This window comes from Solanum dulcamara, chromosome 7 (assembly GCF_947179165.1).
Source record: "Solanum dulcamara chromosome 7, daSolDulc1.2, whole genome shotgun sequence".
Classification (NCBI taxonomy): domain Eukaryota; kingdom Viridiplantae; phylum Streptophyta; class Magnoliopsida; order Solanales; family Solanaceae; genus Solanum; species Solanum dulcamara.
In genome coordinates, this window is record NC_077243.1 from 3,552,881 (window position 1) to 3,614,151 (window position 61,271).

Consider the following 61,271-nt stretch of genomic DNA (forward strand, 5'->3'; position numbering starts at 1 on the left):
CATTACAAATCACCAATTTAGGAGTAAACATTTGTAGGATTCGTGTTCTACTAATGTCATAATAAACATCTTCCGTATCAATAAGGGTTGATATAGGATGAATATAGAATCCTCACCTTAATTAAAAGTCCCACGTTTGAGCCAAAATATGAAGAAAAAAAAAGAATGTCCTATATTAGAGAGAGTTTCCTTAAGAGACTCCAATACAAATATCAGACACCGGATAGAACCAATAAAACAAACATCTTCTTTTAACTACTTTTTTTTTTACTGATATACTCCCTCTCTGGCTCGATTTATGTGACACAATTGGAATTTCAAGATTCAAACTTCTAAACTTTGATCGTGAATTTTCAAGTTCAAAAGTTTGAATCTCAAAATTTCGCCTGTGCCACATAAATTGAGATAGAAGAAATATATCCTTACATAGAGTCACTAATTAGCCAAAAAAAAAAAACAGCAACAAGAAGGTTGGAACCTTGCATATTCATTTTAATTCAGTGATGGTAACAGACTAACAGTCGACATTCTTCCCAAATTTTAAGGCTTTTTTGTGATGAAAGTAAAGACTGTACTAAGGATCCATGAATTTGCCCCAATTTTCCTATTAATTCCCTTTCTAATTCTTATCTGTCCAGCTAGCTATTTCCAACTTACCTACTTGCCAATGGAGCATGTGCATTGTGCGCTTTCAAAAGTTCACTTCCTTTCCTTCTCAATTTCCTATTCAATCAAATATCATCACATAAATTAAAATCGAAAAAAGTTTCACATTTTATACATATTTATTAAACTAAGAACATTATTGAACACAAGGTCCTTAGTGAAAATTTGAACTTCATTGCTGCACTGAATCGGATTGGGGTACTATTGCTAATATATTGCGTTTAAGTTACATACACCGTTAGTTTAACTTTTTATTTACATCATCATATCATGTCAAAGTTTAATGTTACAGGAGATAGACTATCTTATTTCAATATTATAAATTTCTCATTTTAAGAAAATTATCCGTAAATATAATTGAATGACCTGATAGGGTAGTTTTTTTTTACACCATACAAATGTGTATATATATATATACCATAAACTCGTATGTATTATTGTATATTATGCCAAATATGTCTCTTCTTGAATATTATGTGATCTATCATATATGTATATCCAATTTGTTAAGTATAAGTAGGTCCCAAACAATGTTGTTCCTCCGTCCTTATGCATGCATACTCCAACAAACCAGGCAACAAAATTTTGGTCAAAAGGGAGTCAACTTGAAAAGATGTTGATTTTTTTTCTTTCTTTCATAGTGGGAATTGAGAAAAAACAAAAGTAGCTTGAAGGTTCATTAATCTCTTACATAACATTTTAGTGAAATTTTGGATAATGACCCCTTTCTCTTTTGGCCTATAACCCCACTTGTCCCATTTCAAGCTGTCTCATACAACGTATCTGCCTTTAAAACTTTTCCATCTTATACAAACAAATAACATCAATACTATTAATTATTTCTTCTATTTGTTTTTTATTTGGATTTTGAAGAAAAGGGGTCCTCAAGATTTTCAATAGGAATAAAGGGGGTTTGGAATTTTGTCACTTGCAATCTTTCTCAAAATTAATCATTTAGTCAATGAATTGGCAACATCCATCAGATTTATATATACCCAATCTACTGTTTTAAAGTCCCTCAAGCAGTTCAGTGGCTAGAAAGTCACAATTTATATTGCGTGTGAAATTTCTAATAAAACAAATGAACATTTATTAAATTCAGTGAGTCTCTTGTCCATGCTACCTAATTGTATCTATGGAAAAGGCCAAAATTACCCTTCAATTATTTGAAATGAAGCACATATATCCTTAAATTACATTCTGGCTCAAAAATACGTTTAACGTGATCAATAAATGCTTGAGAAGAAGCTAAAGTGTTCTTTCTAAAGTCAGGCCAACAAGAAGAGATGTCTGACTGCCGTAAATTGTTACTGGAGTTGCTTAAAAACTACTGCAAATTAATTAAGGCAGCCATAACTACGGGAGTCAAGGAAACCATAACTACGGGAGTCAAGCATGAGTTTGGATCTTTTAATTGATGGGGTGTAGTGGGGTGCTCATGTGGAGATCCTATGTGGCGTAAATTAATACCCATGAGATGCCACCTTTCATTCCGTCAAACAGAGGGGTAGAAGTGAGCCAATAGTATGAAATGAAGGGTATTTTTGAGCCAGAATATAGTTTAAGGGTATATGTGTTCTATTTCAAATAGTTGAAGGATAGTTTGACCCTTTTCCGTTGTATCTATTTCATTTTTTGAGAAAATTTTGTATATAGTTATAGTGCCGCTTGTAAGTACGTACTGAATAAAGCAATAGTTTGTCTATTTACGAAATATAGCAATAGTGTATTTTAAAATGTAGCGGATATAATGTATTCGTAAGCATATAACATAAATACATTATATTTGTGTACATAATAATAGTGAAATACATTGTATTCGTAAATATAATAAGTGTATTCGTTCTATATAATATATATCTCTGTAGCAGAATACATTGTATTTGCATGCTTAACAAGTGTATTCACACGTATATAATATCTCTGTTTAACTGTATCTGTGCAGATAATAAGTGTATTCGAGCGTATCTGCTTTAAAAATTCCAAACTATCGTCATATTATGTATTTTTTTTAAATACCACTATTTCGAGTAAATATAGGGCCTTAGAACCTGTTTATATTGGTTTTTGGCTTATGACTTAAGCCAAAAGCCATAAGTTTGAATTTCTAGCTTATGATTTTTGACTTATTTTTGTTGCTGTAGCTTTAAAATAAGTGTTTATAAGCACTTTTGCTCATTAAAGTCAGCTTCAAACTTCCGGTAACTGCTTATCCCAAGGTAGGTGGGTACGTTTAGTTACTCGACTAACAGGAGAGACACGAAGTCTCTTGAGGGAAGCGAAAGGAAGGTGCATAAGATTTTAGTGTAATCACTAATATGGGTCTGAAAGCGATGAGCAGCAGAAAGTTTTTTAACATTACTCAATCACTTCAAAACTGTTTAAAATCTATTTTGGCTTAAAAACACCTAAACTAAGTCAATCTTAACGGGCACTTAGTTTCGTGTGTCACGATAAATTACTAGGGTGTTCGTATTTCCATGTTGAATTAATCTTATTCTTGGCCAAGAAATGAGCTTATTTGATATCTTGATTGAAATCCCATAAATGATATTTTCCGTCAAAATAGTATTCCTGCTTATTTCGATTTTACTCGAATTAATGATAGAGATTCTTCTCTAACCGTTGTTGTTCAATCCGACATCAAAGAAGAAATTCGGGTATTATTAAATATGGACTATAGAAATGTAATCAATTATTAAATATATTTTTCTTATATTCCTTACATTTAAAAAAAAAAATTATATAATGAATTATTAACTATAATATTTATAGTATGTAATTATTATATATTTCTCATAATTTATTTTTTATTTTGTAAATCCAAATTCATATTAAAACAATTGTGCACTGAAACGAAGAAATATACTATTTTGGAAACAGGTATTTACCGACTTAAATTTTTCAAACAGCTGGTTTCTTGTCAAAAAATAAAAAATTGTATTGTTCCCTGAATGGACACTGGACTAAATTGTAGGGTCATTTTTGATGTTTCCTTTACATCTAAATGGAAACATACTGTTGTTAAATTATGCCTACAAAAGCATTTTTATACAACTTGTTGCCCTGTAACTTACTAACTTGGTTCACAATGGCCCCCACATTACCCTTGAACAACTTAATTAATTACTTGATTATATTAGTATAAAGGTTTGGTAGTTGGTCTGATTTTAATTATGTTTATTAATAGAAACTCTCTTACGTAATATTCCACGTTTATCATCAAAATATTTTTTTTAAGAGTCCCACATAATCACACCGAATAAAAAAAAATGATTGATCTCCTTAAATAGTCTCAAATAATTCTCTCATCTTAAATTAATTTTGGAGATTAAGTTAGATTCAGATTCTATTTTTTTATAATTTATGTTCAAACACAATTTTAATTTCCGAACATTCATTTCAACTTTATTTTCAATTTCGACCAAATATTATCCAAATCTATGTTATCGTTGGCTTCAAGATGCATAATGTAGCTTCATTGACCAAACAAATAATTGCAGAACTAGATCCCATAAAATACATAATACACTATTTATTTATTTTCCTTTTTCTTGTGGCAAAACTATTTTCTCTTTATCAATCTAATTTGTCCCGTCTTATGTTGAAACGTTCTCTCTTAAAAATTAATCAATTTATTTATAGGTTTCAATCTAATATTTAATTTGATTGATTATGTTGTAAATTGAGGTTGACTTAATCCGCCTATTAATATATTTTCTTCAATTGTATGTAAGCTTTTAAAACCACTACTAATTGAAACACTTTTTCAGGCATATACACGAACCTTCGAGGTTTTAAAAGATATGCTAACTTTTTATTTTTTCAAAACAATAATACAATCAAATCATGAAATTTCATCAGCATAATACACATGGAAGTATTACATTAATTATATACACTTAATTTGGTGAGAGAATATATTTACAAATAAATATTATTAACTTGACATGAAATTTGTAATTGGCTTAATTTGGATGACAATTTGAGAATATATTTTCAATTGAAAACTTTGTAATTGGCTTAATGTGGATGACAATTTGAGAAATTGACTTCATCTTTATCCGTCTTTTTATTGGATCATAATATTTTTTGACCATTCAAGCTATTTTTTGCTCTTCTATATATGTTCATTTGACGACCATAATTATCTTAGTTGATGTTAACTGGATATGAAAATGATGAAAATGATGGTAATTGTTAAGTGATTGCAACTAGTTATAATTAATTATATATCAAAATAAAGTGGGACATTAGCTTTTGCTTGGTAGCATTGCATTGGAGGATCACCAAGTCAAAAAGAAACTTTGGCTGTTATAATTTATCATTTAGTTGAGAAATGAAAAGAAATACAAACACATCATTTCATCATGTTCAATTAATCAAAACTTAATCACATGCTTTTGGATAAGGTAAGATTGCTATTTTGATGTGATACTTGAGTTAATAATTTATCTCCTGATTCGATTTTTTCTCGAATTTCGCAATGTAGCAAAATTGTGCCTTTTGAGTTAACAAAAGAGTGAAGAATCAACAGGAATATATGATTAAGACATTTAAGTAAAAATAATAATTGAACAATAAGATTCAACGTTTTTTTTATTAAAAAAAAAAAAACAAAAGAAACAGGTGTATCTTGTTGTGTAGATCTAGTGGTCAAACAATTTCAAAAATAGGTGAAAATGAGGTTTTGGACTGAAGAAATAACTATTCACTCATTTAAAACAAGTATCTATTGACTTTGTAACAAAGTAAAAAGATGTTCTAAATTTTAGTATTATGGACGATTGGTTACTGTTGGAGAACTACAGCAGCACGAAGAGAAGAAGAAGACAGCAAAGGAGAAAGAAGAAAGAAGACGAGCACAAAACAAAAAGAAAAAATGAGAAAGAAGAAGCTGAAGAAGCAAGAAGAAGCTGAAGAGGTTCCAGACTCTTCCACTTCTCTGATGATATCCACGTGGATATCATCTTGTCCACACAACACAACAAATATTAGATAATATATTAGAATATGATTATGCCCATATAAGTTATGGGCAAATAAAATAAAGCAATGACAAGTTAGACAAAATTAACCCATTTCTCTTTGTCTCTGTTTGAAAAAATCTGTATATAAGTAAATGTACATCTTGATGAATAAACACACAGAAAATTCCCTTTTCTTCAGTTTCTTATCCTCTAAATTTCTACATGGTATCAGAGCATCTCTAAGCTCCATCCAAATCTGTGTCAAAACATCAAAGCCATCCTCAAAATCCCAGAATGCCTGAAACAACTGAAATTAAATCAGACAGTGGTGAAAGAGGAGTCATGTATGAAAACAATCATCCCTATTACTTAAGCAATTCTGATTCACCTGGAATGACTCTAGTCAATAGTGTTTTTGATGGAAGAGGATACCCAGGTTGGAGAAGATCTATCCTCCTATCTCTATCAGCCAAGAGAAAACTTGGTTTTATCAATGGAACTTGCAAGATTCCAGATCAGAATTCTGCAGACTTTGAGCAATGGAACTGTGTCAATGACATGATCATATGTTGGATATCAAATGCATTATCTAAGGATATTGCAGACAGTGTAATGAGTTCCAAAACTGCAAAAGCACTTTGGGACAGCCTAGAGCAGAGATTTGGCAAATCAAATGGTGCCAAACTCTACCATCTGCAAAAGGAATTAACAGGTTTAGTACAAGGCAATAACGACATTGCAGGATACTTCACCAAAGTTAAGAGACTATGGGATGAATTAGATGGGATGAATGCGATTGCCTGCTGCTCATGTGAATGTACCTGTGATGGGAAAGCAAAGTTAACCAAGTCACTGGAAGATCAAAGATTGATTCAATTTCTGATGGGACTGAATGATATATATACTCAGGCAAGGGGAAATATACTTATGATGAATCCATTACCTGGAATAGATATTGCATATTCCTTACTTTTGCAGGATGAGAACCAAAGGGAAGTATATGCAAACATAAATGTCACTTCTGATTCTGGATCATTTATGGCAGTAGGACAAGCAAACCAGCCAAACAACAAGTTGATTACTGAGTTTGCAGCATTCATGGCTAATGGACAAGGAAGGTATGCACAGAGGATCAAATATCAACCAATGAGAGGAACAAACACATATCAGAAGTATGCTAACCAGAACCCAAGATCTGACAAGCCACAAAACAAGTTTAAGGGTAAGAAAAAATATGATCCAAACCTGTCATGCACTTACTGTGGGAAAACAGGACATCTGCATGATGATTGCTACAGACTGCATGGGTTCCCTGCAGATTTTGAGTTCACCAACTCCAGGAACTATCAGCCTCAGATTAAAGCAAATGCAAGTCCTGTTCACTGTCCAGTTTCAAGTCTAAATCAGCAGAAAGATGAAGACATGGGCAGGACAGATTTTGAAATCAAAAATGGAGATCTTGAAGAACAGTATAGCAAACAACAGATTGCAGAGATGATGCAAATGTACAAGCAAAGCAAATTGACAAAAACAGGAATGAATGCAAATGCAGTAGCTGGTACCATTCTTAAATACTCAAATTCCATATTCACTAACCTTAAACAGAATTCCTGGATAATTGATTCAGGAGCTTCAGAACACATGTGTTTTGATCCCAATTCCTTTTTGTTTCTAAAACCTCTCCCTGTGCCTTTGAGCATTAACTTACCTAATTCTTTCAAGGTAAGTGTGACCCATGTAGGCAGCATCTCTATTCTGCCAGGTCATGTCATAACTGATGTGTTACTTGTGCCAGATTTTAAGTACAACTTACTGTCAATTCACAAGTTTTGTATCCAGTTTCAATATGATGTCCTATTCACTGCTAATGGATGTTTCTTGCAGGACCTTTCAGTGAAGAGTCCTCAAGTTTTTGGTGAAGTTAGAGAGGGTCTCTATCTATTGGATTCTAATAGTGACAAGTCTAGAAATGTTTTCAATTCAAATGATGTATTTTCAATCCCAAAAGGAAGAAATCCCACCTCAGTTTCAGAATTTGATTCAGTTTATGTTAATGCTGCACCTAATGTAAAGCTCTGGCATATGAGGTTGGGACACCTCCCATTTTCAGCAATGAAACATTTAAGCTTTCTCTCTAATGAATCCAACTCCAATTTTATTTGTGACATTTGTCCTAGAGCTAAGCAAACTAGACAACCTTTTCCTACCAGCAGCATCAAATCCAAACACATTTTTGATCTTATTCATATAGATACTTGGGGACCATACAAATGTCATACTTACAATGGTTTCAGGTTCTTTCTCACCATAGTAGATGATTTCAGTAGAGGGACATGGACATTTTTACTGAGTACTAAGAGTAATGCTTTTCCTGTACTGAAAAGCTTTCTCTCTATGGTGGAAAGACAGTTCAATGTCAAGGTTAAGATGATCAGGTCTGATAATGCTTTGGAATTAGGGAAAGGCACACAAGAATCAGCATTTCTTGCTTCTCAGGGGATTTTGCATCAACTGTCTTGTGTAGCTACACCTCAACAAAATGGAACTGTTGAGAGAAAACATAGACACCTATTAGAGATTGCAAGAGGGCTGATGTTTCAATCCAAATTACCTATGTGCTACTGGGGAGAATCCATCTTGACTGCTACTCATATAATTAATAGACTGCCATCTAGTGTTCTCAAGGGACAAACACCTTATGAAATATTACTTAGACAGAAACCAACCTATGATCATTTGAAGAATTTTGGGTGTCTGTGTTATGCTTCCACCTTGGCACAGGGAAGACACAAGTTTGATGAAAAGGCTACTGCTTGTATTTTACTAGGATATCCTTTACAACAAAAAGGATATAAACTGTTGTCTCTTGATAAGAAGAAAGTATTTGTGTCTAGGGATGTGAGATTCCATGAATCACATTTTCCTTTCAATTCATCTGAGAACTCACACACACCTATTTTTTTCAACTCCCCCTCTTCCTCAGATCATAATTCTGACCTGTCACTCCACAATCACTCAGACCCACCTGTAAATGGTTGTTCCTACCCAGTCACACCCTCAGAATCTCACCATAATGCCTCTGGATACAGTCCACATTCTGAATCTACATTTCCCAATCTGTCACTAAGTCCCTCCCAGCAAACCCCCACTGCACAACCTATATTACCACAACTTGAACATGTCTATCCAAGCTCTACTACATCAGATGCTTCTCCTCCTGCCCCTATAACAGCTCTACCAAGAAGGTCTAGTAGAATATCTCATGAGCCTGAGTATCTCAGAGACTACATTTGCAATACTGTGATACTCACTGATCTATGGAAAACTTGCTTTGATCACTCTCCTAAGCCTAACAGCTATGCTTTCTCTTCCCTATCCCCCCACAATCAACAACTAGTTCACTCCCTTTCTAATCTTACTGAACCTAGTTGCTATAGCCAGGCCTCCCAACATCCAGCATGGAGAGAGGCCATGAACTCAGAAATTCAGGCTTTGGAAACCAATCGAACCTGGGATGTTGTCTTATTGCCTAAAGGAAAGAGAGCTTTACCTTGCAAATGGGTATACAAAATAAAACATCTTTCAAATGGTAGCATTGAACGATTAAAGGCCAGACTAGTCGTAAGGGGGGACATACAAAGAGAAGGTATAGACTATGAAGAAACCTTTTCCCCTGTTGTGAAAATGACCACCATCCGCTGCCTCCTTACCATAGCAGCTAAGAAGCACTGGTCTGTTTCACAATTGGATGTCAACAATGCCTTCTTGCATGGTGACCTCCAAGAAGAAGTTTTTATGAAGTTTCCCGCAGGCCTGACAGCTCCTAGCCCTAATCATGTTTGTCTCCTAAAGAAGTCCTTATATGGTTTAAAGCAAGCTTCCCGGCAATGGTATGCTCGGCTTGCAGGAGCCTTAGCTTTCAAAGGATATTCCTCCTCTTTAAACGATTACTCTCTCTTTTTTAAACACAATGGCACACTTATTTCCATCTTAGCAGTCTATGTCGACGACATACTACTCACAGGAAATGATTTGCATGAAATTGAGAATCTCAAATGCTTCCTCAATACAGAGTTCAGAGTTAAGAACCTGGGAGAAATTCACCATTTTCTTGGCATGGAAATTTTGCGAGAAGATCATGGATTTATTGTGAATCAACGCAAATTTACCCTGGACCTACTTCATGACTTCGATGTTTCTCATCTGGCTACAGTTACTTCTCCACTGGATCCTTCCTTCAAGATTAGAGCCGATGACAGTCCCCGCCTGGAAAATCCCACTCTTTATCGTCACTTGATAGGGAAATTGAATTATTTAACCAACACTCGCCCAGATCTATCCTTTGCTGTACTTGCTCTGAGTCAACACATGCAACGACCCTGTTTGTCACATTTCTCGGCTGCCTTACGCGTTTTACGCTACTTGAGCTCCGATCCAGGTCAAGGTATACTGCTATCTTCCAATCCCTCTTTTTCTTTGCTAGCATTTTGCGATGCAGACTGGGCATCTTGTAAAGATTCTCGCAGATCGGTTAGTGGTTTTTTCATTACCCTCGGAGGAGCTCCCATCTCTTGGAAATCGAAGAAACAAGTATCGATCTCCTTGTCCTCCGCAGAAGCTGAATATCGATCCATGCGTCGTGTTGTTGCTGAACTTACTTGGTTGGTTCGTCTCCTTGAGGACCTTTCTGCTCCTATTTCGCTCCCAATTCCGCTCCACTCTGATAGTCAAGCTGCCATACATATAGCTCGGAATCCAGTCTTCCACGAACGCACAAAACATGTTGAATTGGACTGTCATTTTGTGCGCCAACAATTTCAGTCCGGCCTGATTACTCTTTCCTTTGTTCCCTCTGAGGATCAACTTGCCGATCTATTCACCAAGCCCCTCTCTGGGATTTCTCACCGTGCGATTTTACACAAGTTGGGGGTCATGAATCTCCCCTCCAACTTGAGGGGGGATGTTGGAGAACTACAGCAGCACGAAGAGAAGAAGAAGACAGCAAAGGAGAAAGAAGAAAGAAGACGAGCACAAAACAAAAAGAAAAAATGAGAAAGAAGAAGCTGAAGAAGCAAGAAGAAGCTGAAGAGGTTCCAGACTCTTCCACTTCTCTGATGATATCCACGTGGATATCATCTTGTCCACACAACACAACAAATATTAGATAATATATTAGAATATGATTATGCCCATATAAGTTATGGGCAAATAAAATAAAGCAATGACAAGTTAGACAAAATTAACCCATTTCTCTTTGTCTCTGTTTGGAAAAATCTGTATATAAGTAAATGTACATCTTGATGAATAAACACACAGAAAATTCCCTTTTCTTCAGTTTCTTATCCTCTAAATTTCTACAGTTACAGAGGAATTATTTTAATTTTTGTAGATTGGTTCAGTTTGCTGATTATTATTTTTTTGTACTTATTTTGTTATACGAGATTGTTACACATGTAAAAATCTTTATAACTTCAGGGTAGGTCTATATATTGGTCAATTTTTATTTAAAAGACTATAATTTATTAATAGTTGTAATTTTTACTCTTGCTAATAATTTAGCACATCCATTATTGTTACTATGTTTGTTAGTGTCAATTAGAAGGTTTGTGAATTTTTGTTTCTCTCCATGAAGTTTTTGGCTTAACAAATTTCATATTACTTCAATTCGAGAGTAGATAAACTGTTCTTGAATGTTAATTTCTTTTTAAAATTTCTAAAGTCACTTCTTTCGATTAATTTACGTGATAAAAATGTGCAAAACATAACTCAAAATAAAATAAAGACTTGCTAGAATTAATCAAATGCAACATAGATTCTTCAATTTCATCATATTCCAATCAAGAAAATTAGGGGAAAATCAAACAGTTCACTAGAAATGATTTGGTCAAGTACCCACATAAAAGCTGAGTGAGGCCTAATACAATTATACCAATATATAAATTTCTGAATATTTTTTTTCCAATGTATACAAATATTACAAATGTATAGCACCAAGTGGGAAAAAAAACTTGATTGAAAATTTAATCAGAAAAAAATTTGGGAAGAATCTTCAGGTGTTGTATGGCAACATTGGATAACTTCCAGAATTTTGGCCATAAGGGCCAACTTGATTTGAAGACATCACTTCACATTCAATTTCCTTCTTCATCATTTTCTGCATTTTTAGTGCTTCATATGCCTTTGCTCTCTGCAATGTAATAAATATTTCAATAGATTCTTTTTAGTCCGTCACAAAAAATAAGATATTTTATATCGACTTAATACAAGTCATTATAATAGTGACTATACTTAGTCATGATTATGTATTAAATAATTTATTTGTTTTTGTACAGACACGATTGAGAAAAAAACGTGAAAAATTACCTGCAATGACACAAAAATGTCAGATTCCGAGTTGAAGTCGTAGTATGAGCTTGCTGCGGTAAGTTTCATGGAGAGGAACTGGATTCAACAAATTCGAATAAGTCAATTTATTTGTAATTATCTAAATTACTTCTTTTTTTTGTAATTATGCAAATTAAACTCACCTCGACTTGATTTTGCAAGGATTGCACGTAATTAATAATTTCATCCAACATTCCCGCCATGCCCATTGTCTGGAATTTGATTAAAATGGAAAATTGTTAGTCAATTAAAATTTCTTTTTTTTACACATCTTAGAGTTTGTCAGTGTAAATATACCTTGTAGCATCCTGGAACAATATCTTGCAAACACCTAAGTCTTTCATTAATTTTTCCTCTTCTAACCTGAACCATACAAAAATTAAAATTACATTAGTCATGAGTCATGAGTCATGCCAAGTTTTTACATTACTGAATAATTCACAATTAATTTTACCAGATAATTATTGAAAATATATAGAATATATTCTGAAATTAATTACCCTTTCTGCTAAGCTGTGACTATCAGTTGCTTGGCCTCTTTTGGCTCTAACATGGACCACTTCTCTTGGTTTCTCTTCTTCCTTTTCATCACTTTTCACTCTGTTTCCTCTTCCTTTATTCTGCAAATTAAAAACTATTTTAATTCCAAAAAAAAAAAAATTAATTAATTGATGATTAATAAAGTACTTCGTTTGTCCCAATTTAATAGTCTGACCATGAGATTTAAAGTGTTACACACATTTTCAATTTAAGACAATAACATTCAAAAGTGTCTCTTTATTTCTTAAACTTAAATTGGTACGGAGACAGTAACAATTTAAGATTAACTTACATTTCTCCTTTTATTTCCAGTAGCAGAAACTGCAGGGGACGAATAAACTGAACTGCTTTCTGGAGTATCACTAATTTTCCTTTTTTTGCTTTCATTAATTTCTTCTTTTTTGCTTTCTTGTTGTATATTTCCTTGAAAAATTTCTTGTAAACTTCCTGGAAACTCAGCTACTTGAGTGAAATCATTTTCATTAGAAAATTCCATTGAGCTCTGTAAATTGAAACTTGACATGTCTGAAGAACATGGAATGTTCATCATATCTGGAAATTGGTTCATGAAATCGATATTCGAATCCAAATTTAATAAAGAAAATGGTGAATTACTAATAAAATTTTGTATGTCTGAGTTGAATTGATGATCAGCCATTTGTGTGTATTAAGGACCTGGTTCTTAGTAGGGATGTTTATGTTGTGTTTTTGTATTTGTGTGTATGATAAAGAGAGTTTTGTGATGACTGATATATATAGGGAACATGGAGTGTTGAATTTTGAATTATTATTTTTTTTCCCTTTTTTTTTAATTAATTAAAGTATGACAAAAGTGAAGCATTTTTAGAGGACACGTGGAATCTTGAGCTTCTATGGTTTTGTTCCCCCTGCTGGACCCCATATTCAGGAGATATATCCAATTACACTGAGACCCACTTTCAGGCATTGGTTTCCAATCAGCAAATTATTGGTATTGAAAGTCAAAATTTATGCGATATTATTTGATTTGAGTTAAATTTAACAAAAAAAAAGATTTTGAAATTTATGATATAAAATATATTTTTAGATATTTGTATAATTATAAATTATTTTATTTAGAATATTTTTTTAAAAAAAATTAAGTTATTTTTAATTATAAAACAATAATTTTTAAAAATAGATTAAAAAAAGATTTCACATAAATTGAACAAATGCAATAATAATTTATAGCTAATTTGATCAAACTTTAAAAATCCAATCATCAAAGAAGGTTTTCGGAAAAAGACTTTAAAGTGTAGTAATTTGTATTTAATTAATTAATTTTAAAAATACTTCTATCAAATATTAGAGCAATATTTTGTGTTTGCTTAATGTTCCAAAAGTGCTTAAGGAGATTTTTTTTTTTTTACTATTTTAAAAAATAAATTCTAAACGCTACTTAAAAAACACTTGTCTTTTTCCTAAAATTAAGCATAGCAAAACACCTCAACATTCTAAAATGAACACTTGTGACTTCAAAATTTGATCAAACATGATGTTAGTTACAACCCAAAAGAAGAAGAAAAAAAGAGAGAGAGAGGGGGGGAGGGGGTTGGGGGAGTAGTACACTATTTTTTTAATATTTTTTAATAATTAGATGTCATGGTCAAGTAAAAGAGCAGTTGTTTGGTGGGCTGGTCCCTTTTCCAATATATATTAAATCAAATTTATTTCCTCTCTATAAAGAAAAGAATTAATAACAGATTCAGAGTATGAAGATCAAAATATAATCTTAGACATGTATTTCTAACTTTATTTTAAAAAGAAAAAAGGAAGAGGGACAAGAAGGTATAGACAGTATAGTATTTAAAAACTATAGTTCTATAGACAGTATAGTATTATTTGGTAGTATGAGTTAAAATAAAGTTTTGGGAAAAAGGACATGGATAAGACATATTAAGAGATTGAGAATGATATGGATGCATTTCATTTGATTATTAATAATCACTATCAAAGTGGTTGATTGGAGATGGGGACACTCACCCCTCATAATTATAATAACACTATATAGATGATCTCATTTTAATTGAACTAATTCAAAGATTAGTGGAGACCGGAGAGTATTGAGTGATCATATCATGTTGTTAATCACTATTTGCATTTAAGTACTATCATTATTACAATTCTGAACTTAATTGTTTGGTGATTGTTAATCTCCACTACCTCAAAGCTAAAATGGCATCTCAATGAACGTGGCTAAGCATCATAAAGAGTACCAGAAACAATGTTGTAAGATGGAAATGCATGATTCATTCTAACAATTTGATGTTAATTGGATTTGGCATATCGAATAGTTATAACAAAAATAAATATCAAATGATCTCTCCTGCACATAAATAGTTGTGAGTTTACGTTCTCATTTTATTTAATAAAATAAACCACAAATTCAAATTTAATCGAACTACAATATAAATATCAGATATTGAAAGAAGAAAAATAAGGTCGGAGCACCTATCATAATTATTGGATATGATCATAAATTTTATACTAAAAAAAGTACTCTTACTAGTATCTAATAAAAAAGGGGAAATTTTACAAATAATCACTATAATTTACGGGTTTGTATAATTCGTGGGTACGTTTGTGTAATTGAGCTATTTTTGTATAAATTTGAAATAATGAATTTATACAAATACAAATATCTGAACTTTAAAATTTTATACAAATTATATCATACAAAAGTTAGACAAATTATATTATATAAATTTTGAATTATACAAACTCAAACCATAATTAACGTTAATTGTTAATGGCGAATTGTAAATTAGCTAAACTATAACTATGTTAACTAATTAACTAGTATATGTTTGGCGCAATTTTTCCGATAAAAAAACCACGGAGGACCGTAGTTATAGGAATAGTTGATTCTTTTGGAAATTGTTTTTATTAAAAAGAGTTTCAAGTATAAAGAAAGCTGGAATAGCTCAGTTGGTTAGAGCGTATGGCTGTTAACCATAAGGTCGGAGGTTCGACCCCTCCTTCTAGCGTTTCATAATTTTTTTGCTAGAAATCGGTTAGCTTAGAAAAAATTACATCTCTCTTCTTTCCGGTGTTCAGGTAAAAATATTGGGTTTGGACATGCATTTTACAATGGAAAAACTATGAAGTTTTGTAAGTGAAAGTTTTAAAAAACTGGTCTGAGCGAACTCAAAAATATTTGAAGATAAATCTGATCAAATTTCATGGTCAAATATATATTTGAAAATAAATTTTTGAAAACTACTCCTAAAATCTATGGCCAAAAGCTAGTTTAATTCTGTGTGTTTATTCTACCATTGAGACAGACAAATATGTTAAATTCTATCCCCTATGTGTAGATAAAGGAAACAAGAGACTTGTTCTGTAAGACTGAATTTTAGATTCTGTTTATAAATTGGAACCAAGTAGAACGCGATGAAAGACATGAAGGATGATATGCTGCATGCATTGTTTTGTGGTTGTTTCATGTCAATAAGCTTCAACATCATTGCTCTTTTATGTGCAGCAGCATATATTTGCAGGTTATAGACTTCTAGTTTGGAAAATATTCTTGATGAAATTCGGAAGTAAAAGGAAACGTAAGAAGGAAAAACGAGTGGGAAGGCCAACAGGATCCAAAACAAGGTAAATCTTCAAGCCAGAAAGTTGCTCTTATTTATGATGCAATTGGTGAAAAGGATCCGTTATTCGGCTAGAAGGGACATGTTGTTGGTAATGCCAACATCCTGCCTATGGCAAGGCCCACAGAGGCTAGAGTGGTCTGGATCGAAGTCATGATCGAACATGGCGCTTGCGTGGTGGATTTAGTTAAGAAATAAAGTTGCAACTTTGCTATCAGCTATAACTTTTGGCATAATGGTAAACGCTTATTAGGACACCTGATGCATTTCATACGCTTGCTCTTGTTTATGATGCAATTGATGAAAAGAGAAAGGCCATTAACTTTTATCAACTTGCTGCTGAATTTATGTCCGGAAGTATTTCAACTTGTTCCGGACTATATTGAAGCATGCATATCAGCAGCAAAGTTGTATAAGCAGCTTGGTAAAACTGAACGTTCCCTTGTGATTCTGGAGGACTATCTTAAATATCGCGCAACAGAAGCTGATCCAATAATTATTGATATGCTGACGAATATTATATGCATTGAAAATGGAGAATATGCTAAAGTTCTTCAACATATTGAAGGATGTTTCCTTGGGATAGAATGGCCATTTAACCTAACAGCAAAAGCAGGAATCTGCCACATTTATCATGGAATTGAGTATAGCTGAGACCTTATTAAAGGCTTTTCGACTAGAAATTGCGAATGATAATGTTGATTCAGTTGTTGAAATTGCTGACAAATTGAAGAGTCTTGAGCATTATATATGAATATGCTTTACATTACTATTTGGTGTTGGGAGGAAACCAGGGAGTTGATGATGGGATCTTGAATTTGAAAATCGCACAATCTTACTAGTCATTGAAGAGGCAATTCAATTCTCTGTACATTCACTTGAGGACAATGTTAAGTTTTGCCTCTCCTCTTGATGTATCTTGGATTTTGATGATTTAACTAACTATCGTACAACGAATGATGCAATGAGAGATACGAGAGACAAGGGGAAGCATACTGATAGGGGAAATATGTAAGCAGTGACAATAATTGAAAATGGGAACAAACTTGATATAATTTGTCATCATCAAAAAGGAAGGCAATGTTATATTCGTGTTTTGATGATTTAACAAACTATGGGATCTGGTAGAGGGATCTGATCCCATGAGTAACGTCTGTCCAAGACAAAAAAGTGGAGTATAGCTGTAAAACTGCAAAAGTTGCAGAGGTTGATATATACTGCAATAGATGTGCTACAACAACAGGCTGCCTTGACTAATGACGTTTCTCCTACTTGTTTTGTCTCTCTTATGAAAAACAAGTTCATACACAAAGCAAAAACCATTTCAAGAAAGAACGCAGCTCATACTCAACAGGGACCACTACTAAAAAAAATGTGAAAAAACGACGTAAAAAAGTGACGGACTGCGTCGCTTATTTGGTCAAAATTGATGGAAAAGCGACGCAGTCACTTCCGTCGCTTTTTTGCTCGACGCTTTTAAAAAAGCGACGGACTGCGTCACCCCTAAATTTTTTTAATTAAAAAAAATATATAAAATAACGACGGACTCCGTCTTTTTATTTTTTTAAAAAATAATTATTTAATATAAAGCAATGGATTATTGGTCTCCGTCCGTCGCTATTTGATCTTGGAGTTCTTAAAAATTTTTAGAAAAGAGACGGACTTAGAGTCTCCATCCGTCGCTTTTCTAGAAAAAAATTTAAAATTTTTTTCAGAAAAGCGACGGACTAAAGGACCCTGTCCGTCTCTTTTCTGCAACATTTTTGACAGCAGAAATCTGCAGTTTCTGTTGTCCATTTGCAATCAAAATTTAATTCATTTCATAGCAATTCAGCCCATTCAAACATAAATAACAACAAACAAAATATGCAAAATACATAATAACAAACATAATTAAACACTTAAAACGAATAAAGTCATTATTTAGAACAATTTAAAGTGTTTTAAAGTTAACAAAAGATTTCAAAATATTCATAAACTAACATAGAGAACCTAAGGACTATTTGCTATGTATTCATCACTATCGTCAGATTTATCCGAAGTGGACCCTCTTGAATAACGGGGCAGAGGTTGACGGGAGAGGTTGAACACTTGTTCTTTAATTTGCTCAACTTGTTCATTCATACTTTTTTGCTCCTCAACCCTTTTTTTTTCAGATTCTGCCCAATGCGCATGTAGATTCTGTAATTTTCTGAGACATAGCAGCTATCTAAACCCCGTCAACGACCTCGGCTTGACGCGACGATCCAATACATTCTAAACCTGATTGGAGTCATCGTACATTATTCCTAGAGCCCATTCCATATCTTCGGCCCTTGTGACTGCCTCCAACCACTTTTTCTGTCCAAATTTGAGTGGATTGTTCAGGCGTTAGCTGGATCGAATCTCTCATATCACGTATATGCCGCTCATTATGTTATATTATACATTATGTTAAATAGCTTACGTAGGCTCTTTCGGTCTTTCCTTCACCCATTCATCCGGATCCGACACATTAGTTTTTTTCTTTACATGAGTCTTTTTAAAGACTTCATGACGATAGAGAGTGCGTCCCAATTCTTTTTCCTATAAATAAAAATACAATTGATGAAATAATATTCTTTCAAATAATTTATTTAAGAAAATGAATTTAAACTTAAAATTTAGAAACCTTACCATCTCCATCTGAATCGTACCAACACTCTTTTCACCTCCGGTGTGCAACGAGCTACCCTTTAGGCTGGCTCGTATTTTTTTCCTTGTTCGGACAAAGCCTTGAATTCTTTGGTATCCCAATACCAGCATAATTCTTCAAATATATAAGGCAGCATCCAACTCGAATGTGCCCGATCACCCTTAGCTTTCTTTAGCCAGCTAGACAGTCTGACATTCACTTTTCTTTCAAAAGTGGTTGCAATGACCATATTGTACCTTGGCTCCCAGGTACATAAAGTCTAAAAAATGAATAACATTAAATAATTAGGTAAGTAAAGTATAGTAAAAATATTAAACGTAATTTAAAAAAATAGATTTAAACATATATATACCTTGAATTCATTAAATATCGCCTGACGGATACTATTTGGAATCTCCCGCCAAGAGTGATAGGCTCAGTATATAGTCTCTTAACACTTCCTGAAGAGCCCTAACAGCCTCCTTCGAAGGATGTCACCTGCAAGACACATAATAAACATGTAATTAGTTAATGAATAATTTATTAATGTATCAAAAATAAATAAATAAAATATTAAACTTACGAGGATCCATCAGGCTCAATCATGACTCTCCCAAGTTTGTCCCTCTGCCCAAGAGCTAACCCAGGCATATCATGTGCTATCACTGGTCTATTAGCAGAAAAAGGTGAAGCTGATGTTGTAGGAGTGTCAGTCTCAACACTAGAATCTCTAAGTCTCAAAGTAGATATGTGAGGTGACTGAGATGTGGGAGATGAAGTAGACGAAGATGCTACTCTCTGGGGTCGAGTAATAACCTCTGTGGGTAGATGATAGGTCTGATCATATGAAGCATATCGGATCTGTGAAGAAGAAGAAGCGTCGCGTGGTCTGCGGAACTGACTATGGTAAACTAAAGGATCCATAATCCTAAAAGGCACAACATGAATATGTGTATGACTAGTCGGCGACGCTGTATCTCCGGCTCTGAAGAAATATGTCCTGGAATATCTTCAGGATCAACAGGTCTCCTAGACTTCTTTGTACTCCTACCAGAATGGCTAACCCCAAGATGATCCCGGGATCTATCACCATCACCAGATGACATCTGTATGTAAAGTAACAATACAATATATAAAAAAACATAAACTAAATAAATTACTAGTTATAATCTACCACTCTATTCCTTCCCGCTTGTTTCATTTTCGCTATCTTTCCATTCAGTTCAAGTCTTAATTAATTCAAGTTATAATTAAGTTTGTATTCTAATTAATTCAAGTTATAATTAAGTTTGTATTCTAATTAATTCAAGTTATAATTAATTCAAGTTATAATTAATTTTAATTTTTAAATAATTCAACTTATAATTAAGTTTATATTCTAATTAATTCAAGTTATAATTAATTCAAGTAAAAATTAAGTTTCAAACCTCATGACATTCCAGTTGAAGTTCTAAATTAAAATATCCTAAAATTCAAATATCTAAGTTATTCAAATTAGTTATAAAGTCTAAAGAGTTCAAAATTTATACACACCTAAAAAAATTCTAAGTTTAAAAAGTCGTAAAGTTCAACTTCATGATTTTAAACATCTAACTTTACTTAGCTTAATTAATTCTAAAGTCTAAATATTTCAAATATTATACAAACCTAAAGTTCAAAATTAGTATCTAAGTTGTTCTAATTATAAGTTCTAAATTAAAGTCCTATAATTCAAGTATCCAATTTCCAATATTTTTCTAAGTTTCAAACTTCAAAATTTCCTATATTCAAATATCTAAGTTATTCTAAAGTTCAACATTAGCTTAATTAGTTCAAAATGATGCTTAACTTCAACAAGATTTCTAAAGTTAACAAAAAATTCAACTTCAAAGTTCTAATTAAGTTCAACTTCTAAATTTAAGTATCCTAAAATTCAAGTATCTAAATTATTCTAATTATAAGTTCTAAAGTCCTAAAACTCAAGTCTCTAATTAAGTTCAAATATTTTTCTCTAAGTTTCAAACTTCAAAACTTTCTAAGTTACAATCCAATATACAAACAAACTACAACAAACTACATGGAATAAACTAATTAAGTAACTACTAAATCACAAATTACTATCCAATTTATAATCTAATACAAAATCTCAAATCTAACTTAAAGCTTAAAATCAAAACTATAACTAGATTCACTAATTTTACAATCCAATATACAAATAAACTACAACAAACTAAATGGCATAAACTAATTAACTAACTAACATCACAAATTACTAAAAAATTTACAATCTAATTCAACAACTCAAATCTAACTTAAGCCCTAAAATCAAAACTATAACTACATTTAATAATTTCACAATCCAATATACAAATGAACTACAACAAACTAAATGTAATCAACTATTAACTAACTAACAAATGACAAATAAAAAAAATTGAATTTTTTTATAAGATTTAAGCCCTAACCTCTTAAAGATGAATAATACTACTAAAGCACCACAGGACGGCGGCGGAGGCGAAGGACTGACGGGGGATAGCGACGGGAGTGGGGAGGGGGAAGGTGGGAGGCGGGGCGGCGGCGGAGGTGGTGGATTTGTAGAGAGAAGGGAGAGAGAAGAGAGAGTTTAGAAAGAGACAAAATAGAAAAAATACGTTTTGTCTCCCATATATTTTAATAAAAGCGACGGACAGCATATCTAAGTACGTCGCTTTTAAAAAAATATTTGACCGCCATTTTGATCAAAAAGCGACGGACAAAGCGATCCAGTCCGTCGCTATTTTAAATTTTTTGACCAAATAATTTGACCAATAGCGACGGCTTAGCGACCCTGTCCGTCGCTATGTTAAAAAAAATATTAATAAAAAAAATATATATACTTGCGACGGACGACGTCGTAATATTTAATTTATAAATAATTATTTTTTAATAAAATATATAAAATATTTATATAAAAATATAAAAAAAATTAGCAGAAAAAACCGCCAAAATAAGAGACGGACTAGGCGTCCTATCCGTCGCTCTTAGTAAATAAAAAATAAAAAAAATGAACATCGTCGTTTTATCCGTCACAATTTATTTGGGATGCGGTTCGTCGCTTTTTGTTCTGTTACTTTTTGGACTCTTTTTAGTAGTGGACCTGATCTAATGTTGCAGCATCTTCAGTTGGATTTTGAATTTTGTATCTTGTGCTTTTATATTGTAAATCTACTCCTATGTTATAAAGGATAGTAGATCGTTTCTTCTATTATCTTTTTAGATTTGAGTTATTGGCTAGAGGTAGCCGGAGTGTGTTGTGGCTAGAGATAGCCGTTAAAGTCTATATCAATTAGAGGTAGTTGGTGTAGTGGGCAATAGAGTTATTACTTAGTTGTGGCTTTTGACACTCAATTTTGATCCTCCACAACGCAAATTAGCTATTGAGTTTCTTTGAATTTCGAACATTTTAAAAATAATTGGCCTTTATAAAAACAAAGATATTTTCATGTTATTTTTAACTATTTTTATCTTTTTATTCAAAAATCATCTCAAAATAATTTTATTTTTAACTAAATACAATGTTAGTTAGGTTAGTTTAATTATAGTTTGCATTGTTGAAATTTTTAGTTTTTTCTAAAAAAAAAATAATCAAAAATCTCCAATCTTCCACAATGAAAATTGATGAAGAATTTGAGATTTTTTGAATCTATATAAATGCTCATATTCTCATTAAGAAAAAAAAGAAGTGGAAGGTTTTTTAACCACCCAAAGTTAGAATTTTTTCTTAACTTGGCTAGTATTTTGGACTCCTGTCCCCAGCCTAAAAGTTCTGAAAATTTTTAGCTTTCAATCTATATTTTTCTTCAAGAAAAATAAGAGATTGAAGTCGAAATTTAGGCTGAGAACAATGTTCTTATAATATCGAACCCATGAAGGTTCGAGTTTAAATTTTTAATTTTTCTTTTTGTACATTGGAATTCGATCAAGCTCTTGGGTGGTGGTGAAGTTGTCTTCCGCTCGTCATCTTCAGTCTTGCTGTCCGGAAAGAGGTAAAATATTTTCTCAACTTTATTTTATTTAATTATTTCATATTTTATATTTAGTTAATTTGTAGTCTTGTTTTTTTAGTTAGCATGTATTAAGAATAATTAGATTAATGATAGAAATTTCTTATAGTTAGCATGTGTTAGGATTAATTAGCTATCATGTGTTATGATTATTTCATTAAAGCTCTTAGTTTTGTTAATTATTTTTTCAATTAGTTTTCTTTGACAATATAGATTTTTATGTTTTCAATTTCTTCTTTTATCATGATTTAGATAACAAAAATATACTTAAAATTGTTATTTAATTAGAACTTTCATGGCCTAATTGATTTAATTCTTTCTTTAAAATTGAGCTAGTTAGCATGTTGTTAGTCAATTCTAGGATGTCTATCAATTTGATAACTTAAAATATCATGATATATTTCTTGGTTTAGCTTAAAATGAGTAAATGCTTATTTAATTTTATTTTGGTGCATGTGATATAAATTTGAGTCCATCTTTGAACTCCATCCTTGCATACATTGAGTTTTAAGTCTCTCATCATCTTGCTCGAATTACTGGACAGTTGATACATGAAAAAATGGTAATATACATGATTTGAATATTAATATTGGGCTTTATACACGGAATACAGGTGGAAAACAGTGTCATATACACTAATATACAATATATATACAGTTTGATATGCAAGAAAATAATATTGTATATATTGATATATAGTGTATACAGTCTGATATACAGTGATATACAATAGACACAAGGAACAAACAAGTGGTATACATTGTGTTTACACTGTATACAGTGTATATATAGTCCGATATATAATGTAAGGACTCCATCCTTGCATATCATTGAGTTTTGAGTTTCACATCATCTTACTCGAATTGCTGAAAAGTTGATACATGGAAAAAAAAGGTAATATACATGATTTGAATATTGATATTTGGCTTTATACACTAAATACAGGTGGAAAACAGTGTCATATACACTAATATATAGTATCTATACCGTTTGATATGCAATAAAATAATGTTGTATATACAGATATATAGTGTATATACAGTCTGATATATAGTGATATACAATAGATACAGGGAACAAACAGGTGGTATACATTGTGTTTACACTGTATACAGTGTATATACAGTCCGATATACAGTCGCGATATATAGTGGAATTGTGTTTAAGGTCCAAAACACAGATCACCTAATAGCTTAGTCCAGGCATATAGAAACTAAGTGTCGGGACATATTTTCATGTGTTATTTATTGTTTATTTATATTTATTCAGGTTGTAATAATTTATTTATTTATGTTATTTATTTTTGTTTAGTTATTAATTTTAATTTATTTTAATTTAATTAGATTCCCCTAAAGATAAACCAATTCATGTTAATTTACACTTTAAATGATTTTCTACCTTTACTTAGTCATTTGATAAACTTTTACTTTTTTTATACACATGTATATTATTTTCAATGTTTAAGTTTGATCATTTTTTCTAAAAAAATAATAATTTTAAAGTCTTCGTTTCCTTTTAAATTAATATTTTCAAAAGTTAGTCAAATAATTTTTCAAATCATCGGATAACTCGCGTTAGCGGCCACTTTGAATGCTTAACACCTTCTCAAAGTGGAAGTAAATATCTCGTACCTTTTTCTCTGAGTTTTTAAGACTTAAATCTATTAGAGTGTTTTAAAGTAAGTTTTCTTAATTTCTTTAAAAAATTAAGTAGTGACTCTTCTTTTTTAAAATTGATTTTTTCTCTAAAAAGTTGAAATTAATTTTAAACCATCTTTTTCCAACTTAACAGTGGCTTAAGTTAGTTGTGGTGTATTGTTAAAGTCTATATCAACTAGAGTTAATTGGTGTAGTGGGCAATAGAGTTAATTGCTTAGTTGTGGTGTATTGTTAAAGTCTTTATCAACTAGAGTTAGTTGGTATAGTGAGCAATAGAGTTGTTGCTTAGTTTATCTTGTAATAGAGGTGCTACAAGGGAAAAGGGATTAAGAGTTTAATTTCTAGGTTGCAAGAGGTTATAATATGAAATATTACTCGTTGATTGGTGAAGTTGTTGGTGAAATCCGATGAGACAGGTCGTGGTTTTTCTCCTCCCTTGAGCAAGGAGATATCCACGTAAAAATTGTGTGTCATTTATCTTCTGTATCTAACTTGAGCATTCTGTTAACTGGTTTTGTTAAGGAACCTGGTCCCCTGACCATCACTTCTTCTCGAAGAAAGGAAAGAAAAAGAAGTAATATCACTGCTCTCTCCACCGGTTTTAGATGTCGGGGCAGATTCATGCAGCTAGAAGTCTAAGTTTCTTAGCATTCGGAAGGAGGAAGAGGAGGATTGCGTACCACCAATTATCATTTCAGGGCATCAGTTTAGTGCTAGAAGTTAATGTCAAGCTGCTGCAGAAGAACACCTACATGCTTATAAAATTCTCCCTAATGGTCCATTTCTGAATCTTTATGTTGGGACTGCATTGATTAATCTAGCCTTTGATGTCAGACTTAAGAATAAGCATGTGTGTGTTATACAAGGCATGGCATTTCTGTTCAAGTATCTAAAACTTTGTGGAGAGAGTCAAGAAGCATTGGGTCTTGCACCACAGGTTTTGTGTGATTATTCTACTTTCACATCTCGACTATTCCACTTGGTACCTGCTACCTCTTAACCAGTACAGGTTTTAGAGTCATGTTTCAGGTGACTCTGCCTAACAAAGTTTAAGCAGATTGTTCATTCTTTGTGTTATCACTGGAAATATATCACTGACAGTCTGGCAATTACCGCCTGTTACTTGAGTTGGTTTTATCATATGGTGAACTCACATAAAGGTATGTCATCTCTTCTGTTCTTTCCTGTGTTAGGTTTGAAGTGAGGGATTCTTAGATTGCATTTTCCAAAAATAACTTTTCGGGGTATTACTTAGTCTTTAAAGCATCATGATTAGTTTTAATGGCAACATTTGCATAACAATGCGTATTCATTTCGGATCGCATTACCTTAAGCCCTCATTCCTCTCTGTTTTATTAGATTTTCAGATAAAAAGGTAAATCAAATAGTTGGAATCTTACAGAATTCAATACCCTTTCATCTACATGGGTAGTATCTGGGGTGTAATCTAAGTTCCAATAAAATGCAATTGTGTAAAGTATGACTTGCCGATCAGAATATATATAGAATATATATGGATATAACTTATAACAGGATCTTCAAAAATAAGTAATTTTTGTTGGGTCTTTATCTTCTCATTTTTTCTATTTTTAGAAAAGAATACTTGCACCCAAAAATGAGAAACTATTTACAAGCAGTTACTCCCTTATTTTCATACCTCCTATTTTTAATTTCTAATTTTTGTTTACTGCTTAATACCATCGGAGTATATACATATTCTGATGGTATCAAAGAGAACTCAACTCGGATACTCTTTGATACCATTATAATATATATATAACATGCAATGTTTTAGTAAAAATATTACATAATTACTGTTTGATACCATCAGTGAATATATATAATCCGATCGTATCAAGTATAAAGAAGCAGTGGTTCAGTGAATAGAACAAGAGGCAGGTAAATAGGTTGGATCGTGGGTCCAATTCGGATAAATAGTTTGAATTTGTTCTAATTTGTATAAATACTTTACTAAATGGGTTTAATTTGTGTAGTTTTCCCTTTTTTAAGGTACATTAAGCTTCTTATTAATTGGAACTTTTAGTGTTTTTTTAAAACCTAAGAATAACCCGTAGCTACTATAACTTTTACCACAACCTGAGCATTCTATGGTGAGCATTTTGTGCGCACTGGATAAACCCCCTCCCCCAAACCTGTGTGACTCAGAAGACATTGAAGAGAGTTCGATGTCGTGTGGTTATCCAAGTCAATTGAGTCATTTCGAAGGATTGGAACTTTTAATTATCTTGATAGAAATTTGATATATTTTTTCCCGCCTCAGCAAATCATTCTTTTTTCCACAGGGGATGTCTTGTCTTCCTTGAGACTTCTGCAGCGTGATGGTGACCAGAGAATCAACTTATCAAAAACAGTTTAGTCCTCTTCTAAGTCCCTTATAAACATCACTGCATGATTTGTTTTCTACCTTTGTATTTGGATTTATACTCAACTATTTGGTTAATTACTTGTCCAATTTTTCTAATGGGTCCGTTTATCACGCCTAATCACATCTAGATTGACATACTAGGGTGAATTGTCTTCTTTGGCACCTGTATAAGACTTGTCAAAAAGATTTATCACTTCAAATAATATATTGCTGCCTTCGTAGAAAATTGGGCTTGTACTCCGCCATGACACTGATGTTTGTGGTTAGTGGCAGAGCCATTTTGTGGTTAGGGTTCATCTGAAACCTCTTTGTGAGAAAATTATATTATTTATACATAGTTAGAATAATTTTATATATATATATATATTAGATATCAAACCCTTTCAACTAAATCGTATATCTACTTCTTTAAATTTTGAATTTCCTTAATTAAAATTCTGATTTTGCCATTGTGATGAAAGGGCTTTCTCTTTTTAACTTCATCTGAAAGCGTGCAATTTATAGAGTCTTAACTGAGCAGTTAAAAAAGTCTGAGTTTGACAAATCATAGTTTTGTCGGTTTGGAATGAAGTGTTTTAGTCCTATTGAATTATCAGAGCTTCGTCTTGTTGGATTTTTTGGTCACATCACACGTTCTGCAAATATGAAGTCATGTATAATGTAACATCAACTTTGACAGGGGAAGGATTTATAGACTTCACCCTATGATTTTGTTGCTCCTCGAAAATGGCCTACTGGTAGACTTTTATTACTACATAAACTTAGGAGTTAGGGCAACCATTGAACTATTCAAATTAAGTTGGTATAAATTTTGTCCTACTGGGACTATTAAATTTATTGTATAGTATGTTGTATTTATTGATATGTAAGGATGAAAAGTCTCTTTCTATAATGATCAATTTGTCGTAGGTGCATCATTACCTTATTTTATTGTTCATTTTGTCTTTATTTATATTATCTAATAATTTTATTTTATCATTTATTCTATCTATATATAATGACTCTATTTTTTACCTTACTTGTCTCGTAGGTTTATCATTCAGACTGTTGATATGTGTCATTATGTACTATGATAGCATCAGAGGTGGAGTTGAGGAGTTCATCCGAATCTCCTTCGACGGAAAATTACATTATTTATACATAATTGAGTTGATTTTTTGGGCGTTATATATACATTATATGTTGAACCCGACTCATTCGACTTCTTTATTTATTTACTTTTTCATATTTTGAACTCAATTAGTGAAAATTATTGCTTCACCACTGGTCAATGCATATGATATAATTATTTTTATGAAAAACAATATAAAACATTATAATATAATATAACACAACACAATATGTTATGATACATTAGGCTATAACAACCACCACATTAAGTTGATTGCTAATTTTTAACCTTCTTGTTGAATGATTTCTCTTTCCTCTTGTGAATCACGGAACTAATAACTAACACAAGATAGTTACCAAAATTACTGGACCACTTCTTGTTGATATTGCATACCTTTCTTCACCTTGCTGCATTTGTAATGTAGGTATTCATTGCTACACATAAATGATATGACAGTACTGTTACAAAGTGAACCGTTAGCTTTTCTGCTACACGCAGCAATTTTTTGTACAATTTTCTCAAACACATGTTTGATAGTTTTATTAGGACTTATCTCTTTAATTTTGTAGACAACTTACGCAATTGAAATTGAGATAATTTGAGTCAAATCCAGCCGCAATAGAGGACTTTTCAATTAAAAGAAGAAGGAAAAAAAAAACTAATTTGTGTAAGAACCACAGATAAGTAGCGTAGTTAGGATAAGTCGACATCATCCAAGTAAGAGTGGGGAACTTTGTAATGAAAATCCAAACAGCGGCTCAAACTGCCGCCTTCTTACCAAAGTAGCTTACTCATAAAAGGTTCCCACGTTTTATTTATACAGTTTTGTGATACAGTTGTTGTGCTACATGTGTTTCAGTCAACCACGTTGTATTTGTGGACAATCTTGGAAAAATTGACACACTGCTTTTTATTTTTTATTTTCTTATAACCATAATTATTCCACTAGATTTTTTTTAAGAAAAACAAATTATTGCATGAAGAATGAAGGATGAAGGATGTAGGATGAGGATAAGGATGAAGATGAAAATTAAGATAACTAACCAACTAAGCTATTAATTATTTCGTTTGATACCTGATTTTTACTAGAACTTATCAAACTCTAAATCTCCTAAATATAAACATGCTTCATTAATTGTTAGACAACAACCTTGCTTACACAAAAGTAGATACTCGGAAAAAAGTTCACACCAAGTAAATGAATGTAACATATGTATTTTGCTTATAACCTTCAATTATTTAATAAATATTTTCATTTTAATTCATAACTCTTATAATTCAATGAAATGAATTATTTAGGTCATTCAACTATGAACTTTTCTCTTAGGTAGTCACTCAACTTTGATTATTAACTCAAGAGTCATTTAATTATGAGTTTTTCTCTCTAAAAGTCACACAATTTTAATTTTTTTAAAATTTTAGGTCAGCATATTTTAATGGAAAAAATCAATTAAATAGATTGAGTGACTTTGTAAGTAAAACACTCGTAGTTGAGTGATTGTTGGGTAAAAAATCAAAGTTGAATAACTTTTTGAGAGAAAAATTCATAGAGTGTTTTTGAGTTAAAAATCAAAATTAAGTGACTTGAAATTCATAATTGAGTGACTATCTGAGGTATTATTTTATTGATTTGGGGTAAACACTATTTTAAAGTATTTTCTATTAAAACTCATCCCCGGGAAAAAGCAACATTTGATAACTTTTGTGTACTTGTCGGAAATTTTATAACCACCTTTTCTTCCTTATCTTAACCTTCAATAAGTTTTAAAAAAAAAAACTTATCATATTGACCCTACATTTTATAGGACCTACGAACACTACACGCTACTTTTTGTTTTTAAAAGCTAGTTTCGATGACTTTAATCTTATTTAATTAACCATAGATGTTAATTAATATTCGGTGCTATAGCCTAAACCAATTTAACCATTTTGGTCACCTTAATGGACGACTTTACTTTTAATTTCTAACCGACTTAAGAATTAACTTTCCAAACATTGAAAAAAAGTCATCTAATTTTCTCAACCTTTTTATTTGGTTCAAGACTTTTTGAAGTTTAACTTTCGAGGCAAGTTCCACGCAGCATCTACTTTTAGTACTAATATAAATTTGTACTAGGACTACGAAACTTGTATACCTCTTTTGCTTCAATCATATTTGAGTACTAATAATAAAATCTCTCAATATGGAAACAGACATGTCTTTCTTGTCTAAAAGTTCAAGTAGTAGCTCTAGTGATGATGATATTGAATTGAGGAGAGGTCCATGGACTATTGAAGAAGACAAACTCCTTGTCCATTACATTACTAATCATGGTGAAGGCCGATGGAATATGCTAGCGAAACATGCTGGTAATTATTACAATTATTGATTAATGAATCTTTCACTTTGCGCGTAATTTTTGTTTCCTTAACTAAAGCTATCACACATGTTCTTTTCTATAGGACTGAAGAGAACAGGCAAGAGTTGCAGATTGAGATGGTTGAATTACCTTAAACCGGACGTTAAACGAGGAAATCTCACTCCACAAGAACAACTCCTGATTCTTGAACTTCATTTCAAGTTGGGCAACAGGTATATATATATAACACTACTCTTTGATTCTTGTTCTAGCAAATAGACTATTGCAATCAGGGGCGGAGCTAGGGAGCCTCCTCTCCAGAAAATTACAATCCTCTCAGCTTCTAATTCTCTTAGTGACAGTCCTGGCTCCTGTTACTGATTTAGAACAGTTGTCATGAGTCTGATTTCTAGTGCTTGTATGTATATGTGCATGATTACTCAGAAAAACTTGTTTTCTGATCAAAGTTTTGTTTTTCTTACTATTAGATGGTCAAAAATCGCGCAATATCTACCAGGAAGAACTGATAATGAAATAAAGAATTACTGGAGAACAAAGGTGCAGAAACAAGCTAGGAATCTAAAGATTGACTCGAATAGTGCAGCATTTCAACAAATGATTCGTTGTTTGTGGATACCGCGGCTTCTTCAGAAGATACAGAGCTTCTCTGTTACACCATCAATTCAGAGTTCACAATCAACCCTACAAGGTTTCAACTTGGACAAAAACAACAGCAGCAGCAGCAACGACGACAACAGCAATAGCTGTACATCGAGTTCAAATTCCTCGAGGATCTACAAATCTCCCAACATTATTTCAGAATGTCCCAAAATTCTACCACGCGAGATGGGCGAGTCTGACTTAAATTCATTCTTTAAGGCTCATTTTCCATTTGATGACAACAGTTATGATATGGATAATTTCGGACAATTAGGAACTGGAAACTTTAATGATGTAATGGATTATGATCAGATGAGTGGAGATCAAAACAAGCTGAATGGTGATGTTATATCTGACAGCTTTTGGAGCAATATGGATGAATTTTTCTACCAAAAAACAGGATATGAACAACTGTAAATAGTACTAGTAGTAGTTAATATGGCTTGATTGAAGCAAGTTTCAAATTCAACTGTTTCATTTCTTGAAAAAAAGGAGAGTAATAGTCCTTCCCTCTGCTTTTATTAGTCCAGACTAGAAAATAAAGATATAATTTCTCAGTTAGTTCCTAATTATCATTATTATTAACAATGAAGGTGGATAGTATTTTTCTGTTCCAATACTTCCATTTCTCAATAGAGGGGATTGATAGAAAGGTCATTGAAAGCACAAATATTGTTCTTTTGAAAATTCCCAGGTTCCTCCTTTGGTTCTTATTGAGTCAGTTCATGTAAGCACGGGATTCAGTAATTGATGATAATTGATACTCCCTCGTTCATATTTATATGTCACCATTTTAGATTTCAGGTGCATTAAGAAACTAAGTAACTTTACTACTCTATTCTTATTTAATTTTCTTTTGAAATCAAGTTTTCAATCAATGAACGTGAATTAATTTATTTTGATTAATTAATTTGATCAATGGATATGAATTATTTACTTTGTTTTTCTATATTGGTCAAATATTATATATTTTCAAGACTAATAACTCATAAAAATAAAATAGAAAGAATAAAGTCATTTATATATTGATTTTGTGAAATAACAAATATTAATGACCATTTATTTTTAATAAGAACGATATATAAATAAAAACGGATGAAGTATATACAAGACTTTTACTTGGAATGTGTTAGGAAAATGAAGGGTGTTTGTGTTCCTTCTCGATTAGGATGATATCCCCCCACCCCCAACCCCCACACACTTCATAAAGAAATGCCCGTCTGTAAAGAGCAAGAAAAAGAGAGCAGGCTCGTGCACGTGAAAAATGGATTTGTTGAAGTTGTGCTATGGCATGTTTAATTGGCTCCTCCTAATTCCCCCCCCCCCCCCTGTCTCTATCTCTTCTTACTCTTATTTTTTAAAAAAAAATTATACCACTAGACAGTGTGTCTAGCGGCAGTGGTGAAATCAAAATTTTTATTGTAGGATGTCATAATAAAATAGTAAGCACACAAAAGAATTTTTAAGCCAGATTCAAACAACTGACCTACTAACAATTGAGAGCTTTTGCAACCCCTCAACTATTGCACTAACTATTCACCTTGTGTCAAGAGGTATCAACATTAATATATATAGGTATAAAATCAAAATTTGATCTATCTATACAACGGAATTTTTCGACAAAGAGTGTCGCTTGACAACCCTCCCCTCGGGAAAGGGTAGCTCCGCCCTTGTCTAGCGGCTTTTTATTAATAATAGAAATAAAAAAAATCCTCAATAGGAATAACTCTTGTTACAACCAACCTCTCATATATTCTTACTAGCGCATCCACACATCTCATCTTCACATGTCTAAACTATCTCAATCATGCTTCCGTCATCTTGTGCGCAACGGGGGACACTCTCACCTTTGCCTCATATGAGCTCGTTCCTAATCAGATCTCTCTTACTGTACCCACACATCTATCTAAGTATTCTCATATCCGTTATATTCATTTTTTGAATGTGGACGTTCTTGACTTACCAACACTCTTCTTAGTACAACAAGGCGATCTTATCATCACTCTGTAGAATCTATCTATAAGCCTTGGTGACACATTCTTATCGCATAGTACCCCAAATGTAAGCCTCTATTTCATCTATTTCGCTTTAATACGATGTGTAACATCATCGTCAACATTTTAAAATTACAAGAAAATATTTGTCATCATATTTCAACAATTTTTACAACTGAACTCACTCACTCCAAACTTTTAGAAAATCTTGAGATTCCACAAAAAAAACGGATCAAAAATTTGGAAACAGAAAAATATCAAAGTAGGAAGATATTTCCGGCCATAAAGAGTTGAAAGACTTGCATTTTTCTTCTTTTTCTACGGTCAGTTATGTACAAGTATAACATAGTACAGTAATTACTATTAATTCTTAGTGGGTGACTGGGTCTAAACTTTAGAACAATTCAATCTCATCATTGTACACTGTTTTTAAATGAAAAACGGAGGAAATAATTTTTGCAGCATTTTAAACTACTTCTAGTGTTTGGTACATCTGCTATTGCAAGTTAAATTAATTTTTTTCACATTTTCCGTCAAATCTAACCATCAAAAACTTGAAAAAGTGTTCACTCCTTACAAATTTAAAGGATGAAACGGCTCAAAACTATATTTAGGAGATCATTTTAAACATAGCACCAAACATAAGGAACCATTTTCGTCATTTGCACCTATAATTGTCCTGAAATTATATATAATGTCCTTTCAATTCAATGGGTGTGTTAGAAATGAAACTTCATGTTGCTTTGACTGGGAGATCATCTTAGAAATGGATGCAAAGAATTGTACATTTTCAAAATAGTACAAAAATAATGTTTTTATGAGAATTAAGTTGACTTGGTGCATAAAAAGAATTTTTTTAAAAAAGAAAAAAGGTACAACTTGTCGATTTTTTCTTTGTAAAAGAATTTGACTATTTTGTTCCATTTTCCAAATTTCACCACAAATGGAAACATTTTTTTCCATACACTTTTCGTTTTTGCCATAATAGTCAGAATAAATGGAGATTCATTCAACAATTAAATAGTTTTCTAATTAATGCAGTAAAATCTCATTTGAATTTTAATAATAAAGTCACACAATTTATCTTATCTACCTCAATTCTCATCCTTCCAGAAAGTTGTCATTTCAACTGGAAAATCAACTTTACCATATCATGGAGATGACGTGGATGGACATGTCATTTTACCTACTAAACTTATAAATTTCTCAAATGATTATCTAACTTTCGAAGTTGCATTAAATAAATTTTGTGCGATATATTCATTGAAATATATGATCATCTTGTAGTTGCTTGTGACATTTCACATCATGGCCAATGTGAAACGACCAAAGCAAAGTGTAAGAATTTAATTTTATATATATATATAAATAAAAAAAAGAGGATCTTAGGTCGATCTACGTGGCATGCCTCGATGATCAGAAAATCTATTTATCAAATTTTCTCCATTTTAAAAAAAAAAGGTAACCTATGTACAGTAGAACTCAATTATCGCTTTAACATTTACTGAAACATCGTTTCTCTTCTCCCCTGTTCAAACATCACTTTCCTCCAATTAAAGCCTCCTCTCATCGTTTTCCATGATTATCGTTTCACAAACCATCGCTTCCCTTGATTATTGTTTCACAAATTGATCCTCTTTTATTTTAATCCTTAATTTGTTACTTTCAGTCATTTTTACGTACTTCACTCCTTTTCTCTGTTTTGTGCTTCAATTTTCTATTACATCAACAACTTATTACGTACTTGGGTTATAAACAATGGTGCTTTGAAAGATCCAACTTTGAATCTTATGTGTATTCTCAATGGGATGTTCACAGGTGAGTATAAAAACTACAATTACATCGCTCAAGGTGTTTCAAGTATTATTTTTGCAATAACAAGAATAGAGTCTGACACTAAGTAATATGAGTTTTGTTCTTTTCTTTAGTGTGCAACTTTTTTTCTTGTTTTTCTCACCCTAGAGAGGTCATAGGACCACTAACAATTAACAAACAAACACGACAAGAAACATAATACATGGCACTATGACCCAACATGAACTAGATTCGACGCTACGAAAAATGCGTTAAGGCTTCTCTTTCATTATTATTATATTTTAGGGCTTCAAAAAATGTCGATCTATCTTCTTCAGTGAATTTTTGTCCACCCTTTTTACTATTGGATTTTTTTTTATCATCTTTTCTTTTTTGTGTAAATTAAATGTATCTTTTAATTTGTTTCTTTATGGCCTGCTCTGATCAGTTTCTTCTTCAATTTTTGGTTTAACGAGGAAAAGGGAGCCTCCTTACGAATTGAGATCTGACAAAATATCAGCAAACTATAACGAATTAAGTGTGGCATATCGATCTTTTCTCATTTCTACTGTCTACATTTGAGCAGGAGCATTTGAACTTATTTAATTAATGTAATTTCAACGTTAAAGCTTTTATGTCCTTGTAGTTTTCCTCCTCCTCTCTGGCCCCACGATATGTCATACGTGGTGTTTATAGCTAATGTTTTTTTGAAATTAAGTTGAACACGATTATGGTTATTAGTTTAATATATGTTTAACATTGAGAGTTTAAATGTTGCCTATATAGTCAGCCAAAAAAAGATTATGGACTCATGACTAGTATTATCGAAAGGCCAAACCTTGAAGAAGAGTTTAATTACATTCTATGAATGGGATTGACACTGAAGTTTGGAGAATTTTATAGAAGATAATTTTGGAATCATAAATGCAGGCCGACTCATTCACACTAGATCAAATAAAACAATCTATTAATTTTCAAATGTGAATGGACTTCCACTAAATAATTGTGCAGCATTCAAAATATTAGCCATGATTCCAAAAGATGGGAGCTTCAGAATAGTCCTTTTTTTTTATAGTCCTTTCTTTGTCTTCCCTTTTTTTTCAATTTTTTTTTATGATGTCTTTTCCTCTTCTTTATTTAATTTAAAATATTTATAAATAGCATTGCTATTAAAATTTTCACAAATGTAAATGTGATTTATTTAATGCATCAACAACCATTTTAATCACAACTTTACAGTTATTCCATCATCGGCTTGAGAAATAAAAGAGATGCAAGAAAATTGAGAAGGTTCTCTATTTTGATGCTATATGAGAAGGTAGAGTTCTTTGCCTTTCTTCCTGCAACTTTCTGAGCTTCCATCATCTTTCTTCCTTCTTTATTTCGTTTTATTTATTATAAAAAATAATTCATATTATTTGACGCTATTGTGTTTAGACCCGGAAATTGAATAATTAATAGGTGCAAATATTGTGTTAATTCAAATCAATTCTTTTTTCAATATCTTTTTCATTTTGTGTCTCAATCCATTTTTAGACGATAAATATTTTGTTATTTTCGAGTAAGTAAAGCTACAAATACATAATCATATTATATTATGTGATTGACATAAGATATGAGCATCTATTATGTGGTGATTGATATCGCTAATTGTGGATATGTCATTGTTATAAAGTCTCATTTATTGTACTTTTTTTTTCAGGTGCCCCTTTGTAGAGATTCTTCAAGAAACACATAGTTTATTCATATATTTTTATTGTTCTATTTGTTAGTATTTATAAAATAATTTTTTCTTAATCGAAATGTGACTTTTAACTAATATGAAGGGATAAATGTATAATAAAAAAGGTATTTTTCTTAATAGAAACATGTCTATAAGCTAATATGAAGGCATTGGTGTTATACCTTTACAAGATTTACTTATCAATAATGAAAAAAATTTAAGATAAAATACATACTATTTTTGTTTCAAAATTAGACAAACAAACTTAAAACAAAGGAAACCTGTAATTTTTCCTAAAATTGATAGCTAATTATGCAAATTGTGAATATAGTTTTCTTATTAAAATAGAAATTTTATTAAAGTTCGTTTCTTCTCCTTGAATATATCTACTTCCTCGGACTCAAATCTCAAGTGATGAAAAGCTAGAGAAAATATGAAATTAAGAATGAATAATGAGAAGTATTAAAACTTAAAATCTAATTCTTTTGGTAGGAGGACAATAATATTCAAAATTATTTTTAGTTTCAAATATTATAAAAAAAATAAAAAATTATAGAATATTTTTATATTATCGCGCGAAGCACGGATAAATTCACTAGTTCCTTGCTAAGAATGAAGTCTTTTCATTAAGCCGGGGTGGCTCAGTTGGGAAGTTAATGAAGTCTTTGTTTTAAGTCTTTAAAAAGTTGAGGCTACGGCCATGAGAAATTTTCACTTTTATTAGAAAAAAAATATTTTATTTGAAAATTTTTAATGAAGTCTTTAAAAATTTAAGGCTGCATATTTGGCTATGAGAAATTTTCACTTTTATAAAAATAATCTAATTTAAATTATATTTGATGTTGTTGTTGTTATTTATTTTTTTAAAGAAAATTAGGGATAGGGGAAGGGGAAATGGGGAGGAGATAACAATGTGGGGAATCGAACCTTCACCAATAAGGAGGGAGTTCAGGTAGTCAATTAACTAAACTACTAAGATTTTCAATTATATTTGATGTTAAAATCACCTTTCATGATTTTTTTAAGGAAAAGTATATTAAAACAATCAAATATTGTTTACGAAAATTATAATCAAGCACAATCCACCAACTTCAAAGATTTGAAAAAAGAGAAAAAATATTTTTAATAGTATATAATAGCTTGTATATGTGATCGAATCTATGTCAGCGTGTGACTATCTATTTTGAGATATTACTCTTTTTAGAGCAAAATTGATTGCACATTTGAGGTTAATTAGTCAAGTTGGGTAATTTTTATAGCTTTTAAAAATTGAGGGGTATAAATCATAATTAAAAAAAATATATTCAAATACTAAATAATATTTACTAAAGTACAACTGCAATTCTAACTCCAACTCTACAAATTTCAAATAAAGTGAATATTTTTTTAAAAAAAAATCATTTTCAAACATTTACTTATTAATTAATAGTGAATTTTATGATTTTATTTCCGCTTAAATAGTATAACAATTAGATTTTTCAAAAATTAAAGAAAAAAAACCACCTACTCTTTATATTAGATAGTAATATTTTAGAATTTTGGATTAAATTAGTCACATCTTTATATTAGTAAATAAAATTTTATACAACATCATATAATATATTGTAATGCAACTAAATTACTAACATCTTATTAACTTGAATTAATATTAACTACTATTACTAGAAAATGGCGAGACCATTAGTGAAAGAAGGACCAAGGAGGATCCTATCCTAAAGGAGAAGGAGGAGTAGGTTGTTGTAACGCCTCGACCATGTAATTTCTTTTCAGATCCGATGGTGCCTATGGAGCTGTTATGGAGGGGAATGTCCCCAGTTGTGATGTTTGCATGACCAATATAAATATTGACAATAATATTACTATGTAAAAGTAAAGATTTATGTTTTTTTCAAAAAATATTATATTATCTTATTACTAATTTTATTGCGGTACATTTGCATTCAACCACAAATAGTCTAGAAATACATGCTATCAAACGGGTTTGGAAATGTACTTTCCAAGTTCTGATGTAAACTCTAAACCTCCATTCATTCCTTCTTATGTTCAGCTGTTGTGTGTCCATTGGCATTCATTGCTCGATGGAAGATAAAGATGAGCACTGGGATTAAGTTTTTGAGGAATATTGGCTATCTTAGAGGCATTTAGGAGAAAAAGAAAAATCTTGTGAACGGCTGCATAGTCAAAAAAAAAATCGAGTCATTTTTTGAATCTGTGATTTTGCTAGCTCATAATTGATGAAGCTGCTTAATTTATTAATTGATAAGAAAACCCTATTTTTAGCCTAACCAACAATTAACAAAAGGAAATAACTCAACAGTAAAACTCCTAAATAAAGATAATTGTAAATTACGCTTAGTTATCGACGGTCTCTTAAAGTTGTCATTTCATTTAACTTAAAAATAGAACTTTCATCTTAAGTTGTTAATGTAAAAGAGGATTAATTATTTATATCATTTCATTTAAGTACATATCACTCTTAAATTGTAAAGTCATAAAGTTATCTTCATTTTAATTGATATATAAAATACAAGCTTTCAAGTGACTGAGAAAATATATAATAAAAAATATGTAATTCAATAGTAGAGAAATCAAAATATAAATAAATATAAGAATTAGTCAAATAAATTCATAAATAAAAATTATGTTTATATAGTGTAATTTTTTAATAGAAAAATATGATTAAAATAAGGAAAAGAATGTTGTTATGCATGGTATTAAAAAGGCCAAATCCATCGATGATCCCCTAAAGTTGGCACCAAATTTCACTTATACCTCAACTAGGCTTTATTCATTCTAGACACCTCATGTCGAATCCCGCTGTGTCATTTTGACATTTTTTTTACAATCAACAAAAGTATATGATATGTGTGTGTTACACTCGCGAATGACGTGTACAGTGACAAATTAAATGACGATATTTGTCATTTGTGTCAAAAATAATTCTTAAATAATGAATTTTGAGTAAAAACAAAAAGTGACCAATGAATCAATGACACATTGTATTTTTGTAAAATAAAAAAAGATTTAAACATTAAAAAGTTGCACAACCCCCACCCCCCTTTTATTGTCTTCTCCACATAGCCGTACCCCTTTGTAGAAACATCTGCTCACACCACCACACCCCAACCCTGCCCTTTCAATTTTCTTCTCCAAATACCCTTATCCTTTTTCGTAGAAACATCCGCGCGCACACATATCATTCCCTTTGATTAATGACTTCTCCAAATATCTTGTTTTGCAGAAATAACCCCTGCTCTTTTGTCTTTTCCATTAAATACCAAGTTTTTATTAGTTCTAGAATTCACCAAAAATATTTCATTCTCCCCGTAAATAATTCCTTTAAGAAAGAATTTCATTAATATTTAATATTTAAATCTTGAAATGGGTCTATTCTTAAATTTTTTAAAAAATTCTCATTAATTTTCAGCATTTTGTTGTAACTATCTTCATTCGCCATTGATGGACTAAATCAAGTCTTTCACGTGCGGTCTAACGAGTGTATCATACTCACTATGCCATGTAAGCAAAAAGTGTCAAATGACACAGTGAGATCCGACACGAGGTGTCTAGAATGAACAAAGTCTAATTAAGGTGTCTAAGTGAAAGTTGATGCCAACTTTAGGGGGTCACCGATGAGTTTGACCTATTAAAAATAATGTAAATATACATAAATGTGAAAAGTGATGTATAAAAAGGGGTTTAAAGGGATATCTTTGGCATTTTACCAACTTTTTAATCTCAAGATAAGTTATCCTGAGATTACATCCACCCAAGTGGAGGAATAACTTATTACGATACTAATTATTAATTTGGATAAGTTATTTCGAACTTGTCAATCAAACAATAAATTAAGTGGCATCATAATTTGATTGCAGGATGATTTGATGTTATCTTTCACACCAAACGACCCCTTAATGTCTTCTCTATTTATAAAGTTCTCATATACAAAACATAAAGAGCAACTTTCAAAAATAGCAAAGACTCAAAATATAATTAGGCTACTTATCTACAGTTTGTCTAATTACGTTTCATAGTTATAGTTTCAATTGATATGCCAATTTTGTTTTTATATCTCATTTTGTTATACGAATTGGGCTTTTTCGTTTGTACATCTCGTTGCATTATACAAATTGGATTTTCACATAAATTGTATATACAAATACAAATTTATTTTAGAAATTTGTATATGAGCCCATAAATTCGCTTTGTATACAAATACAAATCTTTAGAAATTTATATATGAGCCCCACAAATTTATACATAAGTCATTAAATTTGTTTTGTATACTAATACAAACCTTAAGAGATTTATATATGAGACCCCACAAATATATGCACCCCGAAAAATATAAATACAAAAGAAAATATAAATTTGCTTTAGAAATTTTGTATATGAACTCCTAAATTCGCTTTCAAATTTGTATATAAGCCCACAAATTTGAATAATAACAAATTTCATTAAATTGTAACTGTGATTCATAATTATGTAATAACTATATTAAATAATACACTATTAATGTTTGTAATAGCGTAATTTTTCCAAACATAAACAAAATGGGCTTAAATTCTATCAACTCAATTTCTGGCCCACTTAATCCAAACCGCACAGCAATATTGTTCACATCTTGACCGTCCATTAGTTTTTATAAAATGCATCTAACTTTCCAACCTAGGGTTTTTATCTTCTGTCAGACCAAGTGATTCCGGCACCCTCACAGATCTGTCCGCCGTCGTCGAACACTCAGAGGTACTTTTCTACTACATTTTCTTGCCTCTTCAAACTGTATTCCCTTCAACTATACGCCAAATTTCAAAGTCATTTTAGCGGCGTTTTGCAAGTAAGGTAATCATCGTAAACCGAAGGATATATGATACCTGAGGATGTAAATATATATGTTTTCTATTGCATTTTACTCCTTTGATGTAAGTACATGAATTGATTTATGTTTGTTATCTTAAGCGTTCTGATTGCTGAAGTAGTATATAGAAATAATGAACGAACGGCCAATGCTTAAACCTCTGTAACATAGAAACGTTTTCTGCGATTTCACCGATGAAATAATTGAAGAAGGTAGACTAGCTTATATGTCAATGAATGTATAATTTCAAAGCCGTCCATTTCGATTCGCCAGGATAGTACCTAATATCTCAATGCTGGTATGGTTTGAAAGTTGTTCGAGTTGTATTGTTAGGATAGAGATTTATATCTCAATGCCTGTATGATGTCAAAGTCTTTGTATCGGCAGGATAGAGATTTACATCTCAATGCTTATATGATTTCAAATCTGTTCATTTTACATCATCAGTATAATGCTAAAGAATCCTTAGTACGAGTGTTGTGTTTTAGTTTGTTTGGTTTTGTCAATTGGTTTCTACAAACTCTATATAGTTATTTTTAGGTTTGTATTTCTAATGTATTAATTGATTAGATCTGTGAAGATGTACACATCAAAGCAAAAGATTCACAAAGACAAAGATGCTGAACCATCTGAATTCGAGGTGTCTGTTGGACAGGTTGGTTGGTTGTTCCTTTGATGGTTCCGGTTATTGTATATCTTCATTTCATCATTTGATAATTTTCTGTCTGTGAAATAAAGATTATAAGCTTTTGCTGAACAGGCTCTATTTGATTTGGAAAACACCAACCAAGAGCTGAAAAGTGAATTGAAGGATCTATACATCAATTCAGCAGTGTAAGGGTGCCGTTTACAGATTCTGTTAGTGAAGTTGTATCTGACTGCACTGTGGTATTTACTTTGTTTCACTGCTACTGCAGTCAAATTGATGTCTCAGGAAATAGAAAAGCTGTTGTTATTCACGTGCCCTACAGGCTGAGGAAAGCTTTCCGCAAGGTCCATGTCCGGCTTGTTAGGGAGCTGGAGAAGAAATTCAGTGGAAAGGTAACCATTAAACAATTTATAGTTTATGCTTCCTGCTGTTACTTCCTTAGAGTATATATGAATAGTGCTAAATAGAGTGTATTAGTAATACTTGCATTAGTTATGCTTGCATTAATTATCCTTACGCATTGTTTGGTTTGGTGTATCAAAAATAGTACGCATTGCATAATTTTTTTTAAAAAATAATTATTACAAAGATACCACAAATGTGGTGAAAGATGTAAAAAATGTTATGAGGGGCATTTGAGTTTTTAACCATGCTAATGCATGCATTAAATCTCATTGCATTACTAATACCTAGAAATCTGTGGTATTAGTAATACACACCTTAATACACAACAAAGTGTTTATACATAGCATAAAAAAGTATACCAAACAATGTACCACTAATACACCAAATTTAATGCACGCATTATTTTTGCTAATGCACTCTACTAAACGACCCGTAAATGTGTTTTCAAAGTATTCAAAGTATCTATTTAGGAATCTGTTCATCAGAATTAACCACATTTTGTTACTCCTATTAATAAGATTATTGACAATTGTAATTTTCAGTGCTAACCTATGCTTTAATTCTGATGAAATACTGTCTACCTTGCTTGGTGGATTCAACAAAAATATTTCTTTATGATTGGGCAAAAATTTGTTACATACTCTATTTTATGTTCTCTTTGCACCATTCTTGCCATGGTACACACCTACTATCAATTGTGTGCTCCAAAGTCCAATCCTGTTCTACACCTTAGATTCATGTGCTGCTCCGTTGAATTAATTTTATCCATTTATCTGATTACTGTGAAAACTCAATGGTAACTATGTAAACATTTCATTTTTGGTATTTTCTGTACATTTTAGATACTCAATGAACTAACTGATGTAACATAAATCTGAAGTTATGCTCTTTCCTGGTTTATTAAATGGACAGCAGTTTGCTTGCAGTGTGAGATGTGGCTACATTTTCATTTTTGAGTTGTCCTATATTCTCTTGTTGGTTGTTGAATAGTTTAGACCATTCATTCAACTCTTTACAAGGAGGAGACATTGTTTTTTTTAAGCATTTCTTGAAGTTCCATTTCTTGTAGGATGTGATCTTCATTGCCACCAGGAGGATAGTGAGGCCCCCAAAGAGAGGCTCTGCTGCTCAGCGGCCCCGCACCAGGACTCTCACTTCTGTCCATGATGCAATGTTGGAGGATTTGGTTGTACCGGCAGAGATTGTCGGGAAGCGAACTAGATATCGCGTTGATGGATCCAAGATAATGAAGGTAGGCTTTTGGAATTGCCGATAGTTTCATCTTGTTGCTTAAAACCTTTGAGTAATCACTCCTGCTATGATAATCTTTCGGAGAAGTAGCACTTTTGAGTTTGAAGCGGCCACTTTACAGCTTATTTCTGAATACACTTCGCCTATCTAATTGGAAAGAAAAAACATTATCAATGTGAAAACTTATCTTTTGAAACATGTTTTGAGTTTTATTTATAATTCCAAACTTTTCTCTCTATATCAATACTCATTGTTGTGCTTGTTTTGGGCAGGTCTACTTGGACCCCAAGGAACGTAATAACACCGAGTACAAGCTGGAGACCTTCTCTGCAGTTTACCGGAAGCTTTCAGGCAAAGATGTTGTGTTCGAGTTCCCCATCACTGAGGCTTAAAAATAGAAAATAGTGATGTTCTCTTTGATGCAAAACTACAAAACTAGTGGCTACTTTATAAAGTTTTGGCATTTAAATTTTGTTTTGAAGGCAGAGAACAGGGTTTAGACTGTTATTGGATCTCATTTTAACTTTGTTGCAATGCCATAGATTATTCGGCTTGTTTGATAAATCTGGTGCCTGTGCTATTTCTCTCATTCTGTGCTGTTGTAACTAGTATTTAAGTTCTTATTAGAGTTTCATAATCTGGTGCTTGCAATTATTTCTTGGCACTCACAGCATTCGTATCTTGTATATCCTTTGGTGTCCTCCCAATTGGTTGTCTCCATTAGGATTTACTTGTTATTGGTGATTTGAGGTGCATAATTACCATAATGTCTTACCAGTAGTGTGTTGGATATGCCTAAGGAATATTATTTGCAATGTCTTCATTAATTGTTTTCGGCAAAAATGCCTTCATGGCCAGTTAAAATTATTCTCTTGCTGCTTCTGTGTTGTTTATCATGAAACTATTGTGAATCAACTTTCGTTTAGTTTTTCTGTGTTTATTGTTTTATGCTAGAAATGCATTTTACTATTTCTATCTACGTGATATATAAAAGTTGTCCTGATTTGGGATTGTTACGGGTGATGCGATATATAATGTACTTGGACCTTTACTGATTTCCTACTTCAAGCTTGTGTTTTTAAATTTGTTTAGAAGATTACCCAGCTTCTACAAAGCTTTTCTATTTAAGTTTCCTATAAAGATCTGTTTGCTATTTTTTTACTACAATATATAGTTGAATAGAACTAGACACATTTTCTTGTACGTCTTGCACCTCATTTTCTCCTATAATCAAAAGTTATGAAATTTATTTTTGTACGGAGTATTCTTACGTTTTCTCTCTTACGTATCAAGTAGTTTGTATCACCCTTCCGTTAGTACAAGCACAAGACTGAACAGAAAGAAAGTAAGAGGAATGATATCCCACTATGTTATGTGTTACTCGAGCCGTGGTCTTTCAGAATGAATTTTTCATGAGGTAGGGGTAAGATCCGCGTATACTCTATCCTTCCCAAATCTCACATGTGGAATTACACTAGGTATGTTGTTGTACTGGTAAGAATGATTGTATTGTCACTATGACCAATTGAAACTTATCAAAATATCTAAATCCAGAAAGCTATGGATTTCTATGAAGAATATGAAACTGATGTGTACAACAGCAAATGTCAAAGAGACCAATTCATGAGGAAATGTATGATACTGAGAGCCTGTTTGGATGGACTTATTTTAAGTAACTTATAAGTTGAAAACTGCTTATAAGTTTTAAAAAAATAGGTAGGTGCAGTCCAACTTATTTTTTTTTGACTTATAAGTTGTTTTCAACTTATAAGTTGCTTAAAATAAGTCAATTCAAACAAACTCAATTATATATTGAGACTTATTTTAAACACAAAATGACTTAAAGTTAGCCAGTCAAACACTCAAAAAAGTTGAATACAGCTTATAAGTAACTTATAAGCCAAACCAAACGAGCTCTGAGATCCTTTCGGTGTATGAGAAAGGAAATACATGTTCAAGTGAAAAGAACAATGTTATAATTGTAGCATTATAGTACTCTGATTCTCCTCCTGCCGCACCCAAACATGTTTGGATTGTAAGTTGTGCTGCAGTAATCCATCTTGCATAAATGATTTGACAAATGCACTATACCAGTAATTCACAGTCTAACTAGTAATTAAGGAGCCAACCAAAGTAAGGGTAAACGAATGCTCTTGAACGTTGTATGAGTGGACATCCCTTGATTTATGTCAAGTATCCAGCCCCTCAGCCTGCATTATTTACCAATAAGTTCTAACAAGATGGTTGTAATTTAATTTTACGAGTGTTTCCCTCTTGTCGCTTAGGACACTTAATATGAAGGCCTATATAGTTTCTTCTTTTTTTTGTCTCGGAGAACATAAAGAAGACAACCTCAAGCACATGACAACAGGTAATAGACTGAGCAAAGGGAAGGTGTTTGAATTAGAAAATCTTCCAAAAGAGTGATGGACTCTAAGCTCATTTTCAAGATATCCATAAGTATAAACTCTTCGTATCTTGGAAGAACTAACTAAAACTAGTAATATACGAGTACCATTAAAATAGACTAAACTAGGCCATCACTAAAACAAGTTATATATGAGTAGCATGAAACTAGACTAAAATCATAAAAAATTGTAATGAACGGTCTAAAGCAGGCGTACCTCAGGACAAGATCACCAAACCAAGATATGTGGCTCCACAGAGAAACAAGAAAGAAATGAGTCCCCTGAAAGTGATTTTCCCTTCAGCAAAAGATCTATTATTTAAGAAGTCTGATGGTTCAATGCTTTTTAAGTTACAGGTGTGCTCACCAGATGACTCCCCAGCCAACACCAGTACAAGGACAGGGACACACTTCAGCAAACTTCTCAGCATCACTGGAGTTAACTCTTCGTGATATCAGATCATCGTATATATCTGTAATAATTCAATACACGTGCAGGCATCATATGCTAATGTAGAATTTTATCAAATAAGGAAGTACGGTGAAACAGTAATGTATCTCTAGGACATACCATATACAGAAAATAAGCTGTTCATTACACCTGCATTTCAGTAACACTTCAATGAGCAAAATTGAGTTTAGACATTAGACAAAACAATTCAATGGTGCATGAAACTTCGCATAGGCAAAGGGACTGAAAGTTACCAATGAACAAAATGATGTACCGCAGAATTTTTATCTTTGTTGTTTCTTGCAGAATCCATACAACAGCAAGGAAGACAACAAATCCTGATGGTTTGAGGTTTAAATATCAATTTGGTCTAGTTCTCATGGCCTCGAAATAGTAGAAAAACCTTGCAGGGTGAATGATCTTACCTATACAAAGGCCCCGGAGTGTCCACTGCACAAAAGAGATTGCCACATGTTCAGTAAGAAAGGTACTGCAACTTCAATGCAGAACCATGCATATATAGACCATTATCATTTTGAATATCCAACATCAACTAATTCGAACTAGAAAACATCTCCGTCCTTTTCCAAAGGAGACACTCAGAAATTTATTAGTCATTTCAAAATACCTGCTTCCTTTCTCTTAGTTATACACCGATATTATCAAAAAATATCAGTCCAGGATGCTCTGCCATTAATTATACATGTAATTTCATTGACAAGAACAACAAGAAGAGTGACCACAAAAAGAATCGATTGTCACTCACATTTTTAGCCACAAAAAGAACAACAATTAGAGTGACCACTAAACATCCTGCTGCAATTCTTGCTGTAAGGAGCTTGGTGGACGCAAGCACTAAAACCATTCCCCAAAATGATGAACCAAGATCTATAAAGCAGAAAATAGAGTCGATTCCATGAAACAAACAAGAGTGTCATACGAGTTAATATCAATCAAAGAGAAAACTCATCATGGACATCTTACAGTAGTTTGAAATCTTATTTAGACATAAAAAAATATTGAACATTATTCTAGTCCTAAGATTATTTACATATCAAATCAATAGAACAAAACTAAATAAATGAGTTCACAGTTCATGTTGATAAGAACTTTGATGCATGAAATTAAAATATAACCAGGGGAAGTGATAGAAATATACATCCAGCTGGCAAGATGAACCAATATACACCTCCACGCGTTTGTGTAGTGCCACCTTCGTCAGCATGAACCTGTATTCCCTCAACCTGCAGATGATAAAAACATCACAAAATTATCTAAAATTGGAATGGCATAATGCTGAAGATAGGAGTATTTATTAACTAGTATATATACAGATGCATAAGGCAATGTCATAGCTAATAAACAATTAGTACAGACTACAAAGAATGTTTCCTAGTTCACTCAGAAATATCTCGGATATAAGGAGCTTGAAGCAAGCATTGAGGACAGAATATGTTTCGGGTATTCTTTTTCGGGTATCAGTTAAACCTATGATAGTATATTAGCTGTTATGAACCTAAGGGGCAAATATGCCCCTGTGTAGGCAAGCAAAGGAGTCTATTGTGTATTGTGCTTTGGCAAAGTCTATACTTCTCACCTCCGATTCTTCTGGCATCTCACCCCGTTCTTTGATACTGTTTCATTGCTTAGTTTTCCTATTGTAAATTCTCTATTTCAGTTCGTTAAATATAATCAATCTCGCTGTTGTTGAATATTTAAAAGTAGTGTTTACTTTATTAGCTAACAACAATCAATCGTTAACTTGTTTAATTACTACAAGAATTGTCTCTCAGGAAGTATGAACCAACAGTATCATATCCTAAAAATTAAAAGAAAAGAGAGAGAGAGAGGGATTTTTCACATGGCCGCAAGTAAGTTTGCAAGCTATAGCGTGACTAGCTTCATGAATAAAGACAGTAACGAGCTTGAAAGGTAGTAGCAGCACTGTCCTCCATAGCTGCAAGAAAAGAACAACAGATTATCACCAAAAGGAAGGATCACAGATAGACCAGTAAGTCATTAACAGCTTAAATTTCCAAAAAAGTGTAGGACAATTAAACTTGAACTTTTGATGATTTACCATAACTACAACATTAACACACTATGAACAATCAAGAAAATAGAAGAAATCAAATTCATCCATTGGTATGGGTCCAACATGAATCGGATACTAATTTAATTGGTGCTCGACTCTTTTATACTACTAATTTCACTTGGTTAAAGAATCAACACTTAGCTGGTCCCCTCCCTTAAGTAACACATTAGGAAACTTGTTGAGTTTGGCAATAAGAAATTCTAAAATAAACAGCAATTAAAGGGGAAATCAGAGAACCCATAAAGAGGGAAGGGATCATTCAAAGCAATACACATAACATTCCCACAATTAAGATCTATTGTTAAGATATCCAAGAAAATTCCTTTTATGAAAAAAAGAAGACAAAGGGATTGTTTCTCCTTGAAATTGTGAGAGTATAAATGTGATCCAAAATTAAAAAGGGAGAAACAGGAAGAGGAAGTACAGCAAGAATGACAACAGCACAAACGCCGAGAGTGGCGAGAAAAACGACTTGTTCATGCTTGCAACAATGCTTCAGCTCCCAATTTGGCATGATTTAGAATAGAAAAAGAAAATGCTGTTCAAACTAGTATTTTCAATGCAAAGGGATCAAGAATCTTTTTTTTTTCTCAAGTGGGCGTAAGTGAAAAACTTTTAAAAGTGGCTTTGTTCCTTGTTCTTTTTTTCCAGCATGAAAAGTAAAGCAATATGGATATGATAAGTTGCAGTTAGTGAACTTTTACACAATTAGCAGCTTTTCTTTCAGAGTGGCATGGGTGGTTCTTTTTTCTTCTTTTTTTTTTCGCCTCAGATGAATATGCAGAATGGGAGTGGGTGTTAGTAGTTTATTCTGAGTCGCTCGTCGGTGCTATAATTAACTGCAGTGTGGGTTCTTGTTGTTTTCTGAAACCCATGCCACATGCACCCAATCTCATTACTCCGTCTGTCTGGTCCATATTAATTGAATTATTGAGATACAACATACTTTAAAAAATATAATATAGTTAATAATCTCATTAAATAAAGAATAGACATGATGAAATGTTTCAACAATTACTTTAAGTAATGTACTTATTTTGATCTCAAAAAATCACTTATTATAAACTAGAGGGGTACTTTGTTTCTACTTATACAGTCAATTTAATTAACAAATAGTACTACATAAGTCGTCTATTCAAGTTTTTATTGAATTGTGTCTTGGGAGAAAACATTTTGACTCGAGCATCAAATTCCTCGGATCTTGGTTTTGGATCTCTTACCTCCTCCATACAATAAAACAAAAAAAATAAAGTCTTGAGTACTGTATTACCCAAGACTTTTCCATATTCATTTTTTAAAAATTAAATTCTAAATTTAGTCAGATGCGATTGAGGTCAGAATGTGTGTAGTCTAGTATATGTATACAGAAATTGAGTCACAAGCAATGAGTTCATGTGAATTCATAGAACTTGCTCTACATCCGCCTTTGAATTCGGTGTACTTATTTATCTCCAACATATGCAAAACAATTAACATGGATTACTGATTCCATACCCAATATTATAATCTTATACTCTGCAACCTTACAAGAATCCAGACTTGAAAGAGAACGCCAGATGCCTGGTCCCTGGCATCGATAAGCTAACAAAATAATATGGTCCTGAAAATTATTCTGACTAGTCTTTTAGTATTTCAAACGACTGCAGGAACGAGAGAACAAGAGAAAATTCTGTATGCTAATTTTTTGTCCTGAAGTAGACGACCACTGAGGGAAAGACACCCTTTAATGAAAGCTTTGAAAGTGATAAACAGAAAACGTTAGGAACAAATTTTACATACAGTAAACTCACGCACACATATGGTGATCTAAACAATGTTGGTAAATACAAAATAAGAAAAGGGTTAATGACAAATTGGTTAGAAATTTACAATACAAATGGGGTTACCTACCTTCGTTTATAGAAGAACATGAGATTGAATTTCTAGAAAAATCCTCAACTAAACTACTGCCTCCGGAAGCCCTAGTAGTACTAGTAGCATTTGTGACGCCAGTTAATGTACTACTAGCATTAGTAGTATTTTTGGTAGAGGCACTAGAACTATCAGTTGTCCATCTGCTTATACGGCCTTGCGTTGCAGGTTTCCCAGGTCTTGGTAGAGTAAATGAATCACTTGAAAGCGTGAGATTAACAGAGTTCATATCTGGTCTATCTGAAACAGTAGATTGACAGCACAGTAATCCCAACTGAATACACATTGCTGCTTCATCAGCATCATAGTTTTGTAGGCTGGAATCAACCAGCTCCAAAGTCCTACTTTCTTGAAACAGCCTCCATGCCTGTAAAACGAGAGGAGTAAACTTGTCAAAAGCAAGACAGCAGGAAGTGGATAGATGGTAAAATATCAGACGCCGTTCTATACTTTTTCAGGAATGAAACATGAAATGTTTGCTGGCTTCAGCCATTTTATCCTGATAATGTGCAGCACTGAATGAGAATTGATTAGTAGTTGGACAAACTGTGCTCTAAGATGTACTGCTTTAGAGGAATCCCATGACAGCAAGTTCGTATTTTGATAAAAAAAGTGTTGAATATCTGATTTCCAAGCCACGTCATCTTAGTATTAGTGATATTGATCAAGTATAAAATAAATTCAAACTCATGAAGTAAAGTAATGCAAAATCATACACATGCTTAAAAACTCATATATTGAAGTTTTTGGACTGGAACTTACATAGCTTAAGAGGTCAGCCTTATGAGGACCAAGCAGCCCATCACTGTTCTTCCTTCCACTCACGATTTCCAATACCAAAACACCAAAGCTAAACACATCTGCCTTAACAGACAAATAACCATGCAATGCATACTCCGGAGCCATATAACCACTGCATTCAGTATAAACAGCTCAGATCGATGCCAATTAGTATAAGGGGGAGCCATAGCACTGAAAGTACAAGGGGATCGAGGAGAAATGGGAGCCAAGGAATCCATTTTTCCCTTTTGGTGTTCAAAACAATACAAGGAAACAAAATAATACTCACTATGTACCAGAGATTTTAAATGTATTTACATGAGTGCCATCCTCTGGAAACAGCCTAGCCAGACCGAAGTCTGAGATCTTTGGATTTAATTGCTCGTCCAGCAATATATTACCGGCCTTAATGTCTCTATGTATGATTCTTACAGGGGCTTCTTCATGCAAATAGAGAAGGCCTCTTGCAATACCAGTAACTATTTGGAATCTCTTCGTCCAATCCAAAGATGGAGACTTCTCCTTAGCTGAAAAATCACACTTCATTAATTTTTCCTGACCTGATGGTATTAAAGAAATTCTTGACATCATGAGTGTTTATTTTACCAAAGAGGAAGCAGTCAAGGCTTTTATTTGGCAGATACTCATACACAAGCATCTTTGCAGGTCCTTCTATGCAACATCCGAACAAAACTACCAGATTTTTGTGCTGAATTTTCAATAATAGTTTCACCTCATTAGTAAATTCTTTTATTCCCTGTCTTGAATCTACGGATAACTTCTTTACAGCAACTTCCTGACCATTTGGCATCAGTCCCTATGAAAAAAGTTAATGAAAACAAAATCAAGATAGACTTCGGATTTCCTCATTGAACTAAACAACTATAGCAACCATATGGAGTTCAGTAGGTCACACAGCTGTGTTAATTATTAACTGGAGTCTTGGAATTTTTATTTTTTTTGTTTTGACGAACGGATGAGATTAGAATGCTTTCTGATGTATGAAAACTTGCTAGTTATTAATGAATAGTACTTACAGGTTCAGTTCCTAAGTAACAGGAGTCGGTGACGGTACTAATGGAGAATTTGCATAGCATAACTTAAAGGATATGTTCTAACTTCTAAATAAACAACAATCTTAAGAGGAAAGCTTACAATATACGCTAGTTAGTAATTTTTAAATACATACGAGTAATAATACGAAAAAAGAATATATCATTATACTTATTAAATTCAAATATATGTTCTGAATAGATAACAATTACAAGAGGAAAGCTTAAAGGAAGTATATTCAAATTTGAGATAATTTAATAAGTGAACCTCACATTGCTTTTCTAAACATTAAACAAATCTTATATTGTGCAGCTTCTAATAGTTTCAAAACCATTTAATACAGACAATAGTAGAACAAAATGAAAATGTATGGATTCATGAATAGGAGAATCGGAGTCACAATAGGAATATTAATGCAAAATGTAGCAATTATGCAACCAAACAAGACCAATTATTCCCCTAGCTACTTGGTTACTCTGTTCAGTACCTAATTGGAATATCTTTTTAAAGGCAGTCCGGTATGTACCTTGTAAACGGGTCCAAACCCACCGTGACCAAGCTGATTAAGATCGGAGAAGAAGTTAGTAGCAATTTGCAAAGCGCGGAGCTCATAGAACAAATCAAACGACTCTTCTCCATTGTCATCGGCTTCGTCTCCGCCGCGGCGTTTCAGACGTTTCTCGAAACAACTGCAGAAACTGGAGAGGAATCCCATAGAAAGCAGTAACACCAAGGAAGAATGCATCTAGCTGTGAGAAAAGTTAAAACCACTTCTTTTTTTCCCAAATTAACTCGATTTGGGCACTAATAAAGATGCGTGTTGAATAAGTACTTATAAAGGTCGTAGGTAATCCGGGGGGCTTACAGCCGGCTGCGGCCAGGTCTTGTACGTTTCCAGCAAAAAAATGACCAAAAAGGAACACATGCATTCTTATACGTATAGTATTTGAATGGTTTAATACATAAATATACTTTTTTTAACTTGACTTCAAGTGGTATATATGTCCTTCTATTTTGATGTGTATAAATAGATATTTAAATTTATATAAAATTAAACAAATAACACAAGTATTTTATATGGCATAATATACGTAGAACGTCATATATGACACAAAATTGTCATATAAGATAAATGTATCTATTTGTTCAAGTTTTGAATAATTAAAGTGTTTATTTGTGCACTAACAAAGTTAGAGATGTACCTGCCAATTAAAGTCAAGTTAAGGATATATTTATGTACTATACCTATTTGAATTATTTATTTACTCATGACAAAGCATTTTCAGCCCCCAACTCTAATACTAATTGTCAATCTAATATAATCTTAGACCTTTAAAAATTGAATGAAACATATCCAAATGGAGGGAAATTATAACGGAGGGAAGCCAAATACACAATAAAGGCAATAAGATAGTGTTATTTGAAAATTAAACACATATGGAAACACCGTAAGAAGGTTATTATTGTAATTAGGGGTGTTCACGGGTTGGTTTATGTCGGTTATTGGTGAAAATCAAATCAAACCAATTTAATCGATTTTAAAATTATTAAAATCAAACTAAATCAATTAAAATATACATACATTGATTTGGTTGTTATCGGTTTCGATTTGGTTTGATTTGGCTATTCGGTTATTAATCATACACAAAAAGAAAAGAAACTATTCATTGAAAAGAGAAGAAAAGACAATAATTCATTCAAAAAAAATAAATTGTCTTCATTCCATTTTGAATCTTATAATTCTTATACCAAAACTTTAATTATTTTTAACTTTCTATTATATTGTTAGCTAATCCAATGTACTAAACATTACAAACTTACTGAATAATGCATAAGTTAATGATATAGTTTTACAAATAAAAGACGCATCATATCATATTATTTTAAATTAGCGTGTTGTATTTTTTGTATAAAAAAATATTCATAAAAAATAATATGTTATTTATATATAATTATAAAATAATATGTATATAATTTATCGATTCGATTTGATTATTTCTTCAATTTTTTTAAACAAAATAAAAATCAAATCAAATATTATTGATTTTTAAAAATGTAAAATCAAACCAAATAAAAAATTGATTTATTTAATTAATTTGATTTAATTTTTTGATTTGAATCAATTTTTACCAAATCGTGAACCTAATTGTAATAAACATTGATTAAGAAGCAAAGTCATTGGAGCAGTTGAAGATTTGAAGTATTGCCTTTAATTATACGTACGGGGAAAGTAATTAGTCGTTGAAGACTTCTAGTCAACACGTGCCCCATTTGACGAAATAACTTTTTCATCTTTTAGTATTTTTTACTAATTTTCTACAAGATAAATAATCATATAAATAAGATTTTATTTTGTAATAGGATTGACGCATTCTTCATTTATTATTGGCGGAATGACCTCAAAGATATTTGGATTTGGCTCAATTTATCAGTTGAACTCTCATACTTAATAGTTTGTCAACTGAACTCTTAAATTCATTAGAACACAACATTTCAAACCCCTCAGATCATTGACCGATTTATGTGGTGCTGGGTTGGATAAACTCGTGAAAGCACGCGTTTTAAAGCGAATACATACATAATTTTACATTAAAATTATTTTTAAAAATAATAATTAATTTTAATTTTTTTTTAAAAAAAAAACATATTCTTCAACCATCCCCACTCCCACCCCCACCCTCACGCCCAACTTTCTTCTTCTTCAACCCAGCCTCATTCGCACCGAATCTTCAAAATTCTTCTCCTCCGGTCCTTTTCTTCTTTGAATTCATCCATCACACCCATTCTCCTCCTCATCTTCTTCTTCCTCCTCAACTCTTTTGCTACAAATCAACATTCCATCCCATAGCCCCTTGTTCGCCACCCCCTTACCTCTCTAGTTTTTAGTTTTTTAGATTTTAAAAATATTGGTATCATTGTTTTTGTTAGTTAGTTTCAAAGAAGAGGTGTGTGTGGATTAACATGAAGGTGATGATGGGTATTGAAAATTTTAAACTTCATGGATGAATTTGAAAAAGTTTAAAGAACAATAAATGAGTCTTGTAAATTTGTGAAATTAATTTAAAAATGTGATTGACTCATTGGGTTTGTGTTGGTAAACTCATAGTCGAATTTTCAAGTCAAATGGGAAGAATTTCACCTATTTGGCATGAATTTGATGTTCAATTTTGTGAGTAATATGAAGAAGATGACTATTTGTATTTTTCAGAAATGTAAAAGTGGCCTATTTGATTTTTTATTTTTTTTAAATATAATTTCTTATGTGTCATTAAAAATGACGTGGAATATCATGTGGAGTCGAGTGTATTACACGCACAATGATCGGATGAGAAAAGGGTTTGAAATATTGTGTTTTAATGGATTTAAGGATTCAGTTGACAAACTGCTAAGTAGGAGGGTTCAGCTGACAAATGGAGCCAAAAATAGAGGTCTCCAAGGTCATTCCGCCTTTATTATTTCTATACGAATGATTGATACTTCCTCTATTCCATATTAGCTGAATTTGTGAGGTAATGCACACATATTAAGAAAAATATTCAATGACATAATTTGAACTATACTTTCTACTATTGTTATTTGTAAAATCATAAATATATCTTTGCAAGTAGTGTGATTTATCTCTTAGAAAATATGAAAAGAAAATATGAAATTTCAATAAATGAAAGAGCAAATATGAAAAAAGTTTCAAACATCCATCTTGAACTTTGAACAATGAAAAATCTCTCTAAAATTCAATTAATATGAAATAAAGAGAGTAGTCAATAAAAGTGAATAATCTCTTACTAAATAGAACTCTCTTTCTATATATATATGAAATAATCTCTTTATAAAAATAAAATTGTGTATACACTGTTCTTACTAAATTACACTTGTGAAATATATTGAATTGATTATGGTCAATCAGAGTTACAAATGGGAAAAATAGTCAAGTTGTATGTAACTTTACATGCTCCCATGGGATGACTTTATTTTGTAAAAGTTGGGTATTAGTTCAACGCATCAGTCCAGAAGGCAGAAAGTATGGGGACCTATATATTCGACTTGAAAATTGAGGGACTTATTAATTTTGTTTGTTTTGCTATTCTGTTGCTCCTTTCTATTTCAAATTATAAATATAAATATTTTGGTTTGGCTTTGAAGTTTGAGTTAAAATTTACTGTATTTATTGAAAATAAAATCAGATTTCTTTTTTTTTCTTTCGTACAATCAGTGGCGGATCCAGAATATAAAGGCAGTGGGTGCTTCATTTTTTAACATAAAATTATTACCGTTTACTTAATATAAGTGTAAGAACTTTTTGAACATAATCATGAAAAATGTTAATGAGAGAGCTATGTTTAATATTATCATCACAAAAGGAGACTTTGAGTTACAAATTATGAAGACTTAGACGATTTTTTGTGTTTTGAAATTAAAATGAATAATAATAGTAACATTGCTTACATTTGTGAATATCTTACACTTTACATAGTGAATTTTTATACGTTTTATAAATGTATAAAAATTACTTGTTATGTAGTTTGAAATTTGGATGAGAAAATTTGCGATTCTATGAAAAAAAAAAGGATTATAAAGTTCGAAAAATTAGAACATGTACTCACTCAGTCACTCTCAATGATTTTCTCATATTTTGAAATTAAAATAAGGCGGAATGATCTAGGAGACCATTGTACTTGACTCTACTTGTCAGTTGGATCCTCCTACTCACCAATTTGATAACTGAACCCTTAAACATATTGAAACACAATGTTTTAAACTCTTTTTATGTATGAGCGCATGTACTACAATCGAGTACACATCAGTTTTCACGTCATTAAAAATTGCCACATAGGAAATTATATGTTGAAAGCCTAAAAAAACCTATCCACCTCAGCTCTTTGTTGAATAAAAAATTAAACAAGAAAGGATCTTGGTGGGACGGTTCTTTTTTAATTAATTTTTTTTCTTTCCTTTGCATCTGTGAATGAATATGAAGAATCTGGTTGGCACCAATTTATGAATCCTCTATTTTCATGTATTTTTGGTGGTTAATTATGATTAGAGCTTGTTACTAGATAACTGAGTGGAGCATTCAATTGATTAAAGCTTCATAGTTCGATTGCAACTCAATTTGCTTTTAAAATATTTTTCATGTTTTTTAATTCTATATACCTATTCATTGTTTTTAGATCTGGATATATATATATTAGTGCAATAGTTAGTTTTAAAGGAGTGTAAAAGTCATTACTTTTTATTTAGTGTAATGGGTTCTAATGAAGTCGCCTCCAATTCTCGTGTATGTCAGATTTAGGATTTAACAATTTTTAGTAATTATTGTGTGATTTTTGCAGAGTTTTCTTCTTCTTTTTTGTGTGTTTGATAAAATAGAAAAAATTCTAAAAAACATTCTGGATATTTAATGAGATTGGAGAATTTTTTGTTTTTTTGGAGTGTTTAATGAAATTGGAGAAAGCTTAAATCTTTTCTTGTGTGTTTGATGAAAATGAAGGAAAATTCAATATTTGTTCAGGTGTTTGATGAAATTGCAAAGATCCATTTTTTTTTGGTGTTTGATGAAATCGAAGGGAGATTGCTATAAGAAAGACTACTGAAATTTATGGGTATGATCAGAAGATTAAGAAGGAGAAAGAAAATTTTGTGGAGACAGAATATTTCTGAGGAAAAAATGAGTAAAAGTCCAAAAGGAGCTTAAAGTTTGACTAACAATGGTGTAGGAATAATTGGGGAAGAAGATGATTGTTAGAAAGGTTAAAAGTGGTTGTCATTGCTTTTTCACAAGGCCTCGCGCGCCTAAAATATGTGTATCCGACGCACTTTCACAAAAATACCATAAAGGATGACAAGTCAGAAAAAGGGGTTTAAAATATTGAATTTCAACAAGTTTAAGGATTTAGTTGGCAAAGTGGTGAGTAAGAGGATCCAACTAACAAATGAAGCCAAGTAAAATGGCCTCTCATGTCATTTTGCCTTAAAATAAATAACAATTATTACTAATTCTAAACTTCTAGTTACGAAGTCTTAAGAAGGGCATTTTGAATGCTGAATTTCTTTCTTTGATAAGTCGTTGTGGAGATGTGATCCCATGATCTATGGGACGACTAGAGCCTCATCACCCAGTTACTAACCAACAAGCTACATCTAATAATTCTACACTGGGTGCTTAGTAATTTATTATATAGGTTTGTAATTATTTTTTATATACCTATATGCATGTTACGTCGGGGTCAATGAGCACCCACGAAGCTCTATGTGGGTCCGCCTATGCGTACAATACACTATAAAAAGTATCATTGAGATGCGAGAATTGTGGGGATAATAAACATTCCTCGCTTCCAATTCTAAGATTGTGAGTTTGAGTTATCAATGCAGTAAAAAGATAAGAGCTTTTAGAAAGGAATAAAAGTTTTTAAAAAAACCACATTGAGAATATCAAAGTAGGATCGACGGTATGTTGTTTATTTAATCTAAATTGTATGTATGAACTGGTCCTTTATTAAAAAATTATATGTAATTTTGACGTTGTTAGTTAAGAAAATTAAAGAAGAAGAATTGACAACTTCGAATTTGAAACGTTATTAGTATAGTCTAGTATAATTAATCGTAATTGGGAGGATAAAATCCAATTCTAAGATTGTGAGTTTGAGTTATCAATGCAGTAAAAAGATAAGAGCTTTTAGAAAGGAATAAAAGTTTTTAAAAAAACCACATTGAGAATATCAAAGTAGGATCGACGGTATGTTGTTTATTTAATCTAAATTGTATGTATGAACTGGTCCTTTATTAAAAAATTATATGTAATTTTGACGTTGTTAGTTAAGAAAATTAAAGAAGAAGAATTGACAACTTCGAATTTGAAACGTTATTAGTATAGTCTAGTATAATTAATCGTAATTGGGAGGATAAAATCCAATTCTAAGATTGTGAGTTTGAGTTATCAATGCAGTAAAAAGATAAGAGCTTTTAGAAAGGAATAAAAGTTTTTAAAAAAACCACATTGAGAATATCAAAGTAGGATCGACGGTATGTTGTTTATTTAATCTAAATTGTATGTATGAACTGGTCCTTTATTAAAAAATTATATGTAATTTTGACGTTGTTAGTTAAGAAAATTAAAGAAGAAGAATTGACAACTTCGAATTTGAAACGTTATTAGTATAGTCTAGTATAATTAATCGTAATTGGGAGGATAAAACATGGATTAATTGAAGCTAGAAAAGTTCTAGAAAATTGCTAAATATTAGTGCATTTTATTTTCACTCAATAAACTAGTCTATCATTAATCAAAATCGCATGCTTGACCCAAAAAAAAAGAAAAAACAATCATTCTCTTTCTTCAACTTTATTTTCTGAGATTAGTAATTATTTTCTCCGTTCCATTTTAATTGTCATGATAAAATTTTGTACAATTCTTAAAAAAATATTAATTAAGAGTGTTATTTAACTAATATATTCCTTATTAATTTTTTAATCGGGAGGATAAAACATGGATTATTAATTGAAACTAGAAAAGTTCTAGAAAATTGCTAAATATTAGTGCATTTTATTTTCACTCAATAAACTAGTCTATCATTAATTAAAATCGCATGCTTGACCAAAAAAAAAATAATCATTCTCTTTCTTCAACTTTATTTTCTGAGATTAGTAACTATTTCCTCCGTTCCATTTTAGTTGTCATAATTAGATTTTGCACAATTCTTAAGAAAATATTAATTAAGAGTGTTATTTGACTAATATATCCCTTATTAATTTTTTAATCTTTATCTATTTAAGTGCCTCTTAATTCTAGAATAATTAATGTCAAGGGTAAAGTTGGAAAAATATAATTAATTATTTCTTGATTATTTAAATTGACAACTATTTTGGGATAGCTATTTTTAATATACATGACAACTAATATGAGACGGAGAAAGTATTACTGTATAATTTTCATTTTCCTTTTTTTTTTTCTAGTTAACATCTTAACATAGGCAAAACGCATAGAGCAATTAGTAACCGTCTTAATTTACATTTTAACGTTAAAAGTACATGCGATTGGCATTTGTAGGGGCGGTTAAATTTAGATTTGTACCAAAATTTTTTACATGGGAGCAAAGTGTTTCTCAATAATGACGACTTTATATCTAACAGAATCATATTCTGACTTCTAATTAAAAATAAAGAATAAGTATGTACTTATCACTGTATCACAATTATTATTGGTTGCATTTGTAAGTGTTGATGTTTGAGAATGCACCCCAATGGGCTTTGTGGATCTTTATTTCTTTTTAGGTACTCCATATGGTTTAATTAGTGTATTTTAATTTGATTGAACACATACTTTTAAAAAGTATTTTTTTTTGTCTATTTTGTAATTTTAAATAAAAGAGGTGTGTGACGTATTAATCTATTTTTAAATTTTGTTATTTCAAATATATCATATAGGATATTGGATTTATGAAGTTACTAAATAAAGAAAGTAACAGGAGTATTCTTTAAAACAAACTAAAAGATCAAAACTAAAACACAGATTCAAATGAAAGGTAGTCAACATTATATTCATGAGAACATTTTTAGTCGTAGAATTTGTCAAACAATGATTAAATATTTTTGTGATAGATAATTAATACTCATCAATCAAACATTAATTAATCCTAAGTGGAATAATATTTCGCTTAGATTACTTTTCAAACTATATTTAAAATATGGATGGTAGGTCTAATGCAATCCCAATTACATATTTTTAAACAGGTGGAGAAATTGACTAGTGTGGAGAAATTCATTGCGTAGAAAACCTATAAAAAGAGAAAATATATAGTGAGTTATTAATTTGTTTTTGGATCCTCTTTTCCAATCTTCCGCGGCAGAAAAAACACACTTTTTTTTTTCTAAATAGAGAAGCTTTATGAATTGGATTA

At 31.9% G+C, this 61,271-nt stretch overlaps 5 protein-coding genes, 1 long non-coding RNA gene and 1 other non-coding gene across 9 annotated transcripts; 4 read left to right on the plus strand and 3 right to left on the minus strand.

Annotated features, from left to right (window-relative positions):
* Positions 1 to 11,491: 11,491 nt before the first annotated feature.
* On the minus strand, positions 11,492 to 13,273 carry LOC129895768 (transcription factor BEE 3). The gene is made up of 6 exons (XM_055971532.1): positions 12,853 to 13,273; positions 12,521 to 12,640; positions 12,318 to 12,383; positions 12,164 to 12,232; positions 12,000 to 12,077; positions 11,492 to 11,823 (listed from the first exon to the last, which is right to left on the minus strand). Exons 1-6 carry the CDS (start codon positions 13,216 to 13,218, stop codon positions 11,686 to 11,688), a joined length of 837 nt encoding a protein of 278 aa, XP_055827507.1. The 5' UTR covers positions 13,219 to 13,273; the 3' UTR covers positions 11,492 to 11,685.
* Positions 13,274 to 15,491: 2,218 nt separating this feature from the next.
* TRNAN-GUU (transfer RNA asparagine (anticodon GUU)) lies at positions 15,492 to 15,565 on the plus strand. The gene has a single exon. It is a non-coding gene; the product is annotated as a tRNA-Asn (tRNA).
* A 9,925-nt stretch (positions 15,566 to 25,490) lies between these two features.
* On the plus strand, positions 25,491 to 27,987 carry LOC129895247 (uncharacterized). Its single transcript, XR_008767731.1, has 3 exons — positions 25,491 to 25,670; positions 26,814 to 26,881; positions 27,927 to 27,987. It is a non-coding gene; the product is annotated as an uncharacterized LOC129895247 (long non-coding RNA).
* Positions 27,988 to 30,145: 2,158 nt separating this feature from the next.
* On the plus strand, positions 30,146 to 31,775 carry LOC129895246 (myb-related protein 340-like). Its single transcript, XM_055970928.1, has 3 exons — positions 30,146 to 30,356; positions 30,450 to 30,579; positions 30,835 to 31,775. Exons 1-3 carry the CDS (start codon positions 30,191 to 30,193, stop codon positions 31,421 to 31,423), a joined length of 885 nt encoding a protein of 294 aa, XP_055826903.1. The 5' UTR covers positions 30,146 to 30,190; the 3' UTR covers positions 31,424 to 31,775.
* A 9,381-nt stretch (positions 31,776 to 41,156) lies between these two features.
* LOC129896775 (40S ribosomal protein S7) lies at positions 41,157 to 44,244 on the plus strand. Its single transcript, XM_055972740.1, has 6 exons — positions 41,157 to 41,263; positions 41,946 to 42,030; positions 42,136 to 42,209; positions 42,293 to 42,416; positions 43,499 to 43,681; positions 43,953 to 44,244. Exons 2-6 carry the CDS (start codon positions 41,956 to 41,958, stop codon positions 44,070 to 44,072), a joined length of 576 nt encoding a protein of 191 aa, XP_055828715.1. The 5' UTR covers positions 41,157 to 41,263; positions 41,946 to 41,955; the 3' UTR covers positions 44,073 to 44,244.
* A 1,056-nt stretch (positions 44,245 to 45,300) lies between these two features.
* Positions 45,301 to 49,528, minus strand: LOC129896774 (uncharacterized). 3 transcript variants are annotated; one of them, XM_055972738.1, is made up of 10 exons: positions 49,058 to 49,528; positions 48,400 to 48,495; positions 47,698 to 47,782; positions 47,305 to 47,426; positions 46,964 to 46,988; positions 46,793 to 46,876; positions 46,659 to 46,688; positions 46,455 to 46,560; positions 46,305 to 46,385; positions 45,301 to 45,890 (listed from the first exon to the last, which is right to left on the minus strand). In XM_055972738.1, the coding sequence occupies exons 1-10, from the start codon at positions 49,145 to 49,147 to the stop codon at positions 45,797 to 45,799; spliced, it is 813 nt and encodes a 270-aa protein (XP_055828713.1). In that variant the 5' UTR covers positions 49,148 to 49,528; the 3' UTR covers positions 45,301 to 45,796. The 3 variants fall into 3 exon arrangements, with proteins under 3 accessions (XP_055828713.1, XP_055828711.1, XP_055828714.1); XM_055972739.1 differs by having other exon boundaries at positions 45,754 to 45,890; positions 46,305 to 46,369; XM_055972736.1 differs by having other exon boundaries at positions 45,301 to 46,385.
* An 800-nt stretch (positions 49,529 to 50,328) lies between these two features.
* On the minus strand, positions 50,329 to 53,270 carry LOC129896773 (cysteine-rich receptor-like protein kinase 43). Its single transcript, XM_055972735.1, has 5 exons — positions 52,904 to 53,270; positions 51,931 to 52,141; positions 51,614 to 51,851; positions 51,307 to 51,457; positions 50,329 to 50,911 (listed from the first exon to the last, which is right to left on the minus strand). The coding sequence occupies exons 1-5, from the start codon at positions 53,120 to 53,122 to the stop codon at positions 50,516 to 50,518; spliced, it is 1,215 nt and encodes a 404-aa protein (XP_055828710.1). The 5' UTR covers positions 53,123 to 53,270; the 3' UTR covers positions 50,329 to 50,515.
* Positions 53,271 to 61,271: the final 8,001 nt, after the last annotated feature.

What these genes read in the sequence shown, in the direction of transcription:
- LOC129895768 (XM_055971532.1), bottom strand. Translation starts at nt 13,218, where the DNA reads ATGGCTGATCATCAATTCAACTCAGACATACAAAATTTTATTAGTAAT. An exon ending in GTCACAGCTTAGCAGAAAGG is followed by an intron (nt 12,384 to 12,520) that starts GTAATTAATTTC and finishes TGTATGGTTCAG; the next exon opens with GTTAGAAGAGGAAAAATTAA. An exon ending in ACATTTTTGTGTCATTGCAG is followed by an intron (nt 11,824 to 11,999) that starts GTAATTTTTCAC and finishes ATTACATTGCAG; the next exon opens with AGAGCAAAGGCATATGAAGC.
- LOC129896775 (XM_055972740.1), top strand. Translation starts at nt 41,956, where the DNA reads ATGTACACATCAAAGCAAAAGATTCACAAAGACAAAGATGCTGAACCA. An exon ending in TCGAGGTGTCTGTTGGACAG is followed by an intron (nt 42,031 to 42,135) that starts GTTGGTTGGTTG and finishes TTTGCTGAACAG; the next exon opens with GCTCTATTTGATTTGGAAAA. An exon ending in CTATACATCAATTCAGCAGT is followed by an intron (nt 42,210 to 42,292) that starts GTAAGGGTGCCG and finishes CTGCTACTGCAG; the next exon opens with TCAAATTGATGTCTCAGGAA.
- LOC129896774 (XM_055972736.1), bottom strand. Translation starts at nt 49,147, where the DNA reads ATGCCAAATTGGGAGCTGAAGCATTGTTGCAAGCATGAACAAGTCGTT. An exon ending in ACTCCGGGGCCTTTGTATAG is followed by an intron (nt 46,877 to 46,963) that starts GTAAGATCATTC and finishes TCAAACCATCAG; the next exon opens with GATTTGTTGTCTTCCTTGCT. An exon ending in GTTGGCTGGGGAGTCATCTG is followed by an intron (nt 46,386 to 46,454) that starts GTGAGCACACCT and finishes CTTTTGCTGAAG; the next exon opens with GGAAAATCACTTTCAGGGGA.
- LOC129895246 (XM_055970928.1), top strand. Translation starts at nt 30,191, where the DNA reads ATGGAAACAGACATGTCTTTCTTGTCTAAAAGTTCAAGTAGTAGCTCT. An exon ending in TATGCTAGCGAAACATGCTG is followed by an intron (nt 30,357 to 30,449) that starts GTAATTATTACA and finishes TCTTTTCTATAG; the next exon opens with GACTGAAGAGAACAGGCAAG. An exon ending in CATTTCAAGTTGGGCAACAG is followed by an intron (nt 30,580 to 30,834) that starts GTATATATATAT and finishes TCTTACTATTAG; the next exon opens with ATGGTCAAAAATCGCGCAAT.
- LOC129896773 (XM_055972735.1), bottom strand. Translation starts at nt 53,122, where the DNA reads ATGCATTCTTCCTTGGTGTTACTGCTTTCTATGGGATTCCTCTCCAGT. An exon ending in CCTTGACTGCTTCCTCTTTG is followed by an intron (nt 51,852 to 51,930) that starts GTAAAATAAACA and finishes GTGATTTTTCAG; the next exon opens with CTAAGGAGAAGTCTCCATCT. An exon ending in TTTAAAATCTCTGGTACATA is followed by an intron (nt 51,458 to 51,613) that starts GTGAGTATTATT and finishes TACTGAATGCAG; the next exon opens with TGGTTATATGGCTCCGGAGT.